Genomic DNA, 72089 nt, shown 5'->3' on the forward strand with positions numbered 1-72089 from the left:
ATGGATAAAGAAGAAGTGGTATATATACACAATGGAATATTATGCGGCCATAAAAAGGAATGAGACCTTGCCATTTGCAACAACGTGGATGGAACTGGAGGGTGTTATGCTGAGTGAAATAAGTCAATCAGAGAAAGACATGTATCATATGACCTCACTGATATGAGGAATTCTTAATCTCAGGAAACAAACTGAGGGTTGCTGGAGTGGTGGGGGGTGGGAGGGATGGGGTGGCTGGGTGATAGACGGTGGGTAGGGTATGTGCTATGGTGAGCACTGTGAATTGTGCAAGACTGATGAATCACAGATCTGTACTTCTGAAACAAATAATGCAAGATATGTTAAGAAAAAAGAAAAAGAAAAAGATAGCAGGAGGGGAAGAATGAAGAGAAGTCGGAGGAGGAGACGAACCATGAGAGACGATGGACTCTGAAAAACAAACTGAGGGTTCTAGAGGGGAAGAGGGTGGGGGGATGGGTTAGCCTGGTGATGGGTATTAAAGAGGGCACATTCTGCGTGGAGCACTGGGTGTTATGCACAAACAATGAGTCATGGAACACTATATCAAAAACTAATGATGTAATGTATGGTGATTAATGTAGCAATAAAAAAATCAAAAAAAAAGATAGCAAAATGAGCAACATATACTATCAGAAGCCAAATGATTAGAGTAGACAGAACAAGAAGTTCAAATAGGCATTATAGCTATACAGTTGACCCTTGAACAACATGGAGGTTAGGGGCACTGACCCCCTAAACAATAAAAGAATCCACATACAACTTTTGACTCCTCCAAATCTTAACTACAAATAGCCTACTGTTAACCAGAAGTCTTACTGATAACAGAGTCACTTAACACATATTTTGTGTTGTATGTATTATATACTGTATTATTATAATAAAGTAAGCTAGAGAAAAGAAAATGTTATTAAGAAAATCACAAGGGGTTATTATCAAAAATATATAAAGAACTGATACAACTTAATACCCCAAAAACAAATAATCCAATTAAAAAATGGACAGAAGACATGAACAGACATGTCTTCAAAGACATCCAGATGGCCGACAGGCACATGAAAAAATGCTCAACATCACCCATCATCAGGGAAATGTAAATCAAATCTACAATGAGATATCACCTCATACCTGTCAGAATGGCTAGTATCAAAAACACAAGAAACAACAAGTACTGGCGAGTATGTGGAGAAAAAGGAACCTTTATGCACTGTTGGTGAGAGTATAAACTGATGCAGCCATTGTGGAAAGCAGTATGGAGGTTCCTCAAAAAAATTAAAAATTGAACTACCCTACAATCCAGGAATTGCACTACTGAGTATTTACCAAAAAAAAAAAAAAAATACTAATTCAAAAGGATATATGCACCTTTATACTTACTGCAGCGTTATTTATAATAGCCAAACTATGGAAGCAACCCAAGTGTCCACCAATAGATGAATGGATAAAAAAGATATGGTATAAACATATATACAATGGAATATTATTCAGTCATAAAAAGAATGAAATCTTGCCACTTACAACAACATGGATAGAGCTAGAGAGTATAAGGCTAAGTGAAATAAATCAGTGAGAGGAAGACAAATGACATATTATCTCACTTACATGTGGAATTTAAGAAACAAAACAAATGAGCAAAGGAAGAGAAAAGAGAGAGAGAGAGAAACCAAGAAATACACTCTTAACTATAGAGAACAAACCAGACGGGAGGTGGGTGAGGGGATGGGGGGGGAATAGGGAATGGAGATTAAAGACTGCACTTCTTATGATGAAAAAGAAAAGAAAATAATGATAAGTGATTAAAAAAGAAAATCACAAGGAAGAGAAAATACATTTACAGTACTATACTGTATTTGTTTTTTAAAATCTGCAGAGAAGTGGACCTGCACAGTTCAAACACATGTTGTTCAAGGGTCAACTGCCCTTAAGGATATAAGAAAAGCTATATGCATTGTAAAAAGGACAAGAAATCATTAACAAAGAACCAAGTAGAAATATTATATATGAACAATGATAATAGAAATAAAGGATCAGTAACATGGCATAATGGATACATCTGAAAATGAATCAAGGAGTTGAGAGGCCTAAGTGAAGAAATTTTTCAGAAAGGAGCAAGAGATGGAAACACAATTTTTTAAGCAAACATACACATCTTAAGGAAATATTAATAATGGCAAATAGGAGTGGGGGATGGTACAGGAAGAAAAAAAATTGAAGCGATAATGAAGATATGAACCAAATGAAAATTCTGAAGTTTTGCTGAGGATATGGAGCAACAGACGCTCACATCTACTGCTGGTGGGACATAAACTGGTGCAACCATTTTGGAAAATACGTTAGCATCAGACATGCCAAAGTAAAGTTAAACATGCATATGATTTATATCCTGGCAAGTCCAACACTAGACATAGATCTTAGAAAAATTCTTGAACACATGTACCAGGAAATATGGAAAACAATCTTTATGGCAGTGTTATCCTTCATAGGAAAAGCCAAATATCCACAAAAAGCATAATGAATAAATAAATAAATGTGGCATGTTCATACAATGGAATATAGAACAGTGAATGGGGCGCCCGGGTGGCTCAGCCAGTTAAGCGTCTGACTTCGGCTTAGGTCATGATCCTGGAGTCCTAGGATCAAGCCCTGCATTGGGCTCCCTGCTCAGAGGGGAGTCTGCCTCTACCTCTCCCTCTGATCCTCCCCACCCGCTTGTGCTCTCTCTCTCTCTCTCTCAAATAAATAAATAAAATCTTAAAAAAAAAAGAACAGTGAAAAGGAATAAACTACAGCTTTAATTATGAGCATGTACAGATCTTAAAAACATAATATTAACCAAAATATATAACTTAAAGAAAATAATACAGTATTATTCCATTTATATCAAGGTAAAAAATCAGGGAAAACTAAATAATATGTTGTTGAGAAATACACATTTGGGTGGTAAAAAAATATAATTAAAACAAAATTGAGAATCGTGGTCATTTCTAAGAGGAGGAGGAGGGGTTATAATGGGGAAATGCACTCAGGGTGCTTTTGGGTAGTTGGTGATGTTCTATTTCTTGATCTTGTAGTGAGTACCTGGATGGGTTTTTAAAACTGTATTCAGGGGGCGCCTGGGTGGCTCAGTCATTAAGCATCTGCCTTCGGCTCAGGGTCCAGGGATTGAGCCCCGCATCATGCTCCCTGCTCAGCGGGGAGCCTGCTTCTCCCTCTCCCACTCCCCCTGCTTGTGTTCCCTCTCTTGCTGTGTCTCTCTCTGTCAAATAAATAAATAAATAAATCTTTAAAAAAAAAGCTGTATTCAGACTCTACATATATGTTTTTCATAAATTCATATGCTATGTCTTACAATAAAAAATAAAACAATTAAGATACATAGTCCAGAATTAAAGAAAGATAAAAGACATTGAACTGAAATCAGGAAAGGGGATGGGGGAGCATAGCAGAGCAAATGGAAAATATGAAACAAGATGTAATAAATCCTAATATAATAGTCATTACTGTAAATAAAAATGGATGAATCTCATGGACTGAATTGTGTTGTCTCAAAATGCGTATGCTGGAGTTCCAACCTCCAGTACCTCAGAATGTGACTGTATTTGGAGGTAGGGTCTTTAAAGAGGTAATTAAGTTAAAATGAGGCTGTTAGATGGGCCTTATTCCAATATGACTGCCGTCCTTCTAAAAGGAGGCGATTAGGACACACAGGAGACACCAGGGATGCCCAGCACAGAAGAAAGGCCGTGTGAGAGAGAAGGCAGCCATCTGCAAACCAAGGTGAATGGCCTCAGAAGAAACCAGACCTGCCAACACCTTGATCTTGGACTTCCAGCCTCCAGAGCTATGAGAAAATAATACCTGTTGTTTAAGCCACCCAGTGTATATTGTTTTGTTACAGCAGCCCAAGCAAACTAATATACTTACTAATCAAAAGAAAAGTTTTCAGATTAGATATTTAAAATAACCTAAGAATACAATGTCTGTAAGAAGCATGCTTAGAACAACAGCAACAAAAACCAAAACCAGAAAAGTTGAAAATGTAGAAACTGAAAAACAAAATACTTCAAAGACATTGACAAAAATAAATCTGGGTTAGCTCTTTTAATACTGGGCAAAATAGACTCTCAAGCTGCTGCAAACAACAACAACAACAACAACAACAACAACAACAACAAAACCCTAAGGGGCTGAAAAAGGTATCATATGCTGGTGAAAGTACTCTCCAGAAAAAGATATGAGCATTTTGAACATGAACACACCAACAATACAGGCTCAAAATACTAAAAGTAACAACTGACTTAAATTAGAGGTCAAGGGGGCCAATCAACAATTGCAGTTGAAGATTTCAACAAGACTTTCCCCAAAACAGACAGACCAAGCAGACAAAAGAAATGAATAGAAGTGTAAGAGAGCTGAACAAGAGAAATAAGTTTCAGCACTCACAGAATTCTACCTGAAATGAATAAACAATCTGTGCTATTTTGAGCATTTATAAATCTAAATTGAATACTGGACCATAAAGGAAACCCAAAAAATCCCCCAAAAGTAGGTACTAGAACTAAGTTCCTAGACCATAACACAATACAATATGATACCAATAACAAAGCAATAAAAAACCCACATGTTTGGAAACTAAATATATATTACTAAATAATCATTGAATCAAAAATAGATATCTTGAATGAAATAAGAAATATTAGGGCTAAATAAAAATGAAAACACAGCTCAAAATTTATGCATTTGGCCCTATCTCCAAATAACAGCATTTAAAAGGAAATTTATTAAACAGTTATTAGAATTCAAGAAAGGTCAAAAACAAATAAGCTAAGGATTCAACATAAGATACTAGAAACAAGGATCAGATTAGGTCCAAAGAAATGAGAGAGGAAATATTAAAAATACATATATTAATCATGATCCAGTCAGAAAGACAGAAACAGTAATTTGAACAAGAAATGCTTAATATAAGTAATATTAACTATTTGCAAGGAATTACCTACTACGGTGGGGATAAAAAGAGAACTCTAAAGAATACCAAAGTCTGAGAGAGAGAGTACCCAGGGAAGCAAAAAGAATGGGAGGGGGTCTGTCCTCAAGGCTACAATTCAGACATCATTAGAGAAAGTGTGGTGGCCATCCATTGGATGCCAGAGAAGTTCTCCAGACTTCCTTGGACCAGAGTATGTCCCCATCTGGCAGGAACCACAGGCCTAGACTGGCAAACAGGAAACCCCCAACAAGGGAGGCAAAACCTGAGACTGGCTGGCAGAAAACTGACCAATGGGATAACAATAAAACTTGCAAAGCAACTACCCCTGGGCATGCTGCTAAACCACCTCTAGTTTGCATATGTCTTGCTCAGGTATCTAAAAGGCTTGCTACTTTCCTGCTCATCATCCAGTCAGTAGAATGCCATCCATGAAGTGTGATGTTTTGTGGAATGTCAAGATAGTCCAGATCTTTCCAGACCATATCATGACAGAGAACAGGAGAATTGACATCACCCTGGGGCAGCACTGTGAAGACATACTGTTGATACTGCCGGGTAAAAGCAAACTGCTACTGGTGGTCCTTTCAAATTGGTATGGAGAAAAAAGCATTTTTTTTACATCAATAATTACATATCAAATGCCAGGAATTGCACTGATTGGCTCCAGTGGTGGTACAACACTGACAACAGCTGCATTCCAAATTACCACCTCATTCCATTTTTGACAGTCCACAGTTATTTTTCAATATCCACCCAATGTCAGCACAGGCCAAACTGGTGAGTTCAATGGGAATAGAATCAGTGTCACCACTCCTTCTTTCAATGCTTGGATGATGGCATACGTCTCTGAAATTTCCCCAGAGATGCTATATTGTTTCTGATTTATTACCTTGGTATGGAGGAGAAGTTTCAAGTGTTTCTACTAAGCCCTTCCTATTATAATGGCTCTTAGCTCACGGGTTCAGGAGTCAATGTGGGGGATATTCCAGTTTCCAGGTACATGTATTAGAGTTACCTTCAAAATCTGGGGACATACCCCACAGGATGGGTCTGTGGATAAATTAAGCCCACTGTGAGTCAAACTTCAGCTGAGTCTCCATCTATTACTTGAATACTTTAGCCCCTACAGGGGTGGGTCAGACAGACACATTTTGGATGCCTAGGAATTAGTGTTAATTCATGGCCAGTGTCTAGTAATGTACAAAAGCTTTGGGTATTACACGGTCACCCCAGTAAATGACCCTTGCTCCTTTTGGGTGAGACTTGGACTTACAGCAGTGAAAATACAGCAGGTTCCTTCTTCTGGGGGATCAATGTCCCCTTCCATCAAGAGATTCTAGGTCTGTGCATTGACTTAGGTTTTGAAACTGGTGACTCAAGTCAAGTTTTTGGCCAGATTAACAGATTTTTCTATTACAAAGATCAAGAAATACTTTAGTAGGCTCCCAGCCATTTTGTTCGGAGGAACACTGTGATCAACTAGCTATCACCAAAGATCTCAGATACAAAATTCAGGCTTTGTTGAAGAGGTTGTGATTGTAACCCACTAGATGGTAAAGATGTTTGCTGGGGGTTTGCCCCGAGCCAGAGCTAATCCACAAGTACTGGGCAGAGCTGATTGTCAGGGAAGTACAGGGTAGGACCAGCAAGCAGGAAAGCCTCCACCAGAGTGCCAGCAGGCCAAGCCTGGTGAGCAAGAATCTGCCCCCTGGAATGTTGACCACAGTCTTCTGGAAGCTGCCTGTGATGGTTGCTGTTGAATTCATCACCTAGACGCCAGCTGGAGCACACATAAAACTCACAGGGAAAGTGCCTGCAGAAATGCCACCAAAACTTTTTAGGGGTGAGTTCCACTGTGTGTCCTGCACAATACAGGAGCTAGCAGGAAGAAATATATACTGGAACCAGGAAGAGAAGCCCCTTCCTCCTGCAATGTCCCTCTAGCGCCCTCTACTGACAAAGTTTAATTTTGTATCAGCTGATGAGGAAGAAATGTTCCAGAATTGCGAGCAGGGCAATCACAGGTAGATTTGGAGCTAAGAGGCAATAAAGTTGAACTGCCCCATAAGAAAAGTAATAAACAAAATCGAGAAAATTAACAAACCAAAACATGGTTGTTGAAAGATTAATAGATGTAGAAATCTTAGGCAAGATTAAGACAAAGAGAGAAGATACACTTAAGAGAATATATTCTGAGAATAAAGAGATCTTATGCATTTTAAATATAATAGCAGAGATTTTAAAAATTAACTGAAATGTTGACCCTAAACTCAAGGAAATTTCCCATAAAATAGAACAACAACAAAGATCAAAAAAAAAAAAAAAAAAAAAACCCGAACATATGGAAATGACTGAGGGAGGATAAAAATTATTCCTAGCTCTGTTTGGGCTCCAGGAATTGCTCTGCCTACCCTTTCTGGTGCTTCTCCCCCTGCATCAAACGTGCACATGTACAGAGCAGTACTCAACCAGACATCTCTAATGGCTCACAACAGAACCTTCCTCTAGGGCATTTCCTGTGCTTTTCAAGAGGGATGGCCTGTGGCCAGTGATGAACTCTAAAGGGAATAAATGCCCAGTCTTCCTGCCTCTGTATGGAACCTCTTTGGTGCAATTAATGCTCCAGACCTCCTGTGCAATTAGGCTGAGGCTAGATCTCAGCCTATCTTCTTCCTCTGTGTTGGGATTTTTTGTTGTTGCTTTTTGCTTCCTTTATTCCCTAAGAGGTTTCGCTTGAGGGCACTCCCTCAGTAAATCACTTGGGCAAGAATTCCTGTCTCTACCTCTGCATCTCAAAATCCAACCTAAGGCAGAAGGATGATGACGAAAGCCACACAACAGGGAAATGAATCCATCAGTGCTGTGTAGGATAAGTTAGAGTAGGGAGACCTTGGGTTAAGAGAAGTCAGTTAGGAGCTAAGTTTTAGGGAAGAGATGAGAGGTAAGAAGGGGCTGATATTGAGGAAAAGCAGAGAAAATAGAAGAGGCAGACATGTGATTATCCCTGAATAGACTCCTCAGTAGTGATGCAACATGGCAGATGAGGGGAAGGAAGTAGTGAAATATAGGAAGACAACGTCTCAATCTGGGTGGCTAAGAGGATGGCAGCCCCACCCATATACAAACATCAGGTAACCAGAGAACAATCATATTGAGAGAAAGCATCCCCATGTAGAACTGTCACACAAGACTTAACATCTGCATGACACTCTGCAATTTACAGAGCTCTCAAATACATCAGCTCCTTTTCTCAAAAGGTCTCTGTGAGATGGACTAGTAGGTATTCCCGATTCTTTACCCTTTCCTTCTTTCTTGTGACCTTGAAGTGCTTCCCAGCAGAGAAGGGGGAGAATACATCTTCATGCCCATTGACTTTGGGCTTGGCTGTGTGGCTTACATTTTGGCCAGTGTAATGTAAGGAAACATGACATGAGCAGAGCCTTTCTATGTGCTCCTGTGATTCACTTTGGTTCTTGTATTGTTGCCTTCAGAAGAACATGCCCCAGGTAACTGCTGATCCGAGGAGAATTAGAAGACATGTTGAGCATGACCCAAATCCAACCCACAGCCTGGAATTACATGCAGTTGATCCTATCCAATTCCAGCAGAGCCACAAGTAACTACAGACCTGTAAATGAAAAGTAAATGCTTCTAGTTGTAAGCCACTGCATTTTGAAATGTTTGTTAGGCAGCATTATTGCAACAACTGACTGATACAGTTAGGTAAACAGATATGCTTAAGATGCCCATTGAGCAGATGGAACAACTGAGATTGCAAAGAGGTTAAGAATTTGTCCAAGTTCACATCTCAAGAGGATGTTAACTATTCCTTATCTACCTATTCAACAGAAAGAATCTGTAAATGGTGACATATTCACAGTTTAGAAGCCTAGCGTCCAAAAGAATAATTTTTAAATGCTTTTAAGAAAATAAAGTACTGAGTTTGCTAATAACCTAAGAAATGCATGTTTTCATATATGCTGCCTATTAAGTCTGTTCGTATCATATCAGCAAACATCATGTCGTCTTGGAGAGGTTCCTAGTTTTTCCTGTGAAATGTTTTTCAACGCCTGAGTGAATCAAAATGAATGTAAATTAGGTTTATTAAGTCAACCCCACATGGTGCTGTATTGTCAGCATTTGTAGGGCTGTGACAGGTTAGTTATTGCAGTTTGGAGGAAATGTCACCAACACAGCAGTCTGCAGAATTAACTTAAAAAAATACATATATATATATATATATATATATATATATATATATATATATATATATATAAAACATCTCAGGATTTTCCACCCTTTTGAGAATCATCTCAGAAGGTGACAGGGGGCTGAGAGAGGCTAAGGTTTGCTCATTCTTTTTCATCAGGAATCACTCTCTGGCTATATGATACCTGAGGCCAAGGGTCAGGGGCTACAGGTAAGCACCCAGGCTTGAGAGCTGCTGTTAATGGACTGTAGAGAGGGAACAAAATGAGGGTGATTGGAGTTGACAAGGAGTGACAGGAGCCAGTGGTAGCGGCGTCAGGTGCCCTCTGCACCCAGAATAAATGTCAGACTGGCTTGCGGGGGGAAGGAGGGTGGGAGCAGAAGCAAGAAAATAAAGAAGGCAAGTGAAGCCCTGGATGCTGGGCTGTCAAACAATGGGCTTTATTAACTCCAAGGAGGCTGAGGATCCAGGCAGTGATGATGTCATCCCTTCAAGAGCACGTTTCTTATGCTTACCTGGAGCAAGCCTGAGGTATAGGCCAGCCAGGTAGTCAGTCCCTCAGGTGACTTGATTTGAGAAGAGTCAAGAGAGTTATTTCCTCCAAATCATCATGTTCATTATTCCTGACTTTGGGATAACTCTTCCTTTACTTCCAGGAGCCTTCTCCTTTATAAGAGCTCTCCTCTTACATGAAAATACTTCAAAGGAAAGACAAACGCATTAAACATTCATCAGTCAGGACCTTAGGAAAAAATATCTTTTAATCAAAACCTCAAATCCCTCATTTCAGGGACAACATTTGTCACTTAGAACCTGAGTGGAGTCATCCAAGGGAAGGAAAAGGCATTGAGGGAAAACAGGCAACTAGACCAAAAGTATACGTTCTGCCTTCTCAGTTCTCTAAACTAACATAAACCTTGTGCCCATGCTGTACAATCAATCCCAGTTTGGAGTTACACAGAACCCTTCTCCTAGCCACACACAGGACAGCTACTCTCCTTCCTCTACCCTCCTTTATATACAGTGTAAGAACCACTGAGTTTGGAGGATCCTCTCATTTAACTCCCTTCTTTTGCTGTAGGGAAATAAAATGTCAGAAAAAAGGCAAGGGGGGGATGCTTAATTTCACCTAGCTGAGCAGAACATAAACAAGTCTTCTTTTTAAAAATTCTATCTTCCCAAAAAACACCCTTCACTATGTTCTTTGTGTAGGCTCCTGAACACAAGGCCTAAATTTATCTTGAGCACTATTAAAATCAGAAGCATTCATTAAATGATATTGATGGGTATCATGTGGCTGTGTGCTTCTCTGTGCACAGTGAGTTTAAAAGATTCATCCATTCGGCAAACATTTGTTGATGCCTATTGTCTCCGACCTCTGGGACTTCACAGGCTAAGAAGCCCAAATTGAGCAAAATCCTTGAAGGTTTAAATGTAAAACATCACAGAAGTAAAAGAAACAAGAATTCACATTCAGGATTCATTTTATTATGTAGGGAATGAAGGGAACATAGAGGACCTCAGTGGACATTGCAGAGTTGGGGAGGAATCATCCTTCTCCTCAACAGACAGATGAAACCCAAACAACACATTTTTGTTTTGCTAAGTCCTCCTAGAAAACCCTCTATTCCATCATTATATATATAAAAAAACCAAACAACCACTTCAGAACTCTGGAAAGCCAAGAGTCTATAAAGCTGTCAGTTGTTGAAGTTCACTGGAGTTGACAGAATATGAACAGCCCTTGCACCAAAGAGAGAATCAGAGTGAGTGTTTCTACAAGGACTAAATTCTGGCCAAGCAGCATGCATATTCAGTGACTTGGGATTACTGGGCTCAAGGACAGAGTATCTCCCTCTAAGAGTGGGATTCCAAACAAAGATGCCTAGCAAGGAGGAAGCCTTGGGGACTGAACTCAGGAGAGACCTTAAGGCTGTAAGCCAATTTGAACTCTTCTGAAAGTCCAAAAGGGGTTCCACTTTCTGGGAAAGAAAGTTAATGAGAAAAAGGGATCAAGCCAAGGGTTGAGAAGCATCAGACCTAAGCAGCCACTAGACGAGGAGTCAGTAGAGGAGGCCAAAAGAAGTAGGGTGATCCAGGAGAGTTTCCTATCATGAAGCCAAGGAAACCACAGATGGTGTGGAAAAACCTCACTTAAGCCATTTGTTTCAACTCCTTCCCCACCAAACATTTTTAGCAGTTTTCCTAATGGTGGAAAATGATTGATTTGAATTTCAGTCCTTTTTCAACAAAGACAGCCGTGTTGTGGAAAAAGCCATGAACTTGGGTCAGAAACCTCAGGCCTGAATCTTGCTGCGATTGTGTGTCAGAAACCCACTGTGTGACCTTGAGGAAGTGTCCTGATATATAAGGGTCAAGTTTCCCTCATCTAAACTCACAGGTTGCTGCGAGTTTTGATGAGGTAATGGATATAAAAGCATATGTAAAGTAGTATATAAATAACATGAATTTTTTTTACCATAATTCTTAAAGAACTGACAAATGTGGACATAAACAACAAAAAGGCTGGTGCCCACAGTCTTGAACGTAGTGTTTCCCATGCAAAACTGGAGGGGCTAATTTGTCACTCATTACCATAAACACCTCTTTGCTAGTATTCACTATAAATGCTCTGCTCATTTAGTGGATTTAATCCATTATTGATTGATACTTGAAAGGCATGATGTTATGGATGAAATGGGACTCCATAGGTGGAAACACCATCAGAACAGCAGGGACTTTGGCACTATAACTTGTACTCCTATCTCCCTCTCCCCAGTTCTGCATTTGCCTTGAAAACAGCTGCCTCCCACCTACCAGACATGGTTTGGAGACCAGGCTAAAGCCCTCAAAAAGTCCCATCCCCAGAGCATTGTCATTACTTCATCTGTCAGCTTCTTGAAAAAGCCCCGCAGTTATTTGTCCTAATTCAGAACTGCTTTGAAGAAAAGCCCTATCCCCAGAGCTTTTTTTTTCCCCAAAATAATAATAATAATAATAATGTATTATGTTTATTATTATGCATGATTATGTATATTATTATTATTAGCAGCAGCAACACTTTAAAATTGCAGCTTTTTGAGGATGTAATAGCAGATGGGGAAAACAAGAACCTGGTAAAAAACTTAAAAAGAAGATCTAGGAGATGAGATGTCCAAAGAGTTATTTGAAAATCTCTGACATATTCCTGGGAATCTAGAAGTCCATAAGCATATGCAGGGCTGTGCATATACCCAAGAAAGACAAGAGAGGTCTGCAATATTTCCCCCTGGGTGTCCTTGAGACCCTGTGAGAGGAGAAAGTTATGGCTAAGACAGACTTGTAAGCTTCCTGAACATTCAAAGCAACCTCAAAGCACACAAAGCCACTCACCAAAGGATGAAAAACTTATTAGTTCAAGGTACTTAAGGAAATGTGACCAACATTAGCCAACCACTAAAATAACCTTGCAAAGATTTCAGTGACTACATGCTACAGGGAATACATGTTTCACAGAATTTGTCTAGGAAAGTTATTAGGCCAACAAACAGCAACAACCACAAAAACAACATTAAAAAATTACCAACAAAAATAAACTCTCATAGAGGGAGATCTGATTTCCAGAACTGTCATATTATAATATCTAAAATGTCTAGTTTATGAGAAAAAATATATATAAAATTATAAAACATGCAAATAAACAGGAAAGCATGACCTCCAGACAGGTTAATAAAAAAAAAAAAATAGTCATTTGAAACTTCCCTGATGAGGGGGATGAGGAAGACACTCAGATGTTGGATTTAGCAGACAAATATTTTAAATATTTCAGCTTTTATATATATATACTCAAAAGACTAAAGGAAACCATCTAAAGAATTAAAGCTTGACAACAATGCCTCATGAAATAAGGAACATCAAAAAGAGATTAAAAAAACAAAAAGGAGAAGAAGGAGAAAGAAAAAGGAGGAGGAGGAGAGAAGGAAGGAAGGAAGGAAAGAAGGAAGGAAAGATTCTGTAATTGAAAGGAATAATAACTGAAATGAAAATTCACTAAAAGAGCTCAAAAGCTGATCTGAACTGAGAGAAAGGGGACACAACAGTCTTAAAGATAGGTGAAATGAAACTATTCAATCTGAGAAATAGAAAGAAAAGAGGATGGGAGAACAAAATGAACAGTGCCTCCAAGTCCTGTGAGACACCACAAAGGATACCAGTATACACATAATGGGAATCTCAGGAGGAGAGAAGAAAAAGAAGGGGACAAAAAAAGTTTGATGTAATAAAGCTGAATACTTCACAAATCTGATGCAAAACAAAATACATATTTGAGAATCTCAATGAACTCCATATAGTATAAACTCAAAGAGATACACATCTAGACACATCATAGGCAAACTGCTGTTAGCCAAAGACAAAAAGAGAATCAGGAAATCACCCAGAGAAAAATGACTCATTAAATACAAAGGATCCTCAATAATATTAATGGTTGACTTCTCATTGTATATCATAAAGGCCAAAAGGCAATGGGAAGACATATTTAAAGTGTTGAAAGAAAGCTGTCAACCAAGAATTCTATTTCTAGCAAAACTATTACTTAAAATCAATGGAGAAATTAAGACCTCCATAGATAAAAACTGGGAAAATCAGTTATTAGCGCACAAGCCCTACAGGAATTACTAAAGGGACTCCTTCAGGCTACAGGGAAGGACATTAGATCATAATTTTAGTCCACACGAAGAAATAAATGGCACTGGTAAAGGTAACTACATAGGCAAAAATGAAAGACAGTGTAAATGTATCTTTTGTAATACTTTAGTCTTCCTATCTAATTTAAAAGACAACTAACTACATAAAGCAATAATTATAAAACTGTGTTGATGAGCTGATAATGTATAAAGATTTAATTTATATGACAATAATAGCACAAAGTAGGAGACAAGGAGTGGAGCAGAACAATTTTGGAGCAAAGTTTCTGTATAATATTGAAAGTAAGTTTGTATTAACTCAAACTAGATTATTGGAAGTTTTGATGCTAATTGTAATCCCTCAAACAACTACAAAAAAAAATCAAAAAATATAGTAAATAAGATAACAAATAAACGAAAATAGTATGTTAGAAAATATCTATTTCACATGAAGAAGGAGTCCTAGAGGAACAAAAGCATAAGGCAGATGGTAAACAATAGCAAAATGGCAGTCATAAGTCCAACCTCATCAGTGATTACATTGAATGAATTAAGCAATAAAAAAGAGAAATTAGCAAAATGGGTTTGAAATAAGCCCTAATAAAGATAAAAAGGATTGAAATCATACAAAGCATATTCTCTGACAATAATGGGATTAAATTAGAAATCAATAACAGAAGGAAATATGCAGAATTAAACAACACATTTGTAAATAACTAATGGGTTAAAAAAGAAATCACAAAGGAAATTAGAAAATATACCTTGAAATAAATAAAAAACAGAAACAAAAACACACTAAAATGTACTGAATGCTGCTAAAGCAATGTTTAGAAGATAATTTTTACTTGTAAATACCTAATTAAAAATAAAAAGAAAGATCGATAACAAAACTTGCAACTCAACAAATTAAAAAATAAGAAAAAATTAAACTAAATATAAACAGAAGATGGAAAAAAATTTAAGATTAGAATGGAAATAAATAAAATAAAGAATAGAAAACAATTGAGAAAGTTAGGAAACCAAGAACTGATTCTTTGAAAAAATCAACAAAATCAACAAACCTCTAGCTAGACTGATTAAAAAAAAAAAAAGATGCTAGAATTAGTAAAAATCATGACTAAAAGAGGGGACATCAATACTGACCTGACAAAAATAAGAGAATTATAAGGGAATACTATGAGCAACAGTGTGCCAACAAATTAGGTAATTTAGATGAAATGGACAAAATCCTACAAAAACACAAACTATTGAAACTAACTGAAGAAAAAATAGAAAAGCTGAATAGAGGTACAAAAAGTAATTGAATTAATAGTTGTAAAACTTCTCACGATGAAAATCCCAGATGTTGTTGCTTCGCTGGTGAGTTCTATGAAATATTTAAAGAATTGATATCAACTATTCACAAATTCTTCCCCAAAACAGAAGAGAATACTTCCCAACTCACTTTAGGAGACCCACACTACCCTTCTACCAAAACCAAAGACCACAAGAAAATTGTTGGCCAGTATTGCCTATGAATACAGATACAAAAATCCTCAACAAAATCCAGCAACATAACAAGGATTATACACTATGGTCCATGCCATTTATTTCAGGAATGAAAGGTTGGTTTAACACCCAAAAATTAATCAATGTAATGTACCATATTAATAGAATAAAAAACAAAACCACACAAGCATTACAATAGGCAGAGAAAAAGCATTTGACAAAATCCGACACCATTTCATGATTTAAAAAGTACTCAACAAACTAGGACCAACAGGGAACTTTCTTAACCTCATTAAAAGGCACCTACAAAAAACCCACAGCTACTATCACACGTGATAGCAAAATACCAAATACTTTCCCCCTAAAAACAGAAACAAGATAAACATGTCAGCTTTTGCCACTTCTACTCAACATTGTACTGGAGGTCTCAGCCAGGGCAATTAGCAAGAAAATGAAATAAAAGTAATTCAGATTGGAAAGGAAGAAATAAAATTATTTCTAATGCAGATGACATGATCTTATATAGAGAAAATTCCATAGAATTCAATGAAAAATTATTAGAATAAATAAATTCAGCAAGATTACAAAAATAAGATCATATATAAAAATCATACTTCTATACGCTAACAATGAACAACATGAGAACGAAATTAAGGAAACAATTTCATCTAGAGTAGCAACAAAAAGAATAAAATACCTGGGAATGAATTTAACAGAACCTCAAGACTTGCATACTAAAAATTACAAAGCACTTTTTTCTTTAAATTTTTTATTGTTATGTTAATCACCATACATTACATTATTAGTTTTTGAAGTACTGTTCCATGATTCATTGTTTGTGCAGTGCTCTACGCAGAACGTGCGCTCTTTAATACCCATCACCAGGCTAACCCATCCTCCCAACCCCCTCCCCTTTTCAGAGTCCATCATCTCTCATGGTTCATCTCCCCCTCCAATTTACCCCCCTTCATTCTTCCCCTCATGCTATCTTCTTCTTTTTTTTCTTAACATATATTGTATACAGATCTGTGATTCAACAGTCTTGCACACTTCACAGCGCTCACCATAGCGCATACCCTCCCCAACGTCTATCACCCAGCTACCCCATCCCTCCCACCCCCCACCACTCCAGCAACCCTCAGTTTGTTTCCTGAGATTAAGAATTCCTCATGTCAGTGAGGTCATATGACACATGTCTTTCTCTGATTGACTTATTTCACTCAGCATAACACCCTCCAGTTCCATCCACGTCGTTGCAAATGGCAAGATCTCATTCCTTTTGATGGCTGCATAATATTCCATTGTGTATATATACCACATCTTCTTTATTCATTCATCTGTTGATGGACATCTTGGCTCTTTCCAAAGAAAAAAGCACTTTTTAAATAAATTAAAGGTCTAAGTAAATGGAAAGACATTCCATTTTCACAGAGTGGAAGGCTAATATTATTAAAATGAAATTATTCTCTGAATTGATCTACAGTTTCAACATTATCTCTCTGAAAATCTCAACTTATCTTTGGGCAGAAATCAACAAGTTGATCCTAAAATTCACATGATATTCCAAGAGACATAAAATAGCCAAAACAATCTTGAAAACGAAGAATGAAGTTGAAGGACTGGAACTTCTTGATTTCAAAACTTACTACATAGCTAAACTTGTATACAAGTTTATAGCATTATACAGATAATGCTATACAAGCGTAAGGACAGACATACAGATAAATGGCCTAGGAATTGAAAATCTAGAAATAAGCCCTTACATGTACGGTCAATTGATTTTCAACAAGGGTGTCAAGGTATTTCAATGGAGAAAGAATAGTGTTTTCAACTGTCCTATTTGATGCCAGGACAACTGGTTGTGTATATCCAAAAGAGTGAAGTTGGAACCCTACCTCTCATGATATACAAAAATTAACTCAAAACAAATTATAGACTTTAATGTGGGAGCTGAAACTATAAAACTTTGAAAAGAAAACACAGGAGTCAATCTTCATGCCCTTGAATTAGGCATTGATTTCTCAGATATGACACCAAAGTTCAAGCAATAAAAAAAAATTTTTGTGCTACAAATGTTACCATCAAGAAAGTGAAAAAGAACTCACATAGGAAAAGTAAATATTCACAAATCATGTATCTGATAAGAGATTTGTAGCCTCTTACCACTCAAAATTAAAAAGACAAAAAAATCCAGTTTTAAAATGAGTAAAGCATTTGAATAAACATCCATCAAAAGAAGATAAACAAATGACCAATAAGCACACAAAAAGATACTCAACGTCATTAGTCATTAGGAACACAATGAGATACAATGAGATACCACCTCACACCACTAGGATGGCTATAATCAAAAGGCAGATAATGGGCGCCTGGGTGGCTCAGTTGGTTAAGCAACTGCCTTCGGCTCAGGTCATGGTCCTGGAGTCCCGGGATCGAGTCCCGCATCGGGATCCCTGATCAGCGGGGAGTCTGCTTCTCCCTCTGACCCTCTTCCCTCTCGTGCTGTCTGTCTCTCATTCTCTGTTCCTCAAATAAATAAATAAAATCTTTAAAAAAAAAAAAAAGGCAGATAATAACAAGTGTTGGTGAACATGGGGAGAAATTGGAACCCTCAGAGGTTACTAGTAAGAATGCAAAAGAGGCAGCATTATGGAAAAGGGTTTGGTACTTCTTGGAAACATTAAACATAGTTAGTATATAACCGAGCAATTCTACTCTTAGGTATATACCTAGGAGAAACTGCAAATATCTACAAAAAGACTTGTACATGAAGTTGACAGCAGCATTATTCATAATAGCCCAAAACTGAAGCAACCCAAATGCCCATCAACTGATGAGTAGATTTAAAAAGTGATATATCGGGACGCCTGGGTGGCTCAGTTGGTTAAGTGACTGCCTTCAGCTCAGGTCATGATTCCAGGGTCCTGGGATCAAGCCCTGCATCAGCTCCCTGCTCAGCGGGAAGCCTGTTTCTCCCTCTCGCACTCCCCCCTGCTTGTGTTCCCTCTCTCGCTGTCTCTCTCTCTGTGTCAATTAAATAAATAAATAAAATCTTTTTTTTAAAAAAAAAAAGGTGATATATCCATATAATGGAGCATTATTCAGCAATAAAAAGAAATTAAGCACTGATCCATTCTATAACCTTGGCTATATTAGGCTAAGCAAAAGAAGTCAGTAATGAATGACCACATATGATTCTATGATACATCAGAATAGGCAACTCTACAGAGAAGGAAAATAGACTGGTTGGCTGCCAAGGGCTGGTGGGGTAAGGAGGATAGAACTGGAAGTGACTGTTAATGGGTTTTAGATTTCTTTTGGAGGTGATGAAAGTGTCCTAAAATTGTTGTGATGGTTTTACAACTTTTAAATACATTGAAAACTATTGCGTACACTTTAAATGGGTACATTATATATAGTATGCGAATTACATCTCAGTAAAACTCTTATGAGTACCTACCAAGACAACACAGGGCATCTGTGAATTGAGAAGGACAAAGGGATACTTGCAGTGCCCATGCTTTAAGAGAATCTGGGTCCCAAAGGGGTTTACGAGGGTGTGATTTTTTTCTATGAAAAAGAATTTTGGCTTTACAGAATTATTCTCAGTAAGGTAGCATTCTCTACCTTTGCATACTTGTGTGCAGCCGAACACCAGGTAGGGTGCCCTCCTCTAGCCCAGCCCTTGAACTCACCGATGACCACTTCTGACGCTTTTGCAATTCTTTCTACTATACTACCAGAACCCAATGTTGAACAGTCCAAGCTTTTGATCTAGAACTTTTCTCAACCCTCAGATTGGGATCTAGAGAGGGTCCAAGTGTAGGTAGAGTAATAAAGGCATGGGGGGGGCGGTGGGCTGTGATTTGGGCATTCCTAAATATCAATGTATACATAACGTAAGGCCCTGCGTAAGGTGAACTGGATGTGAGGGCTGGCTGAGGAGAGACCAGTCAGGAGATCTAACAGGCGCGAGGGAGCGGTAATGAACCTGGAGGAGAACAGTCAGAAGGGAAAGAAGGTGGACTCCCACTGGCAACTATCAGGTGGGTAATCATAAAGGAGGAGCACTCAGCAGTGAATTCCGAATTGCCTTGTATTTTAATTTCACTAAGGAAAATGTCTTTTTCAAGAATCATTTTCCAGAATGAATGATCCATTTGTAAAGTAGATAATCAGTTCCCAATCTGGTTTGTTTTGAATCTGGTAGGGTTACTTAAAGAAGGTCTCACTTGCAGTTAAGAGAGGACGGGTATTCTCTGTTTCTGAAGTAAGAAATCAAAGCCTAAGGGTGGGTTCTCTCAGTTGCCAAAGGACAAACAGGCAGGACTGGGCCAGGGCACCTGCCTGCAGGAGAAACTCGGCTTCCCAAGGCCACAGGTTACTGTGTCTGAGCTGCGTGTGGGCCCTGTGGAAGCTGATGTCTCAGAAAATCAGGCTGGGGACTGGTCTGTTTCCCTTGGGACAATGGCTGTAAGAGTAACAGAGAAAGTAACAGAGAAAGTCACTCAGAGCCCTAATACAGACAGGGCCCTAAAATGTCGCCAGGTTCAACCCCTCATTTTGCAGCTGAAGAACTCAGCCCAGAGAGGATAAGGACATGGCCAGGGTCATTCAGCCAGATGGTGGCATATTTGGAACGAACAGCCTAGCTTCTGTCTCCCCAAAGATGCATGGGCCCAGGCAGGCCAACCTGTCACTATGAGACACAGAAGCATGCTTGCACCTGCCCTGGCATGCCTCACACTCAAATCAGAAAACCTTCTGCTGCAACCCTGATGAGGAAATTAAATTAGCTAATAATTGGTTAATTGGCAACAAGCTCTGTAAGGCAGTAAGGAACAAATTAAGTTGGAGCGAGACGCACACATTTGTTAGATCAGATCATCTTCATTATCACCTCTGTGGCCCACCAGCAATGCTGTGTGCCGCTCCCCTAGGAGAGTTCTTAGAAGGATCCTATAACCTTTTGGCTGCCAGATTAATTGCTCCTTTCTCTTTTTCTCTCCCCCTGCCACTACCCTCTCTTCTGGGTCCCTATAATCCAGCATTTCCCAAGTTGTTCTCTGCAGGACTCGTGTTCATAGTGTGCTGATAAATGTTTAATGACTGGCTCCCTGGGGGTAAAGAGCCTTGATTTGTAGCATTTAGTAATTTCCGTGGTGTAAATATCCCCACTATGAGCCAATTTCAAAGTACCGATATGACATCTACTGGCTTGAAAAATTCCTGGAAATTCAACAGCTGGTTCTTGCAAGCTGGTGCAAGCTGATTTCCAACACAATGCTGATAGTGTATACAGAGGTTAATAGGTCCATAGGAAGGGCCCCACAGTCAAGTAAATAAGTAGGAAATTCTGCATATTATACAGATTCTGAGAAGTTCTGCAGAAAGGAAACATATCTAACTTAGCACTTGCCAAACATATTTGACCAGAAAACTCGTGTTTCACAAGGCACATGTGAATAACACCTAGAATACTAAGGAGCTACTGACTTGGAAACACTGCTATCATCATATCATTATTGTGCAATTTCTGGGGGCCAGCACCATGCTAAGTCCTTCAGATAAGACACTGAAGATATGCATCTTGCCCACAAAATAATCAAACCAAGGGAGCAAATTATCAAGGACTAGGTGACCAGTACTGACTGCGAGGGCTACATGATTTCAGAAAACAAACTCCATCATCGGGTCAGGACTCAAACAAAGGGTCTCAACAAAGACCTTTTCAGGCAGCGGGGACTGGTTTGGCAAAGAGGAAGAGAGGCAAATGCGTAGTGTGTGTTCCACGGTAATCAGGAGCCTAGTGTGACTAGGAAGGAGGCGTCCGGGGCCAGTGAGGTGCAGATGAGGTAGGAAAGGTGGGTGGAGGACTGATCGGGTATGAAGGCTGAAAAGTCAGCAGGAGGAATTTGGGTGCTGGGCCAAGGCACGGCCTGGTGGTGAAGCAGAGCACATATGATCTTCAGACAACACCATTTCCTGAGGCCTGGAAGTCATTCCATTTCCTCTTATCTACCAGGCAGAAATAGATGGTGTTTCTTCATGTGGAGCTTGAGGCATGCCAGAGAAGCCCGCTTAGCTCTCTCAACGGGGGCAGGTGACTCTATCTTCCAACATGGACGTGTGTCATCCTCGGGTGCTTTCTTCCTACCAGCCCCAGGTGCGGGGAGTACACATGGGATCCGCCCCCCCATCCCTCGTGCGAATGTGTATCTGGGACAGAATGTTTAATATTAAACAAATTACTTTGTGCCAAGGGCTGCTAAGTACTGGAAGATTTCTTTAAGTTTTGAATAGATGGTGACCGGTCCAGGGAACAGGAGGCTATGCAAGATGACATGGTCATGATTAGTGTTTATAGCTTCTGAATCACCAATGAAGTGCTTGGCTCCCAACCCTACACCCATCACAGGTGTCTTCTGGGCTGTTGGTAGGACGAACCAAGTACCTACTTTCCAGGGTAGCTTCTGATCTCTAACCTCAGCATTGTCCCCCAAACAAGTCCTGATAAAGCTGCGAGGAGATGAACTTGATCTTAGTGCCTCCAGCCCGCCGCCTGTGTCCTTTTCCACCTCTCAGTGGGTTAATCTGAACCCATAATGGCTCATGCTTTCCACGTGCCCCCTTTCCAAGAAAAATCTCCTCTCCAGAAAAAACATGAAACTTATTTTTCTAAAGTTGCAAATAAGTGGTAACAGCTTAAAGTTGTACCTTTCCAGAGTTATTTATATCTTTGAATCTTGGGGGGGAAAAAAAAAACCTTAAAGCTAAAGGATTCAAACTCCACTTTGGGGATTTCAGGTGGCCCAGAGGAGATGAGTAGTAATGATTGCAGAGTAGGAGGGCCATGTCAGTGCCCTCGAACACCTGGCCTTGATCTCTGCCTTCCGGGGCCTGCCATCATCCCACCAAGCTCCTGATTCCCTCTCCATGGGCAACCACACAAAAAGAGTGTGAGGCCAGGGCCTCTAAGTAGACTGAGGATACAGAGAAGAGCAGCCAGGCCCAGTGACAAGAGAGGAAGCAAACGTTGTGAGTTTGACCAGCAGACCTAAGTTCTAATCTCAGCTCCATCACTTTCCAGCTGCCTCTTTCTGATCTTTAAAACAGGACTTACGACACCCACCTTGTAGAATGGCTGGAGGGTTCGGCCCCCATGTGGCCGTGATGGGTGACTCCCAATGATGGTGGTGATCATGGAGGAAGTACTCAAGTCCCCATCCTTACTGGAAAACTCAGAACACCCGAGAAGAACTTTCTAAACCCCAGAATCTTCCCTGCGGATGATCCCATTTGCAGACTATTATTTCTCGCCAGCAACACACCCAGGCTGCCAACCCAAATGATATAACTCCATAAGACACCAAAATGTAGGTGAGGGCAATGCTCCTCTCTAGAGGAAGCTGGACCAGTGGTTGATTGGTGCTGACAGCAGGTGTGGGGGAGATATTTTTGCCAACCATCCAATATCCATGGTCCTCTGGTAATTCAAATTACTTTCCAAATGTCACTGAATCTGTCTGAGTCTGACAGCTCTTCAAACTGGGGCCCTTTCTCTGAGCCTGAAGACCTGGACATATTCCTGAAGGGACTTTTGATCTTCATTTCTTTCCAGATGGGAAGGTCCTTTGTCAGACAAAGTCCAGACTCATGAAACCTGCAGACAAAAAAACCTAGTGACAGGTCATCTGGCAGGTGAAGGCAATAACACATCCAGTGTAGGGACCCGGATAGTTGAATAAGACACATGACATTCCTGAAAATGAACAGTCAGGGGAAAATACTTACACTGTTCTTCAAACCCACTACAGCATCACCCCCACTTATCCTGAGGTCTGACTTCTAGTAACTTCCAATGTGTGCAAGCAGAGAAAGCCTGGACACCTAAAATAATTACTGCACAGTCTTATCCCAAATTCGTGGACTGCATTGTTTAGAAGTACTAGGGCACTCAGTCAAAGCCTCTTCACTCTTGCTTAACATGAAAGTCTAACAATCTCAGATATTTGGCTTCCCTGTCCCTGCACATTGGATGTAGCATATATAAGATGTCCTATGGAAGAAAGGAGACATTAGAGACAGCTCAATAATAGCAGTGAGAATTGACAGCTGACAGGTTGGTGGCAGAGCGAATGGACAAAGCTAGAAGTGAGCACAACGGTGTTTGTGTTGGATGGTCGTAGAAATTAGGCAGGGTCATCAAGAAGGGGTTAAACTCTCTTGCATTTCTCAAAAGATAAGAAGGTGCAGAATACATTTTAGAAAGGCTTCCATCCAGAATACCTAAAGTAAATTAAATTGGGGGTTGAGAAAGAACAAGCTTGGGAATTCAGGAAAATTCACTTAAGTGGAACGCTGTCCTCCCGTGACAGTGCAAGATAAATGAGACGGTGCTCCACCTGCAAAGGCTGCTGTCACGGGGCTGGGGAAGGAAAACAGCCTCCCATAACCTTTCCAGAGGCTCACAGTGTTCTGAAACGTCCCCATCTTCCCAAACCCAGCTCGCTGCCCGCCTCGCTGCGGGGATGGCTATGTGCCCACTGCAGCGCAGGGTAGAGCCCCTCTCCCATAATGCACACCTGGGGCACGGCACGTGCCAGCCCTCTTGGGAATGAGTGTCACCGAGAGATCTTGCCAGACACATGGCTCCTCCTCTCCTCGCCTTCTCTTCTGCTGTCCCTTCCATCTGCCGCCTCCCACTCCACAGGGCACCCGGAGCCAGGATGTGATGTAGCTGACAGCTATCGACCATCAATGGGCCTTCAGCTTTCATTCATGAGCTAAGCATCTCTCCAAAGTCTGAGGGGTTTAATCAAACCTCTGCTTGCCCCCTGCATGCACCACTCCCCTATGCCTTCAACCCCCAAAGAACGCTCCAGATGCCCAGTGCCACTCCCCACCTCCAACCCCTGCCCCCGAGAAGGGGTTCCAGTTGATCTGGGGTGGCAGGGGCATGAGTATGTGTTCCAAAGCTCCCCCAGCCCCTGCCCCATGATGCTAATGTGCATCGGCCCACTGAATTACTCTGGAGCAAAAATCAGCAGAGATGCCGTCAGGGATCTCCAAGAAGGGCTGAGGCTAAGATGGATTTTGTTGAGCTAAATAAAGCCCAGAGGCTGTTTTTAATGTTCGGATACAGAGAAGAAGGTAAAGACGGAAAGGAACGCTGGCCTGGTGACCCATGAAGGAAAGGGAATGAGAGCACTGAGGGGCAGGTACTGACCTGTGAGGACAACAGAAAACTCTGGAAGCTTTGGAGGCAGAAGGGGCATGGGGTTGCCCACCAAGATTCACTAAGACCAGCCGTGTTTGTAAGCATGAGCAGACAGCTAAGCAGCATCACAGACACCATTAGGCAGGGGGCAAGCAAGCTTGGGTGATGCTGCCCTGCATTCCCAGTGGTGACCTAGCCTGAAGCAGCCGGGGGGGCCCTTTGTGGGCTTGCTGCAACTCCCGAGCAAGAGAGGGAGGGAGGGTGAACCACCTCTGTAAGGCTTTCTCTTCTCTCTTACCTGGGCCAGCCTCAACCCTAACCGGCCAGGCCCTGGGGCGTGAAGGAAATGGTGTTGGGAGGCTCTCAGCGGCTCCCTCTCCTGGCGCTGGCCTGCAGGATGCCCACTAGTCCATGCTCCTGGCCTCACCAGAACGAGTTGCCTCTTAGTTAACAGGGACTTTGGGGGCAAAAACTTACCCTTCCTTCTCAAAAATCGGAGAGCCGTGCTTGCATTCTGGCCACCACTGAAGAGCCTTGTGCTCACCTCACCTGTCCCAGCAAGTGGGCAAGAAGTCCAGGAGCGCTGTCCCAGCCCCGGGCAGTGTCTTGATTTACTTAAAACCCCCGCCTAGTACCAACACAGAATAGGAGGTAGCTTAGAAAACACCCCCACATCATTCCACAAAATAAAATACATTTAAAACAAGAGAACTGAGGCAAAAAAATATATATATATATATATATAATATATTTGAGTAGCGGATGAGATGAGTATCAAAGCAGTGACACACACTGTGGAATTCAACACACTAGTGAGAGACGGGCCACTAATTTGGCTCCGCATTTTCTAATCCCCAACACAAAAGAAAATGGGATCATTTACGCAATTCAGAGTTCATAACATAAAATCTAAACAGTTGTTCAAGATAAACATAACAGTTCCTGGAACTGAAACCAAACAGAAATGCCTCCCCTAGGCCCACGTGGAAAGGGTCCTGTGATTTAGTGAGTAACATCCTCAGAGCAACCCTTCTGTAAACACACAGCAGGGAGCTTCATGGGTCTGTTTTTTAAAACATCCCTCAGTGCAGGCCGATGTCACAAAGCCAAATTGTTATCCAATCAGAAAAATAATAATTTACAGGAGACCAGTACAAATGTTCTGGGTGCCAAAGACTGGCTTAACTAAAAAGAAACCAGAAGAAGGGGTAGATTGGATTATCGTCATTTGACACATAAGAAGACTGAGGCTCACGAGATTGTCCAGCTGACTCAGATGTCGAGTCTCCCATCTATTAAGCAAAAGAACAAGAACTCAAACGATTTGTTTGCATTTTTGTTTGTTCACCAAGCCTAGTTTGTTCGAATCTAGACAATACAAGTGGGAGCGGCCTCTGAAGATTGAAAGTCCCCACTAATGGTTGCTACAAGGCAAGAGGAAGCCCAACAGTTTATAGTCAGGCCGGGCCCCGCCTGGGATCCTTAGCCTCAGCTTCCCCTTCGGGTGTGGTGAGTGCCCTCCTCCCTGCCCAGCCCAGAATGGCCATCCCGCTACACCAAGCGATCCGATGGCCGCTCCCCAGATGGCCCTGAGGTGGCTCTTGGTCCCCTCAGTGTGGCCCCTCTGACATTCCGCATGTGCCCAAAAGCAGCTCCCAGCTCTGGCCTCGGCTGTGTCCAGTTCCCCCACTTTGTTTCCTCCGTGGGCTCAGGAGCTTGGGGAGCGTAATGGACTCAGGTGTGGGAGGGGAGCTGCAGCAGGGGATCTGTCGGGGGAAGAGGAAGAAAGAGAAGAAAAACGGCCCCCTCTGAAAGCTTTCCAATCACTCCAGCCACCACCATCTCTAATTCTTTTCTTAAAGTATAAAATCATTCTTTCACTGATCTCACTCGTGGTCAGAGCTCAGTACAGGCCCATCCGTCACGGGACTGATTTGGTTCAGCAGGTGTTGGCTGGGCAATCGCTCATTTCAGGCTAATCTGCTAGCGGCTGTCAGGGGTTATGGAGTATTTATTGAGTTTGTGTCAGGTCCGGATGACCAATAGCCAACAGCCGGTGGATACGCACTGACATTGATGATATTGCTGAATTAAACGAGGTGATGTATACTCAACTTGCTTAGAGCCAGGAATGGACCCTGGGATCATTTCATAACCTGATGCAGACGATCCCTGGGCTTTCCTTTTCAAAGAAAACATCACACACATGGCATTTCTATTTAAAGAAGAAAAAAAAAATACATGGTCCTCAACAAACGTGGGCATGTCTGTATTTAAATGAACAAGACCATCGCCTGGGGAGACAGGAGGGGACAGATACGATGCAGACGTTTGGCAAACGGCCTCCCACACACTGCCAAGGCCCGTTGGATTCACATTTACATGTGGGGCCGCACCAGGAAGAGACATTAATTGGTGGCCTAGACTCCGGATTATGAACGTAAATCCAGTCAGAATCTGCCTTTGGTGGCAGCAAGACGTCACAGACGAGAGCCCTAGGGCTGGAGTCAGATGGCAGCAGGGAGAGGGACAAGATGGGAAGGGCTCCGGGGAAGTCAGGCAAGGCGCTGTATGTTCTGGTACCTGAAGAGGACCTCTGATTCTTGTCCTCTCTCCTTTTCTCCTTCTAAAACCAGCCCTCCGCCCAACCTCACCCGACTGCAAGGCAAGGGATGCAATTTTCCACCACGGCACCTAAGTCAACGGTGATGGAGGGACTGTCAAAAAACTCAGGCAGGAGCGCCACGTTCAAGTGAGCAGAATTTGGCTGAAAGGCTCTGGGTTAGCCCTCCTCCGAAAGAAGCTTAACCAATCCCCTTGTCAGTCCCGTGGCCCTGCCCTAAGGTCAAATCTCCAACCCCCTCGCGGGGAGGGAGCAGGGACAGTGGCTCTGCACTGTGAGTGGGACCAGACCGGCGATCTGGGGTCTGCAACGGTGCGGCATTAAGCAGGTCACTTGCACTGGCCAACCCTCAGGGTCTCATTCTGGCAAATGCCCACATGCGAGTCCTAATGGCCATGATTTGGTGACTACCTTGGAAGGATGTACTCTGTAACCCCACCACTTCTTCCCTTCAGAGAAGCACTGGTCTCCAGTGACTTGAAGGTGGCATCTGCCCTTTGGAGGGATAAATCAGCAGGGGGAGCACCTCCCAAGGGACGAGGGCATAGAGGGCAGCACACTCAAAAGTGTTCTGTTTTCTGACCAGGGACAGCTGTTGTCTTCCAACACCCACTCTGGGCCAAGTCCCGGGAGAATTATTTTCCCCATGTTTCCCCAAACAGAGAAACTGAGGCTTCAGGGATAAAGTGAGCCAAGGAGGCCCATATCTGGGAAGAGACCCAGCCGGGATTCCACTCTTGACCAACCATCTTGGTTGGTTCTGTGCCTCCCACAGTACTACTCTGCCCGAGGCGGGGAGGGGGTTTCTCACAGAAGCCATCGGTGAGGCCCAAACTTCACGTTAGAGCTACGTCTCTGTTCATCCCCAGGCTTTTTTGAGAACTGCTAAGGAGCATAATGGCATGTTTTACACTTCCCCTCCCTCTCCAACACCCCTCCCCTGCCCGTCTGCCCCTCACCACAGGGAAAGGAGAGAATTCAGCACAGACAGTAAAGGAGGCAAGAAAGGACAGGGCCCAGATAACCATCCTCAGATAATCAATGGCCGCCCCTGCAAATACATCATGTACATAAGAACCTCTCGTGTATGAAGAGCAATGACAGGTGCATAGCACGCACACACACACACATGCACACGCACACACACGCACGCACACGGACTCCTAGATTGCTAGGTGCTCTTGGCAAGCGGGTGACTAGCTCTGTGATGCTTCCCGGTGATGGAAATTGAATTTAGGTTACAGAACATCATCTGGCCCAATTGCCACTGAATTATTCCACACAAAATATCAAAGTTAATTTTTGGGCCTGTCAGCCCGGTTGATGAGTTGGGCGGCTGTCAGCCCGGCTGCTCCTGACTTCAGTGCCAGAGAAGAGTCTGAAAGTCACGCAATCCAAATAGCGACCTTGGCGGGGGGACGGGGGTTAGATTACCGGGAAGATTAAATGCCAAGGCGAAGGTTCCGGAGTCCGGATTTGAATACCTGTTTACATGTAGGGTAACAGATAGCCGCCCACTGCCTGCAAGGCTGTAACTCACTCCCCGGAGTGCTGCCGACACCATAAACCGTGAAGGCCCTGCTGGGGAAGTGTGCACGGCGGCAGCCGGGCCTGGGGGGTGATTTAGAGCTGGGAGATCCATTCAGAGACTGTCTCATCTATTGTCTTTTATTACATGCACTACTCAGTCTCTCCCTCTGGCAACTTTTATTTTTTCCCCCTCCAAGAAGCACCAGCAATCCAATCTCCCTTAAAGGAATGCTATTTGGAAGTGCTAGTTTGATTCAAAGTTGGTGAGGTTTCTTTATGCCATCATACAATAAAAAAAAAAAAAAATGCTAACCGCTGCCACTGTATAAATATATAAATATATATATATTATTTTTTCTTCTTAGATCAGCTGAGCCCCACGTCCTCCTCTTTCCATCCCAATGGGCAAATCTATCCTGGCTTCCACCTTTAACTCCTCTGAAAACCTCCCCCACCCCAAAAGCCAGCAGGACCACTTCTTTGCTTCTCTTCTGGCTAATTGTCTTGGGCCATTTGATGTTGAAATAATCCATAATTGCTTAATCTATCCGCGTCTGTGTGGCAAGAAGCGGAAAAGCACTTTAGAAAGATCAATCATCTAAAATCATTGAGCAGCATATTGGAAGCAGGGTCGTCGCCCGCTCCCAGCTGGGAAAATGATGGTGGAAGGGGATAAAGGCTTGGAGAGGAGGCCGTCTCTGTCTCCATAGCTTTTTGATTCCGAGATAGATTACCAGGAGCGCTAACTGCTCTCCGTTTGTGCTAAACAAAGATAATAGCACTGGAAGTCACAGCCACATAAATGATACGACAATCAAATAAACGGCCCCCCGCCCCCCACCTCCTGCTAGCTCCAGCTCGCTAATAGATTAGGCAGCACAGTGCAGTGGGGTGCGGGGTGTCTTCGCTGTTGGGACCTTGGTCACCAGGGACCGAGTGGCAAAGAGGAATGCGAGTTCCTAAACAACTGACAAAAATGTAAAAGGCTCCATGTACTCTCTGTAAATAAGGGATACCCAGGCTGGCGAGAGCCGGGTGGAGTAGGGTCAGATCTCTCCTGTGAATCAAATTAGTGGCCGTTCAACTAGTACTACGGCTCAGGAGGCCACAGGGACCAGGTAAATGCCACCATTTCCAAGGTTATGTGTCTCACTTCACGCTCCTTGTTCTCACAGATTTGACGGACTGCTCTTTCTGCTAGCCACTTCCTGGAGAGCCCCCACCCTATCTGAAGACCTACCCCTAACCACCCCTGGGGCTCCCCTGCCTCTGAAGTGGCTGGAAGGGGGACAGCTGTCAAGGTGAGAAAGAAGAGGTAGGTCTCCTCTGACTCCTCGCCTGCTGCTGGCCTGACGGAGATGTTCAGACAGGTGGCTTCAGGCACAGTGGACTGGGAGGGACTCCCGGAGGGTGAGAAATGCATCAACTTTCACCAGAAGTCACCAGACGCAGGGAGTCTAGATATGTGGCAAAGCTGAAAGAGCTGAAGCTTAGAACCGGAGCCTACATCCTACTGCTCACTGGCTGGGCGAGCCCTTTAGCCCCTCTGAACCTCAGTCTTAAAAGATACTTCACAATGACGTGGTCAAGTTCAGACCTAGTATTTCATTATATTTTTATTGAAATATAATTAACATACAGTGTTATGTAAGTTCCAGGTGTGTGATACAGTGATTCGGCAATCTATACCCTTCTCAGTGCTCACGAAGGTAAATGCTCTCTTAATTCCCTTTAACTATTTCACCCATCTCTCCCTCCCCCCATCCCACCACCCACCTGCCCTCTGGCATTTGCTCTCTGCATTTCAGAGTCTGGGTTTTTTTTTTCTGTCTCTTTTTTCTTTGTTAATTTGCTTTGTTTCTTAAATCTACTTTCTTAGCTCTAGTATTTTAAACAACTGACAAATTCACACTCTTTTGTAAGTAGTTACTATTATAAATTGAATTATTTTATCCTCAAAATAACCATATGGGGGCAAATATTATTATTCTTTCCAAGTTACAGATGAGAACGCTGAGGCTCATAGAGGTTAAGTAAGTTGTCCAAGAATACACAAGTTTGCTTTGGTGTTGTAACTATCATAATCATGACTATCATTGTTAGCTACCACTTCTCTCATAAAGTAAGACTGACTTGGACTCTTTGCTGGGGGCTACTCAAGCCACGTGAAGTGTTGCACTACATTCCAGAGAATGTTGGAGAACACTCTCTGCTCTTTACAGGGCTCTGAGCCACATGTCATGATGGGCATGCTCAGAGCCCAGGTGTTTTATACTGACCACTTCTGCCCATTCCCAGGCCCACAATCCCAAGTAGTTGGAATATGTTTGCAGCCTGAGTCCCTGTCTAAGGGAGAATATTTGAACTATCCTAGAACTGTCAGGGTACCAAGAGCTGCCAATGACCAAAATGGTCTAAGGCACCCTCTTCCTGCCTGACCTCTGCCTTCTTTCTAGGGTGAATAAGGACTGCAAGTAGCAAAAAGGGTTACAGACACATCCCAAGAACTTGCTGACTCCCCACAAAAGGCTTGTCAACAGCCTGCAAAGAGGAGGGATGGGCATGAAAGGGAATGGCAGAACATGCTAGAATCCCATGTCTGGACTAAAAGGAAGATCTGTGGCCACACTCTCCACCCAGTACTTTGGCACTAGGTAGAATCTAAGCAGAGAACTCAAGTCATCAGTTTACGGTATTCATGCCCCTTCTCCTCAGCACCACATCCCCACCCACACTATGCTGTCCCTGCTGGACTCAAACCCAACAAACCCAGAACGCAGTACTTCCACTGGACGGGTGGGGAGCTCTTTACCTAGTAACTTCCTGACATTTCCCTTCTCTCATGAAACCAGTAAGTAAAGGTAAGGCAGGACGTGAGTTCATAGGTACACAGTGGGCACAAGGTGTCTGACATCTAATAGGTATTCAATAAGTATGCTAAGAATGACATGGATTAATGGGTGTCCATAACAAGGATGCAGAAAGGAAAAAAGAAGCTGCTGGAAGTGATCAAGCCTCATGGGGTCAAGAAAACAATGATGGCAAAATGGATCCCAGAATCACAGTGACCCATATATGTACAAGGTCCGGGACTGGGATTAGGGAGCTGGCGAGAGACTTGCAAGCAGTCTAACAATGAATGGGAGCTGGATAACCAAGAGTTTCAGTACGAAGGGGATGTATCCTGGGAAAAGACATAAAGACATGTAGAGAGAGAAGCCCAAAGGATGAGGAAATGGGGTGGGGGTGGAGGAGTTTGTTTTCAAGACCTAGGGAACTACAGCAGAGAGCAGAAGGAGACTGTGGCAGTGGTCCCCACACCCTACTTGGCTCTAGCCAAAGAAAAGAACTGGTAACAAAAGAAAAACGATTGCAGAGTCAAAGTAACTCTTGATACGTTATGACCTCTTCTCAGATTATTTGAATATGAGAAAAGCTAAAAGGAAAATTGAGCCCAACCTATCTTGTTACTAAGGGAACATGAATTCTACTTTTTCTCTTAATATTTTTTGTTGTTCAGGTAAGGAGATCTGAAAGCTTGAATTTAAATTAATGTTGTTTTCCGGACTAATCCAAAGTCGCTAGGTGGAAGGACACCCTCCCTGGTCCTTGCGCTGGAAATTCCATCTGACTTGTTTTGATTTGGTTAGCAATGAATGATGTACCTTCTTTGAAGAGAAAACGAATCCTTGCCCTTTGAGCCTATCAATCTCTCTCTTACTTGCATAGGCTGGCCACAGCACTGTTAAATTTCAAATAGGGAACTATGACAGTAATGGAAATAATCAAATATCTAAGAATTACACTAACAAAGACCACACAAGATCTCAGAGGAAAACCTTAAAACTCCATTAAAGGAGATAAAGGATAATTTTGAAAATGAGAAAAATAGAGAGGGATACCATTTTTCATGGATAGAGTGATTTAATATTATAAAGATGCCAATTTTAACCCAATTAATATATACACTCAAGGAAATTTTAAATAATATCTCAGCAGGATTTTAAGGAAATGGACAAACATTTTAATACTTTATAAGAAAATTAGGGTTCATAGGTGGCTAAGTCAATTTTGAGAACAAAAGAAATAATTACAATAGGTGGTACGGTAGAAGGAACAGGAAAATAGAATTCTGGAAAAAAAACACTGAGGAGCTCAAAAATATTTTCATGTACAAATGGAAACATGATAGATGAGATAATGCCACCACAAACCAGTGAGAAAACAGTGGATTTTTAAATAGAATAGATGTTATTTGGAAATTGCATTGCTATACTGGGGAAAAAAGCTTTTAGATCTCTGACTTGATTATATGCCACAAAATCTCTGGATGAATTATAGACCCAAATATGAAAGATGAAACTACAAATATAATTTTTAAATATAAGAGGAAATTTTATCATAAAGGATGAAGGAGAACTTCTTAAACAAGACCCCAAACACACAAATCATAATATAAAAATATTTTAGGGGGTACCTGGGTGGTACAGGCAGTTAAGCGACTGACCCTTGGTTTCAGTTTAGGTCATGATCTCACAGTTGTGAGATCGAGCCCCAGAGCAGGGTGCTTGTTAGTGCAGTCTACTTGAGTTTTCTGTTCTCTCACTCTCACTCTCTCTCTCTGTCTCTCTCCCTCTAAAATAAATAAATAAATCTTTTTTAAAAAAGATTTAAAAAAATATTTTTTGGATTCAAGGGCAGTATTTCTATTCCATGAATGACATTGTAGACAAAACAGCAAATGGGTGGGAGAGAGGATAAAGTTGTTTTCGATGCTTAAAACTAAAAAAAAGGATTATTGTCTAGAATATATAAGCAATTTTCACAAATAAACACAAGAAGATGGGAACCCAATATAAAAATGGAAAAGAGCTATAAGTAGGCAATTCACTAAAGGGGAAATCCAAATAGCTAACATAGATAAAGAGATATCCAACTGTATTAGCAATTAAATAACTGTAAATTTAAATATTAGTGAGATCCTGCTTTCTGACCATCCCAACGTCCAAAATTTGAAAATCAGATAACTTTTTGGGGGCACCTGGGTGGCTCAGTCGGTTAAGCGGCCAACTCTTGGTTTTAGCTCAGGTCCTGATCTTAGGGTTGTGGGATTGAGCCCTGAGTCCCGCTCCACACTCAGCAGGCAATCTGCTTGAGTTTCTCTTTCCCTCTCTCTCTCTGCTCCTCCCCCTGCTTGCACATGCTCTCTCTCTCTAAAATAAATAAATAAATCATTAAAAAAATAAAAAATCATGGGGCAGCTGGGTGGCTCAGTCGGTTAAGCGTCTGCCTTCGACTCAGGTCATAATCTCAGGGTCCTGGGATTGAGCCCCGCATTGAGCTCCTTGCTCAGCGGGGAGTCCGCTTCTCTCTCTCTCCCTCCACTGCTGCTCCCCCTGCTTGTACTCTCTCTCTCTCCATCAAATAAATAAATAAAATATTAAAAAATAAAAATAAAAATCATATAATAACTTTTGGAAAAATATGGAGAAACTTGAACCCCTATGCATTATTGGTGAGCGTGCACACTGGTGTTTCCATTATGGAGAACAGCATGACAGTACTTAGTAAAAGTGAGAATGTGCATGAGCTAGAATCCAGCAAGTTTTAAGTATTTTAATCTCATAACTGACTGGTGTCGCAGGGAATTAGAGACACTTAAACAGTCTTCCACTAAGGAAATGGAGCAATTAACATAGGTACATCCGGTAATATAGATAGATTTTCAAAACAAAACAAAGTGTTGACTCCCCCTTCTAAGTGGAATGGATTAACTAGGGTCCCAGAGCACTCCCACAGGGAAGAACTAGGAACACCAAAATGATAAAGAGTGACAATGCCTAATACCAGCAAGGAACCTGAGCTCTCCACACAACCACTTTGAAAACAGCTTGGCAATATTTCCTAAAACTGAACATATTCAAAGACCCAAAAATTTCACTCCTAGGTAGGTACTCCATAGATAAGCATATATATATTCATCACAATAATTTATAAGAATATTCATAGAAGAACCACTTGTAATAGTAAACTAGGCTATCCTAAACTAGAAACAACCCAAATACCTATTCAGAGTAAAATGAATAAAAACATTTTGGTGTAGTCACACGAGGGAATACTACTTTGCAATGAGAATAAATGAACAACATGGATTAATCTCACAAATGTAATGTTCAGGGAAAGAAGTCAAATAGAAAAGATAAGAAGTAAAATTCCATTTATGTACAATTCAAAAAGAGCCAAAATTACTGTCTGATATTGAAACCCAGAATAGTGGTTACCATTTGACAGGGAAGGACCGGGATGGAATGGGCATGAGGTGAGGTCCTCCCCAGGTTCAGATCACGCTCTGTGCCTTTATCTGGGTGCTTGTGAACTTTGCTAACTTTGTGAAAATTCATTAAGCTGTACCCATACAATTTGTGCAATTTTCTATATGTTGATTATATTTCAATAAAAATTTACATAATAAAAATTGGAGTGTTGTGTAGCACAATAAGATATAGTTACAGATGGTGACTACATTTACTGTGGTGAGCATTTCATTATGTATATAATTGTCAAATCACCATGGTGTAAACCTGAAACTAACATAATGTTGTATGTCAGTTATATTTCAATTAAAAAAAAAGATTGGAAGAAACAGATTTAGTTCAGTGCTATGTACCTGAGGTTATAAAAAGAAGAAAAATAAATAAAATAAAAACACAGGAGATTCTGAAGGGAAAAAAATTAGAGTAAAAAGGAAGAGAGAGGGGAATCTATTTGGACTCTCTATACATCAACTCAGTAGTTTAAAGAGAATACCAAGGTGATAGCAGTATAAAATAATATTTACAGAAATGAAAGCTTCATAAGCATGGGGCCCTATTATTGCCACCACCAGGAATCACTTTCATTGACGAATTTGGTTTCATAGTCCAAGTAGGAGTATAATCATTAGTGTGTGAGTGCTTTTAAAAAAGTGAGAGAAAGAGAGAAGGGGATAAGAAAGAAAGAAGAAAGGGGGGAAGGAGAAAAAAAAGAAAAAGAAAGAGAAACAGGGAAGGAACTCAATACACTTGACTTCTCCTGACTGTTTTTTTTTTTTTTTTTTAAGATTTTATTTATTTGAGAGAGAGAGAGAGAGCTCGCGAGCATGCACAAGTCAGCGGGGAGGGCAGAGGCAGAGGGAGAAGCAGGCTCCCCGCTGAGCTAGGAGCCTGATTCAGGACTCGATCCCAGGACCCTGGGATCATGACCTGAGCCGAAGGCAGACGTTTAACCGACTGAGCCACCCAGGTGCCCCTCTCTTGTCCATTTTAGTACAGGGAGCCTACTGGGCCCCTGTGATCTGACCACATTTTTAAGAAGCAGGGGATGGGGGAAGAGAGGGTGAGGAGCACTGCTCAGTTTCTCTACAATTGGCACAGCAACATGGGCCTCATGGACTCATTATTGGGTGCAGGCATACCGTTTTTCATCACAAATTTCGGATCCCTTTCTTAGTGCATAGTGGGAAACAGAGTCTCATTTGGTATGAAATGACCTGCCCCGGGCTAGAAAGACTTCGATTCCCAGAAAATACGCTTTGTTCTGGGTGTTCAGTCTTTTGGTCATGGTTTTGCTTTATTCCTTTTGACCTGGAAGACTTAATTGAAATCAAAGTGCCTCCTAACCAGACTGAGACTGCATTTTGAGGTTGTTTTGAGCATGGGCTTTTAGGAATGGGAGCTGGATTTGTCTCAATCATCTTTTGCTTCTTCCATCTTAATTTTCCTTTTTTCCTTCCATGATCTATTTTCATTCAGTGCCCAGCCTTTTCAGACTGCTTCAGTAGGGTCACAGGCACAAAGAAAACCCTCCCTCAAAGGTCTCACACACAAAGGTGGAACACTCAAAACTTGGAAACCATTAACTATGACCTGTGGTATATCTAACATGGATCAGAAGTCTTCTTGTTTCTTTTCTCCAAGGAGGTCTTTAAAGTGTCCAAATTTATCAAATCATGTTTCCTTCAGATCTTCCGAACCATTTTCCTGGAAAGCAATTGCTTACCTGGTGAATTTTTATGATTTTTCTTCAAAACCCTTCTTAGCCACCACATCGTCTCTCCCCCCAGGTCAAATATATTGCATGTCTGCGCTTCATTTCTGCACACATCCATCATTGTGCATACATCGTAGTGCATTAAAATGACACGTGTGCATGGCTGTCTCACCCCCTGGATTAGGAGGTTTCTGAGGGCATGACTCTACTTGCATTCACCTAACACAATATCCAGCATTTGATAAGTTTACTCACGAGTATTTGCAACACCTTCGCTATTTGCTGAATGGATTACGGGAAGTAACACTTCACTCGTGTGGTCTATTTCAAGTTTTAAGAATGGATTTCAGGTGGGAGGTGAAAATAGGATGGAGGTACGGTACGTGAAGGTTATGAAAACGGACACTGCATTCCTACTAAGGAAACTGTTCTGCAAGCTCCCTGGGGAAAATCCAAATCTTTCCCATTTCCCATTCTCATGTCTCTTGTCCTCTCTACATCCAAACACTTGTTCAACTTTTATTTACTTTTAATTTCTGAATTTTATTTTAGAAAAAGACTTAATATGCTGAGAATTGTACTCTCATGAAATCCCTGTCACTCGGCAAATAACCACATAACACTGGTCCAAATATCAAATTTGCCTCCTTTCAGAATCCAATTTTGCAGCAACAGAGCTAAATGGCACAATAAAGCTCTATTAGTTGTTCTCATGGATTTGAGCAGTTCAAGATTTGCGAAGTCCTTTTATGTATTATCTTATGCTACCCTCACACCAACTCTGTGAAAACAACAGTCAGGACTAGTCTTCTGCTAACGTGCCATACTGTAACGAATTACTAGGCTTCTGACAATGACCACTGTTCATTCACATGATACATCTGCCTAGCCACACACCCAACAAGAGTCTTTATGAAGATAATACTACAGAGTTCTAGCACACTCTGTATCCTATACTGGCTCTCTGGTATAACTGAGAAGGGTAAAAACCTGGCCTCTCGTGGTTGGATCGAACAACACGCCCGTTGACACCAAGCAGATATTCTGAACCAGAGGGAGTTCTGTCTTCCGCCCCACTCTGCAAGAGGAGAAATGGAAGCGCCGTTGCCCTTTTGGTGAAAACTTCCATTACCTTCCTAAGTGATCGTTTTGTCAAAACGATTTCACAATACGCTCCTCTGGAAATCGCCCCCAATTTTGCAAGTCAGGGTGGCAGATAAGCTTCCCTGTTGGGCACGAGTTTTTCCAGCTCCTCTCGCACTGGACCGTGCAGACACGCATTCTACCAAAAATACAGCTCTCAGATGCCAGTCTCAACAGACGTGGGCGCGTTGGCTCAGAGCAGCTGCTGAACACCATGTGGCAGAGGGAGGAAAGACTGGGCTGATCATGCTACTCGTGTGGTGTTTACTGGGATCTAAACCCCTTCTCAAACCCTCTGCAATTGGCCTGGGTGCTCTTGTGGATGCTCTGTTCTTAGCTCCAGCAAGAGTGATCAGCAGCTTCCAGCCAACACCCCAGTAGCAGATTGAACAGCAGACAGTCCTACATCCAGGACATGCCCTAACCATTCTTCACACCCTAGAGAGACTGCAACCACATCGAGGTTTTGGAGTTACCAGCCTGTCAATTATACCATTTTAAAGCATTTCTGAGCACCTATTATGAAACAATCCCAAAAGAGGCACTTAGGGGGAAACTGACAAAATAGGCCATTTTTGTCTCTTCAAAAAAGATGAACAAAAATAGAACCCATCACTCACTGAGTGTCTACTATGTCAACTGTCTACTAGGCATTTTGTATTCATCAGCCCAGTCTCTTCTCCCAACAACACTTTAAAGCTGAGCATCGTTACCCAACTAGTAGAGATGAAAAATTTAAGGTTCAGAGAGACAAAGAAATTTACCCAGTTAATACAACTAGTAAGTGCAAAGCTGGGATTCAACCCAGAGCTGTTTGGCTCAAAAGCACAGTGGGTTAGACAGAAATAATGTGCATTATTTGGTGAAGGATATGATAACGGGATCCAGTTGATGAGCCTACAAAACCAAGGACTGTCCTGTCACATAGACAGAAGGAATCCAATTCTCATTTCAGGATCCATGAGGGGAAAAATGCAAATGGCCAGGTAATGGTCCTGGACCAATAAGAAATTAAACAATTTGCAGCCTTGCTGCTGCCCAAGCTCAGTGGGATGAGCAGGAGAGAGGCCTGCCCCTCCCCAGGATTTACAGCAACAGGAGCTTTGATGTTTTCTGTGAAAGGCATCTTTGTCTGAGTCATCTTCATATTCCCCCCACACAGCACCATACACCAGGCTTTGCAAATATTAGGTGCTAAATAAATATTTGCAGAAGGACGAAAGGAATGGAGGAATAGAGAAAGTTAGTTATTTATGGAATGGCAAGCAAGAACAGCAGGGAAAAAAAGTGTAGGCTTGAAGGATGGTTTGTCACCCTTTCTCTGAAATCTTCACCAGCAGCCCCAGATCTCAGCACCCTTCCTTCTTCCAAACTGCTCAGAACTTTATTTTAGTGACACCTTGTCCGCTAGCATATGCTAACATGTTTTTATTAGAGTATTTAACAAATAATAATTAATTGTTAGAGAGGACACAATAATTAGTTATGTTTTTGCAGCTCTCTGCCTATCTCTGTCTCATTCATATAGAAGGTGATGAGGGAACGGAAGCAAGGGAAGCTTGTTTTACTCTGCTCTGTATTCCCACAAGCGCTCAGGGCAATACTCCACCTATAAGCACTTTTTCAACATTGGCTTAACAAGCACGCTTACTTCTTAGAGGGCGCTTTGTAAATCCACCTAAAGACCAAGTGCCCCACTAGCCGCAGCTTGCTTTAGACATCAGAAATGAATCTTCCCCACCTGACCCAGGCAGAGATGACTGTCCCTGGCCGACTCTGGAGCCTCCCCTTTAAGGATCTCTTGAACCTGGAAAGGTAACTACAGGAGCATGCTCCCTACTCTTTACCCATATGCCTCCATAGAGCCTCCGTGGGAGGGGCCCACGCTGGAGCCATAGCCTGTTTCCTTTAAGTGAGAGTGAAGCCTGGCTTTGAATGCAACAAGAGTTCCTTGAAGCTTGAAGTGTTCAATTTTCCTTCGCCATGCCCCCAGTATAATCCATTGAAAGGGCACTGTCCTTCAGGCCTTTCAGCTGGGCTGACAGCTGCCCGCTGATTAATTGACAGGTTAAAAAGATTGATTCCACATGTCAGAGCTGTAACCCTGCCAGAACAATACAACTGTCACTTGGGCTGTAAAACAGACGCTTACATTAGCAGTCCTGACAGAGCCGCGCACGGACACATGCACCTGCCTTTATGGAGAGCCTAAACACGCTGAGCCACGCTGAGATTAATCATCTTGAAAGCAACATTGGAAGATCAAAGAAATGTTTCCATGATGGAAATAGTGGCAGCAACACTGCCTTGGCATGTTCTTGGTCTGCAGATGGTGCCCAGTGGGCATGCCAAGAATGGCGCAGGGGACAAGGTGGGGCTTCAACAGTTGTCTGCAGTCACTGCCCGCACCGCTAAGCCCCAGCCCCTTCAGTGTGCACGTACAATTCCCTGCATTCACAGACAAAGCCCCACAACACGCCGAGAACTCCACGTCTCTGCAAGACTATGTCTCCTCCGGCCAATAACATGCGCACGACCTGGCCTCCATCATGCCAAGCTGCTTGTGGAATGGTGATGAAAAACAGACTTCAATGGTGGGTGCCCCGACACACCAAAAGACTGGAACCTTGAACATAAGCCTGTCACATGCGGGGAGAGACGCTGACAGCCTGGAGGCAACTATGTTCCAACCCGAAAACACCTAGGACATCTAAACGTGCATGAGCTTTTCCAAAGCCTTTCAAAGCATTTTAATTGCCTGGGAGAAACCTTCAAAAGAGAAAAAACCCACATATGTCTTATAAATTTCAATCTAAATAGGCTGAAATTCTCACTATAATTAGATAATTAGAGTAGTCAGGCTATGCGACCTCCAGGAAGAATTCATCAGGAGGACACTGGGTATCTGTGGATTTAAAATACCAAACAAGATGTCCCATTCTCCCCAGAGCCTGGCTCCTTTTTGCCTCTTCTCGTCACCCTCCACATCCATTCAAGGATTCCCAATGCAGGTAGGTGAGCTTCCTTCCAGGTGAGCAGTGAGCAACAATGGCCCACGGGTCAGGTTAACACCCTCACCGGCATCTGGTTAGGGCACCTAATCTAGAATATTACTATTTACAAATTTCACATGCTCTAAATATACCAGAATTTCCCATCGTGAAAATGGCACTTCTGGAACAAGGAAAAGATTCCTGAATAAAGGTTTCAATGAGAATCCTCTGAGTCCCATAGAGTAGCGGTCCCCAAATTTAGCTGCATGATTACAATCATCTGGGGGTATGTAAAAAATCACATACTAGGATCCACAGTAAGGGCTAGTGAATCCAAATTTCCAGCTATAGGGTCTAGAAATCTGTATTTTTAGTAAGCTGCCTTGTTGATTTTCTGCAGAAGAACATACCTACTTTCCAGTAGATGCTACAGATAGAATATATAAGGAACACCGTACTCCCTCTGCTTTGCATCAGGGCAGAGAGAAGATGATAAGGAAAGGAGAAAATCTGATTTAATCTTCAAATATAACCAGCCAATAACTAAACTGCAATAGGGAGCTAGGTTTGTAACCAATAGAGAAAACAGTATTTGTCATAATAAATATATGGTACCAGTTCAAGCCAGTGAACTTCCTACAAGTCGCGAAATAAATTACATCCATTACTTCAAATTCCATCTCCTATGTGTAGCCACATCCTGTACAGTTACTCTGAGCAGGGCCCTGTGCCACGTGTTGGGAGAAGAAGAATAGAATCTACTGTTTACAGAACCCATACAAAGCAGATGCTACTCCGTTCTGCCATTGATCTTTCTAAGTGATACATGAGTAATATAGATGATACTATCAGGGGGAGTTGTCTACCACTGGCATCCATACAGAAGGAAATGGAAATGCCATCTCCATCCCCAATTAACACTGACTGGGTACCAATTTCAGCCCTGGTACCCCAGGACAATAAACTGACTCACTTAAATCCACCCGCCCTGGGAATCCGTAACTAAGAGGGGAGCAAAACATAGATAAGTTGGAACTTATGTGGAACAGAAATGGCCCCCGTGGTGGCAAATGAGGTCAGACACCAACCCTGGCTCTCAGCCACCATTCTGACAAGCACTGGTTTCTCATGAGCCCAAATGCAGTCTGAGGAAATCTCTTTGGGTTCCTCCCCTTGGACATCTTCATGTGATCTCTATTTCCCTCCCCCTCACAGTCATGGAACTGTAGAACGTCTCCCGTCACCTGGTACCTGAAGCTCCTCACAACAGGATTGTCCAGACACTGCTCAAGTCCTCAGACATGGGGAATTTGTTTACCTCAGCAAGGTAGCCCAGTCTTCTATCTGTTCTTAACTTAGACTCCGGGGTGTACTGGCATTTTGATGTACTGCCCAATGTGGTTCACATTCCCAGGAATGTGAACCTCGGGCCCCTTCCTCTGTGTAGATAGCAGCCAAGGTTTTGCCTCAGGGAAGAAATAACAGAATACGAGTCAAATTATAATTCTTAATTTCAGAAGCCAATGTCTAAACCTTAAGACAAAGATTTAAAGGAATATGAGATTAGTCCAACCCAGGTTACCCCCACCAAAAATAATTAAAACAATCAGTATTATTATTATTATTATTATTAAACTTTCTTATACTGAGACAAATCAGACAGCGAGTCAAAAAGAAAAGAAACTATAGATGCAAAAGAGTCCCTGAGGAGGGACTCCCACCAGGGCCAGTCCTGGGGAATGATGATAGACCTTCCAGAGTAGAGCAAGAGCAGAAAGCCATCTGTCCCCACCTCCACCTCCATGCCCCCTAACTCCCTATGATGGAGCCAAAGGATTCAGCAAGATCCCCACGGTCTCACCAACTGCTGCCGATGCAGGGAGAAGGGTGGGAGCAACGGGTGCGGCCTCAGACCTCATAGTTTCCCAGACCAGAGAGCGGTGGGGTGTTCTCCATCCAGCCACACTGACATGAATGTGGCACAGAGAGCCAGGAAATGTGATGGGACCTGATGGCGGAGATAAGGAAGACACTGCAGAGAGCTGCCTGGACTGAAGACCGAAAGCCAGATGGGGACGAGGACATCTCAACAGATGCCACCGTGGACAGCTGATGCCAATGGAGGCAGAGGCTCCTTCAGTCCCAGCCTAGCCTCCACTCTCTGCAAGCTCTCCACCCTTTCTGCACCTCCCAGGGGAAGGCGGGTATGGAAGAGACTTCCAACAGACTGAGATTCAATCTCTCAGCCGAGCAATGTGGTATCATGATAGAATTGTTTTGTCATGGTAAAGGTTTAAAAATTAAATTGCTGGCATGTCTGAGTTTCTGGAGTACAAATTTGTATCTGCTACAGCTTTTGGGAACACCTTTGTCCTACTGGGATAAAATATACGTCCTATGCTTCCACCTTCCCCACCCTTGGAGGGCGGATAGAACAAGTCTTCCAACCATGCGTTTCAACGCACAGTGCTGGTCCTCAAACTGCTTGTTATCTGGCTTTGACAAGTACCACACTGAAAGAACTTACAGACTGTTGGGACAACTGGATGTTGCCTCAACAGTGAGCAGGTGACCAGGGGACACATCTTGTTGAACACAGTATAGACCAGTCAGATGTTCTCAAACTTGTGTGCTGAGTTGTGTGTGATGGGGGCATCATGCTAGCCATAAACAATAGGACAGTGTATCAAAGGATTAGAAATTACACACAAGAGAAAACTGTCCCTTTACCATGAATGATTCAGGACGTGAGAAGCCCCGTCTTACATAGCATTGCTGGAAGGACTCAAAGAGAGTGACTTAGCACCTCTTACCCCGCCCACCCCCACCCTTTTCCGCGTCAAGCTAACCCACTGTAGTCCCTTTCCTTATCTTGCCCCATGCCAGGTGAGCCCCCCACCCCCACTGGCCGTTGAGTTCAAGCCACTCCCCGGGAACCTGGGACGCGGGGCGGCGGGGAGGTGGGGGGGGGGAGTCCTACCGCCGGAAGACTTCTGCTTCTTCCCTGCTTTCTGCAATCACTGGGCCTGGAGTTCCTCTCTGGGAATGTTCCAACCCTGGCTGGGTGGCCCCAGAGAAATGTGATTTGGATCTCAACAGGCTTTGCCACAAGTCTCTTCAAAGCTTTTATGGCGAGATTCAATACAGATATACAGATCAATTATCTTAAAAGCAGCAAGGAGGCCCATCAAATATTTCTGCTTTAAACAGGTTTATTTCCATCTGCACTTATCTCTGCCATGTAAACTCCATTGCTTGCAGTTAATCTTATGTAATGCAGCATAAGAGGGCTTATTTACTTTCTAATGACATCAATTGGCCATAAATATTAGACATCCAAGGTTCGTTGAAGCTGTGGGGACAGTTTTCCATTCTTACTTGACATTTGACTATTTGCAGAGCTTTCTCTTCTGTTTGTTCTTGTGTGACTCACTTATCGGCTGTCATAGGCCCATGTTCGATTTATTTAAATTGAATGAATAAGTACATTAGGCAAGGCTGTCAGGAGGAGAGAGAATGGGAACTTATTGGGATGAGTGATAAGTCAACATGCCGCAATAGAGATTCTCAGCAAAGCTGCACAAATCAAAATGCTAAATGGAGGCGAGGAGACAGCCCAGGGCGACCAAGGCAGGTGCACGGGAACGACCGGGCCCGTCTGCTCTGAGGACGGGAGATCCCTGAATCCGAGATTACCGTGGGCCTCTCCAGGGGAGTGGGAAAATTCTCCCAGCAGACTGGACACTGAATCAAAAGATGATTTTCAACCTCTCAAAACTTATATTAGCTGCTCTCTAGATAGGAACATTCTAGAGTTAAACATCCAATTAATCCTCGTAACAGCACCGACATTTTGTCCCCACCTTATAGACGAGGATCCTTGAGGTGCGGAGGCCCTGCAACGTGCCTGAGACCCCAGAGCCCTAGACCCTGCTGCACCCCAGCCCCACTCCCCCCCACCCCCCGCCGGGAAAGCAGAACCTTTGTGCAGGTCATTCTGCTAGTGCAGCTCCAAATACAGGGTAGAGCATTTGTTCTCGTTAAGTTTTCTCCCCTGCACAGATTCACCAACTAGCTAACTTGGTCAATTCACAGAGAGGTCAGAGGCCTTTCAATTTGAAAGCTACTGGATATTTGCCTATGGTGGGGCCCTTCCCCTCACCGCCACCCACCCCCATTTTTCATTACAGAATTCCCTATCCCATGGAAACCTCAACTCCTAAGGCAGCGTTATCCCTCAGCAGACTCTCAGCCTCAGCAAACACTTGTTTGGGTTGTTAGAACGCGATTTAGTATAAAATTCCTTTCAACAAGTGTTTGTCGGCTACTCACTAGGTGTCCAGGATTATGTCTTCTAAACTGCCTCATTTCCTCCGGGTTGTTAGAAAGTACATGGCTATACTGGAGAAGGCGCCAATAAATGCAGGCCTCTAGGTTTCTCTGAACTCCTTTTTAGAAAGGAATGGTGGCAGTTTGGGGGTTGGATAATAGCACAGTCTCTCATAGGAAACGGTGTATTTCCTTTTTTATTCATTCATTCATCCCTTCTTTCCTTCCTAGGGTGCTCAGGCCCCGTGCTAGGCATTGGGAATTCAATGGTGAGGAAAAATAGCCAAGGCCCAGGTATTCAGGGAGCTCACCACCTAGTAGGAGAGACTGGCACGAACCCAGTCATGGCACTAGTGAACGGATAATGACAAATCCCTCCTGTGCTGCCGAAGCATGTGGGTAAGGGGGGAGGGGTGGTGGGAGAGGGAGGACAGCATTTGGGCGTATTTCTCCCTTTAGCTGAGAAACAATGAACTGTATAAAGAACTTCATATATGAAGAGAGAGACAAGGATCCCAGACAGACAAAGAGCTGGTGCAAGGGCCCTGAGGTAGCCCGAACATAGCCCAGGGAGTGTAGGCAATGGTGTAAGATGAAGCTGGCAAGCAGCTGCACTGCCAAGGGCTTTCTTGGCTCATTAGTCATTCATCCTTCATCTTAAGATCAGTGGGAATCCACGGAGGAGTTTAAGGCAGGAATGCAGTGCGGATGTCATCAGATTTTCATTCTGAATAAAAGAAATCACTCAGGCTGCAGTGTGGACAATGAGCAAAGGGAAGGAAGCCAGAGAGGATTTGTGAAGACCAGGGAGGAGTGTCGTGGACCTGCTGAGTTGAGGATGATGGTGGCTGAGTCTCGGGCAGTGAGAGCGGGGATGGAGAGCATCAGATGGACTCAAGAGCTTGTTGGTAGGTAGCATGGTTAGAACCTGGTGATGGGCTGGGTAGGGGTGAGGCAAAGGCGTGCCTCCACTGTTACTCCGTGGGGTCCTTCCTCAAATAGTCACCAGGAAGCTCTCAAGACCTTCAGGAAGTCTTCAAACAATGCTGTTCTACTGCTCTCAATGTAATCCCCACGAAGGCTGGCGTCTCTCTCTCTTTTTAGCTATCCAAGAGAGCGCCTGGCTCATGGCAGGTACTCAGTAAAGAATTGCTCAGGCTCAGCTACTTGTGTTCCTCTCTGCTCTACCCAGACCTCTGCAGCTGAAGGAACCTCCTTGGGTATAGCGATCATCTGAAAACACTTCCTGCAAAATTCCCTGTCTCGAAATGTTTGTGAATGCCTCCAGAGGCCCTGTGGAAATGCTTCCTTGCCTGAGGTGGAGGAGGAGCATAGAACCCCCCCCTCCTGGTTACTTCTCAGGGCGGCTGTGTGGCCCACAGTGACCTCCTTTCTCTGGGGGAATATTACACACCCCGGGCCATGGCTGACAGGTGAGGGGCAGACCCAATACAGTTCTGCCTTCCAAGAATTTGAAGTTTGGAAGAGAGACATAAAAAACAAAAATAGTTGAAATTCAATCCCTTCAAAAGTAGCAGTTTGGATAGAAGTCCCTAGAAGTCATTTTGCTGGTGCTCCAGGCTGTTTGCTCAAGTGTTCTTTCAATGTAAGATAGTCTATTGATTTCCAAGAAATCAATTTTTTTTGGCTTAAACTAGCAAAATTTTGGTTTGTTTCTCCCTGAAATAAGGATGGGAAAATTTGAAACCCAAAGCAATATTCAGTGAGCAGTGTCTGGAAGACTCACCCAGAAGTACCCGCCACTCTTTCTTCCTGCTTCTTACAACCAGCCATCCCCTTGATCCCCTTTCGCTGTTTTGCTGACGCTTTGCAAGGTAACTGTTTCTTCCCCCAGTAAATAGGGTTATAGAGGGACTGTCTTGCCATAGCTGGAGATCCTACGAACAGTAGGATTTCCGGAGGGTTTTTGTGGGCCGGCTTTGGGAAGCACTGAGCTAATGTGGTTTGCAGGATTCATGTTGAGGGAAGGAATTTTTATTGTCCAAATGCTGGATGACCCCAACAACAGAGTAATAGCTTGAGCCCCAGCAATGCATTGCTCCGGTCAGGTTTGCCTCCTTTGGCCTCCTCCCCCAGCATTTAAGTTTTATCAGCTTATTAACATAAGTCTCATTTTCTCCCTGAGAGACCAGCAGTCACGTGAGAGCTTTGGTACCAGATGTAGACAAGGAGGCTGGAATTAGATCCAAGAGCCACGGCTGACAGTCATCATCGTGTGTGAGGATTATTTTAGGAGGAGACACAGCCAAATATTTATCAGCTAATAATTCCTGGGGCTGGTAGGCTCCCCACATCAGAAGGAGAGCTGTCATCTTGGAGATGCGGTGCTGATGGCTGCGCTTCTAGGCTCTGACCCCAGGGCAGACGGCAGCCAGCACCGCCCAGCTCAGGACCACGCGGCCACTGCAGGGAAGTGCCCACGTTGGTCAGCCTGTGCACAAGTCAAATGCATGAAACCCAGCACCTCACATGCATGAGGCAGGAGAGTGAGGGAGGGGAATATGAGAGAAGAAATTATTTGGGACAAATCAGCTCAGAGGAGACTGAATACAGATGATTATGGGGTCCCCCAAAGACATTCACCGAGGGACCAGGCCTAGAAAGTTCTTGGTAGAATGGAAAAGGGATACAAAATTGGGCCCCAGGAAGCACCAACGGGGGAGGGGGTGAGCCCTGCGAGCATGTACTTACCTGTCTGTTCCCAGCTAAAGCAGTGTGGTAGACATCATATAAGATAGAAAGCTTTGCTCTACATCCCAATGGGTGAGCAGAACGGGGCCTTGGGTGGAAGGCAGAATCTGTAAGTCTGTGGCTAATAGGTGTTAAGAGATCTTTATCTTCTCTCCCTTTTCCCTCATCGGCCCCTCTTCCCACCAGACCCTCAGACTCCCCTTCCCCATGCTACAGATCCCTAGTTTTCACCTTGATGGGTGAATGAGCTGGTGACATTAGCTGGCTGGCAAGTCCACCAAAGCCAGGAATTCCTCCATCCCTTCCTCACAGAGGGAGCTGGAGACAGGAAGCAAAGGAATCCACGTGTCTTGGGCAGCCCTCCCTGCACCACCCGGAAATGCTGGCGCCTCCCCAAAGGGCTGCCTTTCCAAGAGCCAAGGAAATCCCAAAAGCTGTGGCTTCAGGCCGCAAACAAGGCAGGAGGTCTGGCTCTCCTCCCTCTGCCACCCGGCTGAAATGCCCACCCGTGGCCTTGGAGCGCCCCAAGCCAAGAAGTGACCCTGTGCTTCCAACAGAGCCCTCCCTCTCCCACCCCCTCCCAGCAGAAAGGCCCCCACTGACAAGGGGCCCTTTCCTCTGACCCCCCGGAGGCAGTCAGGCCGTGCAAGGACGCGCACCCCACCAAAGGAGGCTCAGGATCCGAGCCAGTCTGGTGCAGACAATCTTGGGAGACAGATGGCCAGGCGGATGGGCCGGCAGAGAGAAGCTCCTGCTCCTTGTCAAGATGACACTCAAAAGTACATCCTCGCCATCACAGGTTGTCAGTGGGGTGTCAGCGCGAGATGCCGTGTGTGTTTTTGGACACTCTGTGAGTTTGGAAGGCTGAGCTTTTTCCCACTTCCATAGCAACGACAAAATTCCAGCCCCAGACGCAAGTCTCTGAGTTAGTGTCAGACAACGGGGGGGAGTGGCAGGCAGAGAGGGGTGTCGCTCCTAGCAGAGAGCAGTGCTGGAGTGGCAAGGGTGGGCAGGAGGCAGGTTTCTGGATGTCTGCGGGGAGACCGTGTGTGGGCACAAAGTGACAGAAGGCAGCAGCTAATGGCTGAGCTAACGGGAAATGCAATCTGTCGGCTTGAGCAATCTGGGAGTAGGGCTTTCCTGAGCATTGGCCCATTCCAAGACCCCTGAGGGTCCTCTGGGTGTTCATAAGAAAATCCCTATTGGTTTCAACTTTGTGAAGAGCAACGGAGTGATGGACTTGAAGTTCTTATGGCTACCGGAATGGAATTAAAAATAAAGGGGAAAATATGAGATCCTCCAAGGACAGTAAGAAGACATAGATCACAAAATATATGTGCCCCTTTTTGATGGAGGAAGCTCAATCTATCCAGACTCTGAAAAGAGGCTCATCTGTACGTGATTGGCTGAGGCTTTGTGCCTCCAGAGAAAAAGGGTAGGAGGCACTGGCCCCTTCTCCTGTCTTGCTTTCTCTGGTCAATCACTAAGTCGCTGAACCTTTCCATTCTAGATCAGGGAGCCTGTTCCTAGGCTGAGCTCTGCCGACAACTAGGTATGGATCTGAAGTAAGTCACTCTCTCCCCTCCTGGGTTTCAGTTTCCTCTGTAAAATGAAGAGCCCCGAGATGAGGAAGGGATCACTTGCTACATGAACTTGACCATGGGGGTGATGGCAAGGATCCTCTTTGACAACAAAAGATCAGCCTGCCCATAATTCTTGTGGTAGGCTGAGATATCACCCCAAAAGATGTTCATGACCCAGGGTGCAGAAACTATGGATACATTAACTTATGTGACAGTAGGGACTTTGAAGATATGGTTAAGTTAAGGATCTTCAGATGGGGAGATTATCCTGAATTATCTGGGTGGACCCAGTGTAATCACAAGGATGCTTGAAAGTGAAAGGAGGAGGCAGAAGGGCCAGAGTCAGAGATGCGGTGGTTGAGGCTGAGTCTGGTGTAATGCCAATGCAGGCACTATGGGTCCTGAGTGCAGGCAGCCCCCAGAAACTAGGAAAAGCAACTCCCTGGAGTTTTGGAAGCAATGCAGCCCCAACAACACCTAGACTTGAACTCCATGAAATGCATTTTGAATGTCTAACCTCCAGAACTGTGAGATGATAAATTAGTGTTGTGTTAAACCATTAAGTGTACAATTGTTATAGCAGCAGCAGAAACTAATACGGTCCTCTGCAACATAATCCCACCTGAAAACCTTGCACTCTTGGCCTGTCGTAAGTGTTGCGGGAGGAGGAAGAGGGGCAAAGTCAGGTGGGGTTCTTTATGTCCCTCCAGAGCTCTGAGCAATGGGTTTGGCACAGAGGAGTCATTCAATCAGGACTTGTTGCCTTGATTCGATTCGACAGTGAGGGAAGAAAATGGTTTGGTGGCCTGGCACCACCAAACCTTTTGAGCAAATGTCAGAGTGAATCCAGGATGAGAGGTCAGCTGGTGGGGGACTCCCACTTGCTTAATGTGTTCATTGTGGAGCAATGGGAGGCTATTCTCCACCTTGGTGTTCATGTGCCATTAGCATCCAGAAAACAAAGTTATAAACTTGTGTGCATGAAAGAACACTACCAAGAAAGTGAAAAGATAACCTAAATAGTGGGAGAAATATTTACAAATCATATCTCTAATAAAGGTTTGATAACCAGAATATATAAGAGCTCCTACAATTCAACAAGAATGTCAGCCCAATTAAAAAATGGGCAAAAGACCTGAATAGATGTTTCTCTAAAGAAGATATTAAGAGAGCCAATAAGCACCTGAAAAGATGCTGACCATCATTAGTCATTGGAAAAATGAAAATCAAAACTTGGACAAGATACCATTACACATCCACTAGGATGGCTAATCTTTAAAATGGAATATAACAAGTGTTGATGAAAATGTGGAGAAACTGAAACCCTCCACATTGCTGGTGGGAATGTAAAATGATGCAGGTGATGTCGAAAACAGGGTGGTGAGTTCTCAAAACATTAACCGTACAATTACCGTATGACCCAGGAATTCCCCATTTAGGTATACATCCAAAAGAATTGAAAACAAGGATTCACACAGACACCTGTATGCCAGTGTTCGTTGCAGCACTATTCACAATAGCCAAACAATGGAAGCATCTTTTGTGTCTATCAACAAATAAATGGATAAACAAAATGTAGTCTATACAGACCATGGAACATTATGCAGTCATAAAAATGAAATGTGATCCATGCTACCACATGGATGAATCTTGAAGACATTATAGTAAGTGAAAGAAACCAGACAGAAAAAGACAAATATTGTCTGAATTCACTTCTATGAAATATGTAGAATAGACAAACTTATAGAGCCAGAAAGTACATATGGCTTACTAGAAGCTGAGAGGAGGGGGGAACAAGTAGTTGCTGCTTCGTGGGTACAGAATTTCTCTTTGGGGTGATGAAAAAGTTTCAGAGGGGTGCCTGGATGCCTCAGTAGGTTAAGTGTCCAACTCTCAATTTTGGCTCAGGTCATGATCTCAGGGTTGTAAGATTAAGCATTAGGTTCCATGCTCAGCAGGAATTCTGCTTGAGATTCTTTCTCTCCCTCTCTCTGTGCACCTCCCCACTTCTAAATAAATAAATAAATAAATAAATAAATAAATAAATAAATAAAATTCCAAAAATCTGTAAAAAAAAATACAGATATGGAAATAGCTGGTGGAGATTATTGTACAATTATTGCAGATATAATTAATGGCACTGAATTTTCAAAATGGTTAAAAGGCAGGTTTTATGATATATGTATCATATATTATATATCTCATAAAACCTGCCATTTGAATTATAAATAATATTTAAAATTAATAAGGAAAAATGCATTGGTTTTAGGAGCAGAAATAAAGGAAGTGTGGGACTAGAAGAGCCTAAGATGGTCCAAGACAGTGGGAGCATGGAAGGCAATGGGTGGCTCAGTCATGCTGAAATCCAATTGTAAGGGAGCCTGAGAGCCGTGCTGGAGAGTCTGGACTGTTGGGGAATGCAGTGTATTTCACTGTTGTTATTCTTGTTGTTGTTGCTTTTATTTGAGTGTGAAGAATGGATTGACATGAAGAGAAACCACATGCATAGAGCTCATGGCATGACTGTCGCAAGACTACAGACAAGAAGCCACAAGGCCGAGCCGCCCGGAGTGACAAAAGCGAGCAGGAGGCGGAAGGAGGGAAGAAGCTTCCTGAAGAAAATAATAGTCCACAAAACCACTGGAAGTGAGCTACAGCCATCTTACTATTCAAAGGTTGTTTTTTAACCCCCATCGTCATCAGACATTTACAGTTATCAAGGAAAGCAAAGATTACAGTTCTTACCAGTGAGTATCTGGATGAAGATACCTGAAGGAGATGAGACATCCTGCGTGCCAGGGGAGTGTCATGTGTCCATCTCGTTTCCTTTCAGAAAAAGTCACCTGACATCCACCACCAGCCAAATGAGCAGCAGGCAGTGACTCTTACCCCCAACCCCCAGAAAACAGGGTAGCCAGGAACACAGAGAGTAAAGATAGTGCAAAGATTAAACCTTAGTTGCAAACCTAGGGTGTAACTTCTATCACTGGTTTTAGCATTTGGTATCACATGTTCTGTCAATATTTACCCATCAGTATCATTTACTGTTTTTTAGAAGAGACTGTTGAAAGGTTTTTTTTTTTGAATAGCTAGTCTTTTTATTATAGTTATATTTTGTTTATATATAATATATATAATTATATTATAGTTTCAATTAAATGGAACCTTTGAAAAAAAAAAAAAAAGAAGCCACAAGGCCGGGTGTAGGGCAGAGGCTGTGAGACAGCAGGGGAGAAGGAGAGAGATGGAGAATAGAAGAGGAGGGTGAGGAAAAGCAAGAAGTTGAGGATGGCTCTCCGAGAATCTGTCTGCTGCCTTTTCCCTGCCTGAATGGATCTGTGGCTCAGCAAGATGGGGGTGGGGGTGGGGAGATGGGGGTGGGGGGGGCTGTTGGAACAATGTAAACAGTCCATAACTCTTGACACATCACCCTTGAGTCACATAATTTAGGTTTTAATTTTTTTTTTAAACTCTGCATACAGTTGGATCAGTTTGGGGTTGGTACAGTCCTCCTGTTTTCTGACTCACTTTATTTTTGGGTTTCTAGCTCCTTTGGGGGACTCCATCCCATGTTGTCACTTGCCTGGTGCAGGGCATTCTTACCAGTTCTGCTGTGGCTCCAAGCACCTCTCCTTTTCCGTAGGCCTTCTGTTCCAAGGCTCACAGACCTCCCATTTCTGCCTTCCTAAAGAGAAGCGGTGAGCCCCACCAGGTCAAGGAAAAGTATGTAGATGGTTGTAAATTAATTTCCACGGTTTTATCATTACTAATCTTGTCTGGGTTCATGATTAGAGGCTAATGACATGTTAATTAGTCACTGTAATTAACAAGTGCCAGAGAGCTTCCGGGGGCTCTGTGGCATAGAGACAAGGGGTTGCCTTGGATAGCAGGGTCATTCAAGCCCAGCCTGCTTCCTATTAAAATCTACCTTGATTCAGCCCATTATCCAACCCAAGACATACTCTATGTGTCTTATAGGTTCACCCTCTTTTTAGCATAAACAAGAGCTTCCTTGCATTTATTATGTATAAATGGATTATATTATATACAATAGAGATATCAAATGATATGACGGTCAATGAATAAAATAGTGGAATACGAAATAATGCAGAGGGCAGAACGGCAGGGAGTCCAGAGAAGCAGGAAGAATGAATCCACATCTCAGCCCTGCCAAGACCTGCTGTGTGACCTGTGAGGCAAGTCACCTCACCTGCCAGGCCCCTGTTTGCTGGCCCCGGAGGTGGGAGAGAGTGTTCTTCCATGATGCATGCTATTTGTTGTCATTTGGGCCATCATTATCCCACGGACCTGGGAGTGAACATCCTTGTTACCTAGTACAGCCCCAGTTTAGGGCAGTTTTATACCTTATAATGAGGCTAATTCACAAAATATACAAGTAGATGTGACTTCATTTTTATTCCCCTGCAAGACTTTTTCTTACCAATTCATATCTAAGACACTAAACAAAAGTTGTCAAATTTTGTGTCCTGTTTTGTTTGTTTAGGGAAATAAATCGGCAGACCATTATATTTGGATCCCCCTTGAGGCCAGGAGAAGGGCCTAGGCAAACTCCAGGCCTGGTGATCTGATTAGCCCCAGATGCACCCCCTTCATGTAGATGCTGCTTCTGCAGTGAAACCCCCCAGGTGAGTCCAGGGATCAACTTTCCTACAACACCAAATCAAATGCAGAAGAACCTAGAAAAATCTAGACAGACTGGCAGTCCAATTATTCATATAAGGTTAAAATTGGCTCTGCTTCTGAGTTATCTGTCCCTTTGGGCTTTTTTAGTCACATTCTAATTATACAAGCAGGCAGGGCCCAACTCTTAATGGTGGCCAGGGGAGGAAGCATCCTTCTTACTCACTGAGAGAGTTCCCCAACCCATGCTGGTTATGGCGCCTCCCTCATGGCCCTCATCCATGGCCATGCTGTCTCTAGATCGCTGCCCTGAAGAGGAGAATGCCCACTGATGATCACTATGTCCAGAGCTGCTTGGCCAGCGGGTGATACCTTCTTCACTGGGGTGAAGCTAATCCTTTACTTTGGGGTCTTTTCCTAATTCGCGCATCATGGGATGCCCATGCCAGGAGCATTGGTGCTGGGCCTCCATGTGTGTCACCAAGCCCACAACCCTGTCTGTCCTCTTTGCCTTCATCCATCACACAGCTTGATGGTAATTGCTTGGGAAGTGACACTGCCTTTCCCTCCTCTACAGTGAATCTACCAAGTGCTGAGAGTCAGGCATGTTTGACTCTAGTAGTGAGAATCTAGTAGTGATGAATCACGGGCATCCAGCGCACTTACAGAGACAGTGGTGAACAGCTCACCCAGTCAAGCCGATTCTCACCTTCGTTTAGTCCACTTTGGCCACTTGGCCAGTCAGATCCCCTCCACCAGTCCCCAGGTCCTCAAATACCGAAGGCCTTTCCCGGCTTAATCTTTAGGTTCCAACCTCAATATCAGGCTAGTGCAGCGGAATTCTAGTCTAAGCTCTAAGTTGCTGCCGATTTTCCTGACCCAGGGATTTCTTTCCGCATGCCTTTTCCTGGGATTATAAACCAACTCAACTTTTTCATTTGTTATATCTTCTTATTCTATCCTTCCAAACAGGAACGTAACAAAGTCTCTTTGTATCTTGTGACATTTTTGCCTTGAATTCAAATATATCAGATACCAAAGTTGCTATCTCCATTTCGTTTTGTTTATATTTGCCCAGAACATCTTTTTCCATCTATCCTTTTATTTTTATCCCTCTTGTATCATTTAAGTGTGTCAACATACTATTGATCTTTCATAATCCAATCTGAGAATGTGTCTTTTTTAAAAAACTGTGGCAAAATACACGTAACATGAGATTTACCATCTTAACCATTTTTTAAAAGATTTATTTATTTATTTATTTATTTATTTATTTTAGAGAGAGAGAATGGGGGGAGGGGCAGAGAGAGAAGGAGAGGGAAAGAATCTCGAGCAGACTCCATGCCGATCATGGAGCCCAACATGGGGTTCAATCCTCTGACCCTGAGACCATGACCTGAGCCAAAACTGAGAGTCAGATGCCTAACCGACTGAGCCACCCAGGCACTCTCTCTCTTAACCATTTTTAAGTGTACAGTTCAGTGGCATTAAGTACAATCACATTTTTGTGCAACCATCATAACTAACCAACCTCAAAATTTTCTATCATCATAAACTGAATCTTCACACATATTAAACAATAACTCTCTGTTCCCCCTTATCCCAACCCCTAGGAACTGCTTTCTGGCTCTATGAATTTGCCTATCCTAGGTACCTCAAATAAGTAGAATCATACCATAGTTGTCCTTTTGTGTCTGGCTTACCCCACTTAGCATAATGTCTATAACCCACATTACAGCATGGGTCAGAATTGCTTTGCCTTTTAAGGCTGAATAATGTTCCATTATATGTATAGAGCACATTCTGTGTATCTATTCATCTACCACAGACACTTGGGTTGCTTCCACCTTTCAACTATTGTGGTTCATGCTGCTGCACACATGAGTGTACAAATATCTCTTCGAGTTTCTGCTCTCAGTTTTTTTGGATATATACTCAGAAGTGGCGTTGCCGAATCATAGTGGAATTCAATTTTTTTTAAAGATTTTATTTATCCATTTGACAGAGAGAGACACAGCGAGAGCAGGAACACAAGCAGGGGGAGCGGGAGAGGGAGAAGCGGGCTTCCCGCGAGCAGGGAGCCCGACGTGGGGCTCGATCCCAGGCCCCCGGGATCATGACCTGAGCCGAAGGCAGACGCTCAACGACTGAGCCACCCAGGCGCCCCGGAATTCAATTTTTAATTGTTGGAGGAATTGCCCTTTGTTTTCCACAGCAGCTGTGCCGTTTTACAAGTCCACCAACAGTGCCTGAGGGCTCCCGTTTCTCCACATCCTCTCCAACAGCTGTCATTTTGTATTTTTGTAATAGTAGCCATCCTCGTAAGTGTGAGAAGGTAAAGAATTCATCTTTTAATTTAACTCATTTAGATTTATTATAAGCAGTGTTAAATAGTAATTTTTCTTCTAATTGGTTCTAACTTTTTTTCTCTATAATGTTTTATTCTTTTTCTCCCTCCTTTCCAGCTTTCCATGGGGCAGTTCAAGTTATTTCTGGGACTTTTATTAAATAGGCACTGATAAGGGTGCCTGAGTGGCTCAGTCAACTGAGCATCCAACTTCTGGTTTTGGCTCAAGTCATGCTCTCAGAGTTGTGATACTGAGCCCCACGGCAGGCTCTGCACTCAGCAGGGAGTCTGTTGGAGATTCTCCCTCTCTCTCTGCCCCTCGCTTGTTCTTTCTCTAAAATAAATAAATAAATCTTTAAAAATAAACAAATAGGCACTGATAAGGGTGCCTGAGTGGCTCAGTCAACTGAGCATCCAACTTCTGGTTTTGGCTCAAGTCATGCTCTCAGAGTTGTGATACTGAGCCCCACGGCAGGCTCTGCACTCAGCAGGGAGTCTGTTGGAGATTCTCCCTCTCTCTCTGCCCCTCGCTTGTTCTTTCTCTAAAATAAATAAATAAATCTTTAAAAATAAACAAATAGGCACTGATAAGGGTGCCTGAGTGGCTCAGTCAACTGAGCATCCAACTTCTGGTTTTGGCTCAAGTCATGCTCTCAGAGTTGTGATACTGAGCCCCACGGCAGGCTCTGCACTCAGCAGGGAGTCTGTTGGAGATTCTCCCTCTCTCTCTGCCCCTCGCTTGTTCTTTCTCTAAAATAAATAAATAAATCTTTAAAAATAAACAAATAGGCACTGATAAGGGTGCCTGAGTGGCTCAGTCAACTGAGCATCCAACTTCTGGTTTTGGCTCAAGTCATGCTCTCAGAGTTGTGATACTGAGCCCCACGGCAGGCTCTGCACTCAGCAGGGAGTCTGTTGGAGATTCTCCCTCTCTCTCTGCCCCTCGCTTGTTCTTTCTCTAAAATAAATAAATAAATCTTTAAAAATAAACAAATAGGCACTGATATTTCTAATTCTTTTCTCCGTATCTCTTAGAATTTGGGGGAGAATTCGTCAATTTTATACTATTATTGTTATTTTATCCTGTATATTCTGTTCTTTATTTCAATAATATATTTGTCATGCCTAATATTTTCACTTGATTATGATTTTTTTTTTTTTGCTGCATTCTGCTAATGTTTTCTTTATCTTCCTGGGTATTTATTTCACTTATTCTTTGTTAATCTGTTCTAGTCATTCTACTTCTATTAGTATGTATAATTCAGTTTTCTTTCTTTTTTATTGATGTGTATGTGTGTCTCTCGGGTGTTTCATTAATTTTAACCTGTAAGCTCACTTTCTGACTTCAGGGGATTTCAGCTACTTTGCCTGGTAACGCATATTGGTGAAGGGCCATGGGTCAAGGCATAATTTGTTTTCACTCAGCGAAGTTTAAAGGAAGAAATGAACCCAACGTACAGAGTCCCGGGGCACCACAGAACCACTAATGACTCCCCTTGGCTGCCGCTTCCCCTGCAGAGAAGTGAAGGTCCAAAGGTTCAGTCAGCTCACCCTTACTTCCATCAGCTCCTCACCCCATCCGGGCTTTGGCACTGCCCAAGAAGACTCCAGACTGTGGCTCTCCATTTACTGCAGTGGCACCAGGGATGATTGTCCCAGATATCCCATGTGAGATAGACAGGTCACTCCCCTCCACAAACCAAGCACTCATAGCACACATGCACACATGCACACACACACACATGCGCATGCACGTACATGCGCACGTGTGCACACCGGTTCACTGCAGCCTTCCATATCCCTAGGACCCATGTGATAGTTCTCAAGTGCATAGTTCTTATGTGATCGTTAGTTCGTCTGATTCATGTCTCAAATGCTAGTTTGCTATCTTGATAGGAATGCCCAGTAGTTTTTTGAGGCTGAAGGCTACTTAGCATTAACTGAAAAATGACCATATTCTTGAACACTTTCTGTCCCTGAATGGACCGCTTTAGAGCTTTTCCAACCCAATTTTTTTCTCTTGCTTTAAAAAAGAATGTGTGCAGCTTGGATGCTAATCATAGTGATGTCAAACACGAAACACAGACACTGCTGTGTCTTCAAATGTGTGCAGGTCTCAAATGCCAGGCTGTGTCCATTTTTTTTTTATTTGCATAGTACACTCCTGGGAGAACTCACGTCAATCTTGAAAAATGAGCAAACAGAAAATATCGCCCTCCTCTTACCTGACAGCAGACTGAGGCCAAGTGAAATGCAGAGACTGTGCAAGGGCTGGACAGTCACACCAGTTTGCGCTCATTCTGCCATGGTTTCCATTCCCTAGGGATGCTATTCAAAGAGCCATGTTTTAGCTTAGGAAGTTAATTTATTGGTGTCAAGTATGTGGCAGGAGCCTGATAAGGGCGCACAGGTGCGCCCCACCTGCCCCATAGCATAGATCTACACCAAGAAAGAATTATTAACACCACCACAAAACTCTGGGTTTTACAAATGCCATAGTGATTACCATCTCATTAAAGACTTCTCCAGCCAGCAGGAGACGGATGTTACACAGTCAGACGGATCAGATGGTGGAGTAAGGAGGCATGACAGGACTGTTGAGGGCGGAGGGCTCTTTTTCCCCTCTTCCAGTAAATCACAACTCCATTATTGTCATTGTTCCAGCCAAAACCTCGGGGCCATCCTTGACTCTCTACTTTCTACTACACCCCAGTCTGGTCCATCAGCAAATGTTCTCATTCTACCTTCAACCAATGGCCAGCACCTGACTCACCACCACTACCAGCCAATCTGGTCCAGGTCGTAGCACTTCTCTCAATTTTGTCACAGGTTCTTTTCTGCATTATCACCTATTATCATCTCAGTGGCCCAAGGGATCGTTTTATACCAAGATCAGATCACTGCTTGGCTAAAAACTCTTCAGTGGCTCCTCATTCCACTCGGGATAAGAAGCCAAGTTCCTAACCCTAGACTCTGAAGCCCTACCTGGTCTAGCCACCTGCCACTCAGTTCTCTAACCTGTCCACCGCTCTCCCCCTCAACTACTCCACTGTGGACACTGACACCGCCCCCCCGCTCTCCGCATATATGCACACTCTCACCTGGGACTCTCACCTGTCCAACCTGCTGGAAACATGCTTTACCAGATATCCACGTGGCTTGCTCTCACTGCCTTAAGAAGGTGTCTGCTCAAACGTCACCTTTTAGATAGGCCTTCCATGGCCACCCTAAAAAGTTGACAATACCTTTGCACTCCCTATCCTTCTCCCTCTGGTTTCTTTTTCTCCATAGCTGTATCATCACCTGATATATTTACTATTTATGCTTACTATCTGCCTCCTTGTACTAGAATATAAGTTCTAACAAGGCAGGATTTCTTTTTCATTTTTTTTTCACTGCTAACATTGCAAACAGATGCGATCCTTCTTCAGATTTCCTCAGACCCTTTCTCAAATTTGATCAAAATGTCTTCATTTTTATTCCATTCCTTGGCTTCCTACCCTTCATCACCATCTCAACAGTCCAGCACCTTCCCACCTCCAGCCTAAATGGAAAACCTTCAAAATCTTTAGACCCTAGAATAAGTTTCTGGGTCCCTGGCCAGTGCTTCTACAGCCGATGCAAACCCGAGAAGCACACAGTTAACAGAGTAACCTCCTCTCTGGATTAGTTTATTAAGCAGACTCTACATCTATCTTCCCAGGGGAAGGCCGGAAATATCAGCCATTTGCTAAGCCATCCAGAAAAACAGGCAAAGGCTGATAACCTTCCATGAAAAAGATTACGGAAAATCAATATCAGTGTCGTATAGATAGCGTAGATAGCCTGGCAGGAAACAACGGACCAATGAAGGAGGGCATCAAAAGCAGACCTTCCATCTACCTGACAGGATGTGTGGTCTGCATTTCCACTGGTGTAAACTGTGCTTACTGGTTTCACAGGAAGCCACTCCATTGCAGTCAAACACAGCAGTGGTTTCATGAGTTCACACCCCTTAAACATGACACCTCCTTCCAAGGCTCTTTGCTGTCAAGTTGCACATATTTTCATGGTATCTTGCAGCCTTTTAAAAAGTTGTCCACTGGGGCGCCTGGGTGGCTCAGTCGTTAAGTGTCTGCCTTCAGCTCAGGTCATGATCCTGGGGTCCTGGGATCGAGTCCCACGTCGGGCCCCCAGCTCGGCAGGGAGCCTGCTTCTCCCTCTCCCACTTCTCCTGCTTGTGTTCCCTCTCTCGCTGTGTCTCTCTCTGTCAAATAAATAAATAAAAATCTAAAAAAAAAGTTGTCTACCAACTAATATAGTTGTTGGGCAGCCATTGTGTCTAGGATGCTTTTTGATTCTTGCAAAGAATTATTCCTCAAGATTAGCTTTTATCTAAATGCACAGGCAATTTGGGGGGAGAAAACCTAAAAGAGGGTGTATAGATTTCTCTCCATTTTCTAAGAAAGAAACCAAGATGGCAAAAGAGAAAAATAGGTTTATATAATAATTATCCATCATATTGGTGTATAATGCTTGACAAATCATGAGGTACTGTTCACATGCATTATTCCATTTTATATGCACACTAAGTAAGAAGGGGAGCTATAACTGCACCCATCTTATAAATAAAGAGGCTGAAAAAGAATACCTAATTTGGCTATATGCAGACAATTGGTCAGAGCACAGATTCAAGACTCCAGCCTCAATAGTGAGAGAGATATTAAGTGCATCGTTCCTTCCATCACACATAGCTGTGTTTCCATCCAACTCAACTTGGAGACATGATATTCTGTTTAAATAGATTCTAAAGTAGTCTTGGACGATGCAGTGTCGATGAGGTATGAGTTGGAAGCCTGCAGAATTTAGATGCAAATTGCGTGTTAGTGTCAAACCAGCTTGCCAGAGGGACTTCTCACCAGATGAGGCTGGTCACAAGGCCTGATCTCTCCTTCCCTTGACAGTCAGTCTCCCTGCCCTGCAGAAGGGGACTTGGTGGATGTAAAGAAAGGCTGGAGCACCAGTCAGCAGCCCTGCCAAACCAACATCACCAAAAGATTCAGTTAAATCTATAGAGGAACAATGTTGGAGGGGGCCAGCACAAATTGGTGCCACTGCATTCCATGCCAAGCTGGCCTGTGATTAATCTCACCCCTGTGGGTTGTTCACTGTGTGACCTCAGACAAGCTGATTCCTCTGAGCCTCAGTTTGCTTAGCTGTGAAATTGGTATTATTTTACCTAGCTCTGAAATGAATTATGTTGCTTACATAGAGTGATAGATGTGAGGAATTGGGCTTAGACCACAGATGTTGCTCAAGAAGTGATCATTTCCTTTCTTACTTCTGATAGCCAAAAGAAACAGGGAGAGGGGAACTGACAGAACCTTGGATTCTTACTTTCCAACTTGTTCCCTGGGACACCCAATTCTTATCCCTGTAGACCAGTGGCTGGCCTACAATGTGGGTTCTGCCTGTGTCTATTAAATCACAACAGTAGGAGTACTGTCTGCCTCTCTGTATCGTTGTTTCTCTGTAGGCACCTTGACAAATCAACAAGGAGCCCCCAGGGAAGGAAACCAGGTGGTCTTCACTTAGGGTGGGTAATAGAACTCAATCAACAAGCAAGCTACCTGTGTCCATCACATTCATAGCATGGCAAATAAAAGAGCTGCAGGCTGGAATCGAGAGTCCCCGGTCCCTCTAGGTATGCTGCTTGAATAGCTCATGCCTCAGTTTCCCCATCTGTAAAAAAAGACTAATACAGTCTCCCTCCATAGCAGAGACAGTGTGTGTGAAGTAAGTGAAATGTAGCAAGCAGGCCAGACACCGATCCTACTACGAAGGCTGGGTTTGGTTCCAGTTTCCCATGGGGGTGCCTATTATATGTCATGAGTCCTCATTCTCCCCTTCACTAGCGCTACCCCCTGCATCACTTTGCATGGTTGTTTAGAAAGCTCTGGAGTTCTGGCAAAGGGCTCTGAAGCCTGCCAGCAGGGAATAGGCAGCCAGAGAGCTGCACCTTTCCAATGAACCACTAGATAGGGTCAATTTATAGGTCAATAAACATGGGCAGATTGAGAATGAAGTGCCCAACTGCCCCGCTGGAGAAGACCTCGGTTGCTTCCACATCCAGCAATTCACCAAGGAGGAGGGCGGGGTCTGGGGGGAGGGAGCAGGCACAGCAGGTGCAGAGGACCCTGAGCTGAATCTCTGTCCCCCACCCCACTCCGTTCACCTTCCTCAGGACGTGCCTGGCTCTGCTGGACCAAACTCCTCCAGTCAGTGGGAGGGGAAACTGAGGCAGGGAATCCAAACCAAAATGACCCTGCGGAGCAGGGATTTGAGTTCCTCACCACAAAACCCACCACAGAAGAATGCAGTCCCCCATGCATGCCCTCACCTGAAAAGGAAGCAGAACGTGAGAGCCCAGGCCCCACATGCTCAGAGCCTTCTCCAGGACAGGGAGAGCAAGAGCTTTGTCCTTGCTCAGAGGTGGATGTGGAACAGGCAGCAGACGCCCCCCTTCCAGAAGGTGTGCCCTCTATAGGAAGACCCATTCTTCCAAGACATTGCGGGCTGCCGTTATGCTTCACCAAAAAGCACATTTACAAAACAAGAGTTCACCGTTCAAGCAGGAGTTGGGAGAAGCTAAAAGCCATATGGCTACAAGTGTTTTTCCCTCATCAGGACTGAACCCGTGCTCCTCCCTCTTGTCTTCCTTCAAATGGAGAACTCCCACGGTGCAATTAGGATGACTTTTTTGAAAAATTAGATTTTGAAGCAATCTGCAGTCAAATGCAGGTGCTTCTAGAGTGATGTAGCTGCTCCCTTGCCCCGCACCTGCCTCCCTCCATTCAGGACCCAGGACCCATTGAGGCTTGGCTGCTACTGTTCCGGGAGGGGGGCGTCCCCTCCCTGTCTCGAGACTTCGGCCACACGCCCGCTGCCTGGACACGGCAGGGCAGGACCTGGGAGCTACTGGAGCCAAGCGGGGCGTGCTCTACCCCTGCCTGTCAGCTGCTCGGGCTGGCAGTGCTGAGGCCTCGCACCAGAATCCAGATGACACGTCTGCCTGTTTGCCGTGGCGAGGGGGGGTGGGACACCGACGTGTCAGCACGCAGGCAGCTGATAAGCAGGCCATTTGTTCCATTTTAATGGAGGAGAGGAGCAGAGTGTAACAACTGCAAAAAAAAAAAAAAAAAAAAAGCACAAGCCAGCAAGAAAGTCTTTCTTCAAAACCTTCTTAGCCTTCAATCCATCAATTCAGCATAATGTCAAATCCAGGAGGAAAAAAGAAAAGTTGGGGGAGGGGAAAACAGTCTCCTTCTGGAAGCTGATGCTGCTGTTGGCCCCTTTCTGCAGACCAGCCTTAAACTCTCTGAGTGTGTCTGTGATTACATGTCTACACAGGTGGCTCTGTTAACCCCAGCAGATGAGATTGGGAAGGAGTGGTCACATGCGGTCATCACAGCTTCATGGCTTGCTTTGATGGCTCTCGCCCTCCGCAGGCAAGCGTGGTCGGCCTTTAGCTCGGCGGGGGCACCACAGAGTTGCAGAGTGATAGGGAGAGAAGCTAGTTTGTCTGCTCAATGCCCACTTTAAGTAATAGTGAGGGACACACTTTAACCTTGCTCTCTCCCAGAAGAAACTGTCTGAAACGTCTTTGTCTTCTTTGTCATCTGCCTGTGATCTACAAAGAGGGGCTCAGCCCCCTTCCCAGCCTATGGCCAGAAAAGATTTATTTACCCCCAAAGGCACCAATTTTACAAATGGGCAGAATAGATAGCTATCTAGAGGGTCTAGTACTTTCAGAGGTCCCAGAAAGCTGGCCATGGGAGGCCCCACTGACCTGACAACCATCTCCCTCAACCAAATGACCAAGTGTGAAATGCGGCCCGGAAAGGCTCATCCTTTTGTTTTGGGCTATGGTCAGCTCCAAACACCCAAGACAGACAATACCGCCTGGGGGGCTTAAGAGAGGCAGCGTAGGAGATTTTTCTTGAGATTAAAGTTTAGTAGAAATAAAGAAAGCACACCTAAAGAGGAAGGAACTCCCCTGCAGGCCACAGACCTAGGCAGATGCTTTGTGCAGAGGAAAACCCTCGCCAGCCTCACAGTGCTGCCTCTTGGGGAGCTGGCTGCGCTCCAAGGACGGAGATAGCAGAGATATGCTTCAGAGAAGACTCATCTTTCTCCTTACCATGAAGAAGATTCTGGGAGGTGGGAGGTCAAGGGTCAGGGAGGGAGAGGTCTGAGCACGAGGTGCCAGAGGAAGAATTCGCTCAGCACAGTGCAGGCCCCGGGGGGGCCATCCCCCACACCCCGCTAGCTCCCCTGGCAGGATGGGTGGACTCCTGGGGTGAGCCCCCACAAAGCCCTCCGCCACCTTGGGCATTTGCTGACGTGTGGGCCGGGCCATTCCCACTGTTTCCTTTACTCTGTCTCTGTATAGAATAATATGTGATTAATTGATTTTCTGTCACTCTTTTAGTACCGAAAATTAATTTCAGAGCAACCTGGTTTTCTCAGGGTATGAATCCTCTACACCAGAGTCATTCTGCTGCTCCATTATTCATGAGAGAAAATAGTGAGAGTGTGGGACAGGGACGCCCCAAGGCCACAAACTGATAGTCTGTGTTACCCATACAACAATATTCCACCAGTGCCTCTAAATAATTCACATCTACAACTCAATTTGGGCCTGCACATGGCTCAGGATGCAGCTGGGGGAGGCATAGCTGTGAGATTTGGGAAGTTGTCACTGATGCCGCCGAAGCGAGGCACACGGGCCTCCCTACCCCCCCGCCGGAGGCCATCCCCCCGGGGCTGCGGGGCTGTAGGAGGTGGAGGCACAGGCCCGAGGCTACAGCCTGGGGCCCCAAGCCAGGGCTCCTTTTCCCTCTTGCTCCTGGCAGAGCTCACACATATTCCATAAGAGGACTAAAAATACAGTAGTGAGCTCTGAGAGGGAAATATGAAAGCAGGCCTTATAAACTCCAAATCTAGCTCTGAAGAAAGCAAGACATCCCAGGCAGTTCAGCTCAAGCAGGTCAGCTCCTTTCTCTGGACCTCAGATTTTAAGGTTTGGTTTGGTTTGGTTTGGTTTGGTTTAAACCGAGCCATTCAACAGATTCATCTGAGACCAGACCTGCTGACTCAGGATCTCCCGTGAGGTCCCATGTTCATAGGAACAACTGTACCGGCTGATCCCCAAGCACTCTTCCAGCTCCGATGGTGATTCTAACAAAGAACAGGGTTAACCCAAGGCTGTGGAGGGAGGGGCTGCCGCAGGACCGTTGGTAACCAAAGCAGCAAGTAGGTCACCTTGTCCTCTGGGGAGAAACAGAGAGAAAAGCACTGGCAAGAGGCAGCACAACACGTCAGCCTTGCTGTTTGCCATGCACCCTGCTGAAGCCGCTGAACGGACACAGGACCCTGTTGCCTCCAAAAGAAAGACAGAGGTGCCACATGCAATACCCATGCCATGTGGAAATAACCTGTCTTCTAGGCAGGACCCTAAGATTGCCCCAAGATTCCCGCCCTCTAGTGTGCACACTCTGGGTAGCACCTTCCCCTGGGCTTTGGACAGGAACGGTGTATAGAATGAGATCCCTCCCATGATTGGGCTACTAATCAGTTGACTTTGACTTAATCCAAAAGGAAATGATCCTGGGTGGACCTGACATAATCAGGTGAGCTGCAAAAGGAAGTCAGAGGCGTGCTCCTGGTGGGCTGCACGAAGCAAGCTGCCATGCTGTGAGAGCGTCCATGTCAGGTTCCTGTGACTAGAACCCGCGGTGGCCTCTGGTGGCTGGGAGTGACCTCTAGATGATAGGCAGCAAGAAAACGGGGACATCAATCTTACAACCACAAGGAACAGAATTCTGCCAACAACCTGGATGAGCTTAGAAAAAGACCAGAGCCTTAGATGAGATCACATTTCCCCGACTGACCTTGACTTGGCCTGTGAGACCCTGAGCAAAGGACCCAAACCCCACCCCTCAGCCCCGACCAGGACACCTGGTGCAGGGAAACTGTGAGATAATAAATGGGTGTTGTTTTAAGCCACTAGATTGTGACAATTTAATTTGTTAGACAGCAGTAGAAACTAATATAATGTGCATCAAATAGAAACAATAGGACAAGCATGCCCTTTACAGTTTACAAAGTATTTCCCAAACCCGCATCATGGCCAGCCCTGCATGCTCAGCACCCGCCTCTTCCCACGGCTCCCAGGAAGTCTTCACCGAATGAATCCCCTCAGGTTGATACTCAAGGCAATGCCGAGAGGCTGACAGGGCAGTTTTGCTTTTTTTTAATTTCTCTTTCACAGATGGAGAAATTGATGCTCAAATAAACTTCTCTGTGGTCTTATGAAGAATCTGTAGCAGAAGCAGGACTCAAATTCAGGCCTTCTGATTTCAAGGCCAGCAATCTGTGTTCTCTGTGGCCACCCCCGCACTATCCTCTCCAACAAAAGAAGGTTGTTTTAAAGACTAGTCCCAGAGGCCTGACTGCCTACAGCTCTCTACGAAAAGGGAAACCAGAGTGGTCGGCAGACGCCGAGTACCACTATCCTGTTAGCGGCCCTCCCTCCACCCGCACACAGTCAGCACGCAGGCAGGGAACATCACACTGAGAGGTCAACCCCGTTGCACCTCTGAGTCTGCAGCAGCCCCCCTGTTCACCCACTGTTCCGGGACCCTGAGCTGAACCCCTGCATGCAGCCTCGCCTTCCTTCTCTCCCCCAGTCCGGGGACGGAGGGCCCAGCCAACCCACTCATCGAACAGGCTCTTGTCATTTGTCATTAATGGTGTCCGATTAAATCCAAGCAACAATTGGAAAATCAGATTGCAACGCTGCGCTCTTTATTGCTGGTGTTTCCGTAGAACATTAGCAATAAGAAGCCTCCAGAGAGGAGTGGTGAAGGACAAGAAAGAAAAAGAGCAAAAAAGAAAGCAAGCAAGGCACCTTCCCGGGCTGCAAACTTCACAACACAGCCACTTTGTAACATGCACCCTACTCAGCAGCCACGCACAAGGCCCAATAACCTCCTTCCAAATGGTAATAAATCCCCTCGGACCCCAACACGCTTCTAATTTACCACTTGGCTAAAATGAACATTATTTCAAGCTAAGCGTATTCTCAGAAGTGCAGGAGAATGTGGCAGCTTTCCTGCTGACAGAGGAGTTTCTTTTTAAATGTCATGCATTCTACTTTCATTACTTCCAAATAATTGCCCGAAAAGATCGGCTGCTGGACAGGGCTGCCCACTTTACATCACTATGAGTCAATTTCATCATCATCAAAGGAGCCACTGGGAGCTGGTTGCAGCCCGGGGCAGGCTCAGCCCTCAGTGGCTGGCTCCTATTGGTCCCCGGGCCGTGCAGAAAAAGGTGCCTCCATCATTCTCCGGGGACAGCTCCAGGTTAAGATGGAATGTTTTCTCTAGATAGACAACATGACCTGTCATCACTGCCACCATCAAATATCATTCTCCTGTGGCAGTCAAATGAGCCAGTTGGACTGATGACTGGATCAGAATCTCATTGGCTGCCCAGCCCTGTAATGTGGTGCTTCTTATCATGGAGCTAACCAAAGGCTATGCATTCCTCTCCCTCTTGAAGGAAAGGGAGGGGTAACCCGCTGGGGTAAGGCAGGGGACTCTCCCTTCCTATTCCCAGGGGCACAGTGCATATTTTGCGGAAAGCCTGCTTTCAAATCTAACACAGGCTTTGCTTTCAGAGCCCTGGTTTTGGTTATCGATTGCATAACAAACCATGCTGAAACGTGGTGTCTTAATTATTGCTTAAGGTTCTGCGGGTCGAATGGGCTCAGCTGTGCGGTTATTCTTCACGTGACATCAGCTGGGGTTGCAGTCATCTGGGGCTTGGACTGGACTGCAGTCTCCCATGGCTTGCTCCCATGTCTGGTGCCTTGGTATGGAAGGCAGGAAGACCAGGTTCCGTGGGACAGCTAGGACTTTCCGGCTTTCTACCATTGTTCTCCATGTGGCCTTCCCACGTGGTCTCTCTGTGTGGCTCCTGCAGGGTATGGGGACTTCCTACACGGTAGCTGAGGACCCACAAAAGCACAAAAGTTAAAGCTACCAGGATTAACACAAGGTCATTTTGTCCCATACTACTGACTAAAGTGAGTCATAAGGCTAGCTCAGACTTCACATGGGAAAGGAGTGGACAAGGCTGTGAACACCAGGAAGCATGATTCACGGGAGGCCATCTTTGGTGACTAGCTCTGAATCAGGAAGCCACATCTTCCTTGTGAAATATCCCCAAATAACTACTATCAACGCTAATTTCCCTTAAGGAATGAAGAGGATAAATATAAGTTCCTTAAGGAGTCTCAGCTCATCAGTATATAAGCATGAAACAGTTTTATTTCTTCCAAGCCTTGCCTCAAACTGTGATAAGTTTAATCCCCCTCTCCTATGACTTAATGACAGATTCCACAACTTTCCAGTCTCGTTTGCTGATTAAAATAGTCTGGTTCAGTGTGTTAGATGGCATGAGGGAATTATTTTCTTTAGGTATGATTATGGTTTTGTAATTATAAAGAATATCCTTAATTTTAAGAGATGTTTAGGGGTGAAGTGTCAGGACATTGCAGTCAACTTTGAATTTGATAGGTGGATGGATAGATGTTGTTCAACATTTCTGCATATTTTAAAATTTACATAATAAAATTTGAATAATTTATTTAAAGAGTTAATTATTAGTAATAGTAATAATAATTTAATTTTACATAATAAAAAGTTGAAGGAAAAAATCCAGTCCACTTTACAACTTCAATTTCATATCCAATGTAAAGTTATCCCTCTTTCTTATCATTGGCGTTAGGGACCTATAATGTTGGAGGAAGAAACATCATTGTGCCTAATTGTGTGATTATTACTTTATCCATGTTGGTTTGTACAACCAGTAGTTACTGCTCCCTGTGTGGCACATGATGGGACTTTTGGAGGATCCTGCAGGTGCTCCCCACCACGCAGTTCTCTGATGGGTAAGACCCACCTCTGGATCTCCCTCCTCCACACCATCCCCCTCAGCTCCTGATGCCTGAGGTCCACTTCCAGTTCTCTTGCTCCTAGGTCTCTTTCTGGAAGAATATCTTTCTCAAGGGAGAGGCAGGCAAGATGACCAGGGCCAACTCTCCTCCACTGTGCCTCTTGATCTAAGAAGAACTGTCCTTCCCAGCCCCTAGTTCTCTCCTGATGTAGACTGAGGTTCAGTGGTGGGGGGAGGGGTTGATGACTATGGGAGGGTCAATGCTGTTTTTTCATACGAAGCTCGGGGAGAAAGTGCCAAGGCCAACTGTTACTGGCTGTCTTGAAAATGCGGGGGTGAGTGCTTCTTATCTGCAGCTGTGAACCTTAATCTAGTGCAATGGACAAAAACCTACTCCACGTACCTATACAGAGACATAAATGTGGCTGATGTATCCAGGCATAGAAAACCCAGTCTACAGACCCAACCCAACCACTAATTTGCTGTGGGACCTTGGCCAATCACTAGCCTCTCTGGCACTAGGGTTGGTTGGTAAGGGCTCACCATTTGGTCTACTGCATTTCCAAATGAGTAACACAAACTCTGGAGGCTACTTTAGAAGCATGTGGCCAGTGACATGAATCTGACTGAAGAGCCAAGAGGGAGAATGGCCAGGGAATTCATTCTTCACTCTGATGTGTTTTTTACATTGAAGCTCCAGGTGAGATTTTCATTTCAAAAATGAGTTGTGCTCTAAAAATGTTTGAAAGCCATTCATCAGTCCAACTGGCTCATTTGACTGCCACAGAAAATGCCAGAAAATGAGGAATGGTTGATGTGGGATGTGCTGTCATGCCCATTTAACAAACCATGAGTTCTCTCCAACAGAACCAGATGAGAAAACAGCTCCCAGCTTGGGAGCAGAGAGAAGAATCTTTTGAAATGGTATGTCCGGGGAAGAGTCACTCCCTATTTTGGTCTCTTGCGCGTGTGTGTCTGCACGTGCTCATGCGTGCACACGTATGTGCACGTGTGCATGTGTGTGCCCCTCCCCTCAGTCTGTCCATTGCCGGTGGCAGGATTAAATTTCAAACTGCACAAGATATCTGAGCCAGGGTAATCAATCACTTCATCACTGCCACTGCAGATAAAGAGAGCAGGGAGACAGGAAAAGGATGAAGAAGCACAGAAGGGGGAGCGATACCCTCCTGCCTCTGAATCTGCCTCAGAGCAACGAGCCACATGCTTCTGGTGCTCATGGGCTTCGGTGTGCAGAAACTGGAGAGTGAAGAAGGAAGTACCCAGCAGAAATGGAGACTTAGTCTGGAAGAAGCCCAGGGCTGTCCCCAAACATCTGGTATTCTGGGAAGGACTGGAAGGGAAAAGGGGTCTGGAAGATCTTGGGTTGGAAGGGAACCTCATTCCACACACATAGGATCCCCAAGGAGTGCGTGTGCATGCACCTGCTCACCTAACTAACCCACCAGCCCCGTGCATGGATTCTGGGATGTTCCCTTTCCGCTGCAGCAGCACCCAGGCATGGCAGGGCCTCCGAAGCTGAGAGGACCCCCACTATCACCTGGCTAGGCCATGCCTCAGTCCTCCTGCAGGAATATCAGGGCCAGGCTCTGGCAGGAGAGACTGCAGTCTGTCAGCTCTAAGTGACATCAGCGGAGTACTACGTTCCAGTGTCCCGTGTCCTCTGCATAAATGCAATTTCCGCGAATGTCAGGAGGAAAGCATTACAGATAACACATTGTGTGTGTCTTTGACCCAGTAAGTGCTGAAATCACAGATCTCATTATTCTGACATGATAGAATTTTCTCTTTCTCTCTCCCAGTGCAGGCTGACTGCCCTTGTTTCCTAGACTGCAGACCTAATTGTCAAAGGTGCAAAGCCACCGTAGAAAAACGGGCTTCACTTATTCCCTACCCCGAACAAAATGCCAGGTCTCCTTGTGTGAGAAGAAAATGATCTTAGGGACAGCTCGTAACAGGACATTAAGTGGCAGATATTTTTGGTCAGAGCTTTCCTGGAGAGAGGAGGTACAGCGAGTATTTGACCTTGAGTGGCCAGGCAGGATTCCACCTGTGCCCACCCCTCCCCCCACCTCCAGTCCCGAGCACTGACTGTCCAGGAACAGCCTGGATTTGAATTCTTCTTCCACCACTTTCGAACTGTGTGCTGCACTCAAGTTGCTAACCCTCGTCAGCTTTTATCTTCTCATCTATAAAAACAGAGGATGTCGTAGGATGGATGTAAGGGATAAAGAGCTGTTGACTGCATAGAAGGTGCCTGGCAAATAATTGGTGCTGGAAACATTTACTATGGTCAAATCTGAGCTTTCGCTTCGGAGATATAAGTCAGTAAATCTTCCATTCAATCAATGAGCAAAAGAAGTATTTCCTGAGTGCCCTGATCATACAGCCAGGAGACTTGGGCTCACTAGACATGTGTTGAATGAATGAATGGCTTCTTATCCATCACTAGGTGACTTTGGACCAAATCTCTCTCTCTGTTTCATAGGCTCTAGAATGCAGGGCTGGTGGGGTGGTGTTGATGCAGCCTCCCAGTTTTGATGCTCC

At 44.1% G+C, this 72089-nt stretch overlaps 1 long non-coding RNA gene across 2 annotated transcripts; it reads right to left on the bottom strand.

Moving 5' to 3' along the window:
• Positions 1-16513: 16513 nt before the first annotated feature.
• On the bottom strand, positions 16514-52353 carry LOC114203238 (uncharacterized). 2 transcript variants are annotated; one of them, XR_015767808.1, is made up of 4 exons: positions 52277-52353; positions 25068-25218; positions 22503-23033; positions 16514-16728 (listed from the first exon to the last, which is right to left on the bottom strand). It is a non-coding gene; the product is annotated as an uncharacterized LOC114203238 (long non-coding RNA). The 2 variants fall into 2 exon arrangements; XR_015767809.1 differs by lacking the exon at positions 52277-52353 and adding an exon at positions 42226-42355.
• Between the last annotated feature and the right edge of the window lie 19736 nt (positions 52354-72089).

This window comes from Eumetopias jubatus, unplaced genomic scaffold, assembly GCF_037043125.1.
Source record: "Eumetopias jubatus isolate StellerSeaLion01/CBP00866 unplaced genomic scaffold, mEumJub1_p1.0 scaffold_2, whole genome shotgun sequence".
In the NCBI taxonomy this organism is placed as follows: domain Eukaryota; kingdom Metazoa; phylum Chordata; class Mammalia; order Carnivora; family Otariidae; genus Eumetopias; species Eumetopias jubatus.